Source organism: Pseudopipra pipra, chromosome 1 (genome assembly GCF_036250125.1).
Source record: "Pseudopipra pipra isolate bDixPip1 chromosome 1, bDixPip1.hap1, whole genome shotgun sequence".
Taxonomy (NCBI): Eukaryota; Metazoa; Chordata; class Aves; order Passeriformes; family Pipridae; genus Pseudopipra; species Pseudopipra pipra.
Genome location: NC_087549.1, coordinates 30,422,548 through 30,494,636, shown reverse-complemented (window position 1 = coordinate 30,494,636; position 72,089 = coordinate 30,422,548). Strand labels below are relative to the sequence as shown.

General features: G+C 33.4%; 1 long non-coding RNA gene across 11 annotated transcripts; it reads left to right on the top strand.

Annotated features, from left to right (window-relative positions):
- The first annotated feature begins 20,251 nt into the window (after nt 1-20,251).
- Nucleotides 20,252-44,524, top strand: LOC135411989 (uncharacterized). Of its 11 annotated transcripts, XR_010429423.1 has the most exons (9): nt 23,556-23,814; nt 23,904-24,189; nt 28,079-28,230; nt 29,388-29,444; nt 32,249-32,281; nt 32,441-32,502; nt 41,375-41,569; nt 42,713-42,770; nt 44,252-44,524. It is a non-coding gene; the product is annotated as an uncharacterized LOC135411989 (long non-coding RNA). The 11 variants fall into 11 exon arrangements; XR_010429422.1 differs by lacking the exons at nt 23,556-23,814; nt 32,441-32,502 and adding an exon at nt 20,252-20,491; XR_010429420.1 differs by lacking the exon at nt 32,441-32,502 and having other exon boundaries at nt 23,567-23,814.
- The last annotated feature ends 27,565 nt before the right edge of the window (nt 44,525-72,089 follow it).

The following is a 72,089-nucleotide window of genomic DNA, read 5'->3' as shown; positions in this document are numbered from 1 at the left end:
GCAGCATTGCATAAATTTACATAATGTCCAAAAATATTTACTCTTGTTAAAAAACATAGCTAAGACTCCTACAGTGCAGGAGCAACCTCCTACAGTGCTTTCTGAGTCACTCATTCCCTGATCTCCCTGAGAGGGGTCTAGGTCTTCATTTTTTTTTTCGCTTAAGAAGGGGGAATCACTCTACTCCTCTCACAAGAAATGTCTCCTAATCATCTTACCTGCACTTCTTTCAGAAATGCTTTCATGCATTTCTTCAGATAGAAATCTACATACTAGTCCTGCTCTTGAATCAGATGAGCTTTGCTGCTGAATTTTCTAGCTATGGGAACCAAGCAAGCTAGTCACCAGGGAATGTATAAGGTATAAATGTTTTATCTGTTCTCCACCCCAACCCATCAATCTTTGCCTGAGGCATCTGGTATTGGGAATGGCACTGCTGGCTAACCTGAAGGACTATCTACCTATTATATTTCTTAACAGAAATACAGTAACAGACCTTACAATTACAGCCAAGGGAATACATCCGGATTGTTATTGTTGGATTTTTATTTTATTGGGGACGTCTAAATAATCTCTGGTTGTATGCTTAGCTCCATGCTTTTCCACCTCAGTTTTTCCTTCCACTTTTCAAAAATTGTAATTATCCATTAGGTTTTAGAGGTGCATCTCTTGGAAGTACTAATTATATTTATTACTCTTTATTACGCTTTTTTTCTTTGACCATATTGAAAGTTAGTGCTTAACAATCACGGATTCTTATGCAACCATCAGTTTCCAGCTCAAAAATTAAATGGCCTTTGTCTCTTAAGATGATGGTCAAAATATCCTCATTTACAATAATATTAGGCAGTAGCCGTACTTCTTAAAAAACACTAATGATGTGTTATTGGTAGATACCTTAACACTCATTTCTAATCATTCCGCTTCATCTCCTTACCTCTTTGTGTACAACTCCGACAGTTTCCATTCTTATTTTTGTCCAAGTGCCAGAGGCATTTACTTTTCAATCCTTAATTTTCAGTTCTGCTGTCTGTTACTATTACAGGCTTAATGTGCAAATAGCAATCACAGGAAATTCTGCCAACTTTAGCTGAAAACTGATCTGTTTCAGGTGGGCTGTTCAAGAAAATTGTCATCTGGGGGGCACAGCATGTTATTGGGGTTGCCTGCAGGACCCAACCTTGGCAAAATGCGGGTTTTTGCCTGCAACAGCTGGCAGAGACAGGAAAGTAAGAGTAACAGGGTGGGTGAGTGGGACGATGGAACAGCCTAACTATTCACTCCAGACCGATAGTTCTGAAGAGGAAGGTGACCATCAGCTGGATCAAATGCTAACCAAGGAACTGTAGACACTTTTCAAACATAGGAGTCAGCTTGAAAAAAAATAGTATAGGAGAAGAGAAACTCTGAGTCTTGTACTGTGGGGAAAAAAGGGGAGTACAGCAAGCAGCAGGGTTGGTATGACCCTGCCAGATGTTACCCGGTGGCACTGGGGGCTCTGACTGGACCTGGCAGCATGATGTCCTTGTGGCACTGCCTCCAGCTCGCTCATGGCCACCGTGGAGGCATCCAACTTGCATCTCATGAAAGGGTTTTTAGAGATTTGTACATGTGTAATAACATTTTGTAGTATTGTGGTATATCTGTTGTGTTGATGATACATATCCTAACTTATAGGTCATTGTTTTACAGATAAATCTTTAATAAATCAATGAACCCCTTTAAACCTGGTTTGATTGAAATAATACAACTATTTTCCCAATTTTTTTCCAGTAATGTATACTAAACACACACAGAGTGCTCAGCTAGTATATATAGAAACTTGAACTAAAATGAGAATGTGTAAGTAGATTATTTTAAAATTAATTTAATTTAAATTAAATTAAGTCATACTAGATAATGCAAATACAACAAAATGTATTTTGGGATATAAGCATGCAATCATAAGTTACTGAGTTACCACCTATCTGTTGAGCAATTAAGCATTGGCAACTTCATCTCCATCTGCTTTGTTATTGAAGAGCAATTTTAAGTCAAGTTTGAAAGCAAAAAGCAACAAATCATTTGATTTCTTATCATGTGTATTTGGTTGTAATGGCATTCCTATTTTTACATTAAAAAGCATTTTTACTGATTCAGGCTAATATAAACATTCAACAGGAATATTATTTTTATCATTAAGCCATTTTCTGAATTTTTTTACTCTTTAGGATGTTTTCTCTTAGACACTGCTGAGGAAACATTCCATTGTTGAAAATGATCTCTACTTTTTAATAAGGTTGACAAGGACAATTTTAAAGGATTATAATTAGGTAAACTCCCACATGAGTGTCTCCTCAAAAATAATTAATTGTAAGGACCTAAAAGGAAATAACCTTGTAATTTCTGATTTCTTAGCTTGTAAAAATCTATTATTTACATTACTTTAGTTGAGAGTCAAAAAGGTATAAAATTTCTGTGCTGTTTTTATAGAGTGATGTTTGAAGTCAGACTTATGTCAGGCTGAATAGTGAAAATCAAATTTGTCATGCATCTCAAATATTGTGTAGACACAAGAACTTTTAGGTTGGGTGGTGAAAACTGCTGGATTCCTTCCTGTAGAGGCAGGAACAATTTGCATTAAATTAGCTAAATCTATTTCTAGGTTTTTCTTTATAAGTCCCATATAAATAATCTTTTAAATTTAAAACCTCAAGAAATTGAAATCTGGAGGGGTTTTTTGGGTTGCATTCTTTTTTGTTGTTGCTTTGTTGGCTTTTTTTCGAGAAAGTTTTAAATCTATAAAAAATGTGAATTATTGTGAAAGTACAGTGGCATAGTACTAAAACTTCCTGCAGAAATCATTTGCTGGGTAGAAGTAACCAAAAAAATTTTTAAAATGCAACAATGCAATGTCTTTTAACAGTTGAACTTTGGTGTTGTTGAACTAAGAATGAGAACATTTAGATTTTATAGCAGAGGAATAAACACAAAAAGGAACTCTAAAGCAAAGAGTTCATTACAGTAATCTCACAAAATAATTAGGTTTGGAAATATATTTATTATTTATGTCTGTGAGGAGTTATTTCAGTTATTTTTTAAATTTCAGAAATGCTTATAGAAATGTCAATCAAAATGTCTTATCATTTGTCAGTGAATAATGGAAAACTACTTTCCCTTGAGATCCACTCAAGTGTACTGAGGGAGCTTGCAGAAGTGCTTACCAAGACACTTTCAATCATTTATTAGCAGTTCTGGTTATCCAGGGAGGTCCCAGTGGACTGGGGGTTAGCACATATGATGCCCATCTACAAGAAAGGATGGAAGGAATATCTGGAGAACTAAAGGCCTCTCATTTTGATCTTGGTGCTAGGAAAAGTTATGGAGCAGATTGTCTTGAGTGCCATTACACAGCATGGACAGGACAACCAGATCATCAGGCTCAGTCAGCATGAGCAGGTCCTGCTTGACCAACTGATCTCCTTCTATGACAAGGTGACCCACTCAGCGGATGAGGGAAACACTGTGGATGTTGTCTACATGGGCCTTATTAAAGCCTTTGACACCATTCCCCACAGCATTCTCCTGGAGAAACTGGCTGCTCATGGCTCATAGCTGCTCATGGTGTGCCTGGGTGCACTGTTCACTGGGTAAAAATACTGGCTGGAAGGCCAGGCCCAGAGAGTGGTAGTGGAATTACATCCAGTTGGCAGCAGTCACGAGTGGTGTTCCCCAGGGCTCAGTGTTGGGGCCAGCCCTGTTTCATTTCTTTATCAATGATCTGGATGAAGGGATCAGGTACAGGCAACACCAAGTTGAGCCTCTATGATGAAATCCTTGATTTGACAATGCTAATCTCTGCTACTTCATGGAGAAACCTGTGAAAAGCTAAATTTTTTTAGTCTGTAGTAAGCTCCTGCAGGGTTTTACACCTTTGATGAACATGGTATATATAGCCAGAATTTCCGAGAGTCAGTACAAGCTCTTTCAAAAGAGTTTGTATGTCATATAATTTAGAAACCTCATAATCAATGTTCTACTACTTACATTTGTGCTAATTTTATTTTTACTATGCTTTTCATAAGCATTACTTATTTTAGTTTTGTGTAGCTTTCTAGATATTTGTATTAATTTATTATTATCTTTTTTCAAAACCTTGTGTACTTTAAAAGAGAAACTGTATAAATGTCTGTTTTTCTAAAGTTATGTTTGTTTTTCTGTTTTCAGTATAAAAGCACACGGTGGCAAGACCCAGCGGTACTGATTTATTCTTTGAGGAACTACGGAAAGGAAGAAAAAGAGGACTTACCTTTGCAGGGAAATAATTTGCTCTTCTCAAACATTATATTCTGACTTTGCACTCAGCACTGTCATAACTTGGATGGACAACTCATTTCTTTGTAATGTATTTATTTTCTTATTTTCTTTATATGTATACCAGTACGCCACATACTGGCAGTGGTTTCATTCCCCACTAGGGTATGCCAAGGCTATTCTGAATGTTGATGACATGTTTCAATCATGTCCTTTTTTACAGAACACTATTGTGCCAGCTGAGTACAAAAATCTTCTTTCCAACCACTAATTTTTTAAAAATTTAATTATTTGCTGCCAGCTGATGTTCTTTAAGAGCGTAGAGAGAGGAAACAGGTTTCTTACTAATATACTGGGCAGGCTAATTAACTTTAGTTTTTATCTCTTCGTCAGAGGAAAATTCTTATCCAGTAAGCAAAAGGGTAAGCAAAAAGCACCCAACTGGTGATTTTTTTCCAGTCAAGTGTAGTAATCTGCTTCCCAGACCTTGCTCAGAATTTGGTCATCTGAAAAAAAGGAAATCAATCCTTTCCCTCTCATTTTCTTCTGAGGTAGTATATTATTCCTATAGAAATACTACAATAGTGCAAAAAGGCTGTCTCAGTCCAGTTTGTTTACTAAAAGCACCTGAAGTTAGAAGTATGGTTTTTGATGGAGACTATAATTTTCTCATAAGGTAATCAGACCTGTCATGTATCTCTTGATATTGATTGTCTTGCAATGGTTGGTCTCAGTGTGAATATATGGTGAAACAGTAATCCCATTTCAAAAAAGACAATATTTGTATTTCACTACCAGTAAATTCTGCAGAGGAAGGCTGTGTTTAATATCTAGCACTATCTTCCAAGCAGTGTAAGAGTGAAGTCAAATGTATCCTATGAAATACAAGAATAAAAGGTATTTTGTCTTGTAATCTATAACCCAATTTTCTTAATTTATTTTAAATTTTTTCAAATTTTATCCAGACTTCTTGCTAACTTCTTAAGCAACACTGTATTTTCCTTCTTATGGTGACATATTTCCTAGGTTGTCAGTACAACAATTCAATCCTATTAGACTTGAAATTTGAATCTGACAGTAAAATGAAAGAAAAAGGTTGTTTAAGCTGCCCTATGCTTTAGGATAGTTGCTTTTCCTTTTCCCATCTTTCCTGGCTGACCATGATATACTTTAATTATTTATGTGAAATCCTGGCTTTAAGTTATATGAATTAGAATCTGGCCATCAAGCTTGATGGACACTTAGATAGTCTCTTGAATTTGATTAATGGAATATATTAATTAATTTGCTATTTAGTAGAAAATTATTTAGATTCTCTTTTCATTTATTATTTTTCTCTCATTTCTTTTAATTAAAATGTGTGCATTTCATCAGGATATTTTTGAAAAATCTACCTAGACTTACAGCTCATTTCTCACCAAAGGTAAATTTAATTTCACTGTGATTTCTAAAACAACTCAGTGTGTTCTAGCAATAAGTTTTTGCATTTTAAGCAAAAGGAAGCAATACAGAGATTTTTAATACCAAGGTTTCTTTTTGTAAGAAAATTTCCTGCATAATAAAAGGAATGAAGAACATAAATGTTTTTAAAATAGAAATATTCTGGGTTTCAGCTATTTTACCTTAAAAAATAATTAAGAGTCACAGTGAATAGCTATTAAACAGTAAAGAAAAATTTTGAAGTCATGGATCCATTGCTTCTGTGGACCTCACTAGTTAAATATCTTCATTTTTATTAGCTGAGGTCAGTAAACTGGACCAGAGGGGGAAAAATCTAGAGTTAGATACATGAGCAGCAGGTTAAATGCAATGAACAGGAAGATCAAATCAAGTTGGTCAAGTTAAATAGCAACTGGAACATGAGCAGGAGATTCATATATAACAAGTACCATGTACTTCATTTGGACATTAATAATATAATCTTAATATTTTTACTATTTTTTTCTTTTGTCAAGGAATAATGATGAACACTCCTAAATCATAAAAATTTGGTTTAAGATAAGAAAGACACCAAAATTTCTGTAGTCAAACAATTTTTCAGAATTTAACAAAAACATGACTGCTTTTGTTTATTTTGGTCTTCGTCTATGGCATACATTCACCTAGGAGAGAGCTGGAGAGGTACTTCTTACAAGGGCATTTACTGTTAGGACAAAGGCTTTAAAATTAAAGAGAGTGTGTTCAGATTAGATATTAGGAAGAAAATCTCTACTGTGAGGGTGGGGAACACTGGAACAGGCTGCCTGGAGAAGTTGTGATGCCCCATCCCTGGAAGTGTTCAAGACTACTTTGGATGGGGTCTTGATCAACTGATCTAGTGGAAGGTGTCCCTGTCAATGGCAGTGGGGTTGGAACTCGATGACCTTTAGGGTCCCTTCCAACCCAAATCGTTCTATAGCTCTATGATTCGATGATTTTGTTCTTTATAATGAGGTTGATATAAAAACTATATTTATCATAGAAAGGATTCCAAAACTCAGAGCTAAGACATCTACCTCTGTTTTGGGTGTTCTTTATCTCAATTGGTATGTCTTCTAAGCCAGGAACTTACATGACAATTTGGAAGCGTTTTCCAATGTCTCTCAATTTCAAGAACATGTACTTGCAGCATAATGACATTTGAAGCAAAAGCTGAAACCGATGTTGCTCTGCATTAAAATGAAGGTAATAACAATTTAGTGGCTACAGTATCCTTACTCAGAAATGGTGGATGCTCCTTACACATTGTTTTGGCACCTTCTGTAATGTCTTCAAAACCAGAGAAATATCTTAGGATGTGATAGGGTTTGCGACTTCTGCTTACTGTTGTTTATAGAACTGTTCAAACTAGTTGTCCTGCCAATAAATCTGGAAAATATACTGAGGAAACAAACCATGGCATACCTATTTATGTGCATCTGTTGCATGTTTTAGCTGATAAATCATGTCCTGAAAACCCATTCAAACTTGCAGCAAGAGCTTTTACAGCACAAACACTTTACATAGATTTGTTTATTTTCTAAAATTTCTATACATTTTCATAACTTTAAAAAAAATTAAATAAACTCTAAACCAAAAAAAGGCACATCAGAAAGCTTGAAATTAACTGTATGTAACAAACTATAAGTACATAGGAGATGCAGGGCATAATTTCATGGATGCAAATATCCTCAAATAAAGGAAATGTGGTTGTTAATGAAGTCTAACACAGAACCACAGATATACAGATATATGAATATGGATTTGTAAAATTAATTTATTAACTCACAATAACTTAGTATTCAAAATGTAAAAGGCAAAAGCCCAAAAACAACTAGAGAAAAACTAATGAAGACACACACAAACACTCACACAGTTATAAATAACATCTGCAATGAGTTGGAAAACTGGAATTCCTGAACAAGCAACAGAAGTTTATTGTTCATTTAAAAGTGTTGGGGTTGTTAATTATTTATATTACAGATTTGTAATTGCACTAAAATGTCTTCTAAATTCCAAATAGAATTATTTCTTGTTACTGGGAATAATTATCACTTGTGCATTTTGTAGAAAAATTTTATTTCTGTGATTAATTTTATTTCATGCTGTATATGATTGCATGAAACAAAATGTATGTGTGTTGTATATGTATTCTTTTGAATACAAATATTTTCAAAATTCAAATATAAATAGATTATCTGTAAAGTATATTAAATGCATATGAAATATACATCTGCATTACAAATATGTATTATTTAATTTTATACTCAATAAAATAGATCAGTTTTAAAAATTCTGTAGTTTAGAGGTATTTTTCTGTGAGTCTGTCTTTATTTGATCCTAAAACACTATATGCCTTCAAGTTGTATTTTTGAAAAAAAAATTGTTATTAGAAAAATTTTAATGAGTGATTAAATCTTTTACAAACTTTAATGCTTGTGAACCTGAAGAGCTAAAAATATTTATTAAAGTGTATCAGGTCTTAAAACTTTCACAGCTCAGTACCTGTAGTACAACAAATCAACTGAAGACTTGCTTCTAGACACAGTATACTGTCTGCTCTTTTTCGCAACATGCCATGATATTGTTACATGTTCTGCTGACCAAAAATATTTTCTATTAGACAAGTCTTACAGTTTGGTTATGAAATTGTGATTAATTGTTCTGTCAAAGGGAGATCACCTCTTTCTTCATGAAACCAACCTAAAGTAACAAGTTTTAAAACCCAAAGTTATGTTCTTAGCTTTCTAAAGTGTCATTGTTCTAACAACTTACTTAACAGGAGGTAAAATCTTTCTTCTTAGTTTTTCGTAAATATGCTTCTGCTCATATTTTTTTTTTATATTGTCCTCTGTGATTTACAGTTCAATGCTCCATAAAGTATATAAACACGGATTGTGATGATATTTTTCCTTTATGCTCTTGATAGAGATAGGATGTCTCCAAATTGGATTTTATAAGTTAGCATGAAGTTGCCACCAGTGATGTTAATGTTATTCCTGTTCTATATAAACTATATAAACTCTGGAGCAATAATAACTGCCAGTTTAAAACTATAGCAGTGCATACTGAGCTTTTGTGTATTTTATGCACATACTCTCTTCAAAAGCATTTTGAACAACTCTTTTCTCTTCTCTGGATTTTTTTGTTTGGTTGGTTTGGTTTGGTTTTTTGATGATGATGATTCCCAGTAACTGATGTGCTGAAGGTCAGTTACTCATGACTAACTGTCATTCACTGGATGGGTGTCTTATTCTCACTGACCCTATTCCAAATCCTTCATCTTCCTTAGATGGGACATTTTTGTCACTATATGTACTTGTATGTTATTTGTGAAGATGTTCATTGGCCTTTAAAAATGTCCTCCTTGTTTATATAGGCTTTTGGATTAAAGGAAATTCTGCAACTACTTATGAAAGCACCAGTTTCTTGAAGACAAACACAACATTTTTAAAGGTAGCTGCTCTACTGAGAGAAAATAGCATACAGTGTGTGTGCACACAATATCGACAAATCATCTTGACATGCCTGTTTCAGTATAATAGTGCCAGGTATACATTTCTTAAAAAAATATTTTTTTCATGTAATTGCCACATGGATGCATTCTGCATCCTGAACTTCTCTAACTTTTTCAATGTTATTGAAAATATCTGTTCCCCAGCCTTATGCTAAGCTACCATGGCTGTTCATCACTGCTAGCTGCTGGGGCAAGCACTCTGTTTACTTAACCTCTCTTTGTTAGAGCTCAAAAGACACCTTTCAAAGGCAGATAGTTCCCGTATTTGTCTGCTACTGTGAATTTACACTTAGCAGAACAGACACTCAGAAAATAGTACTAACTTCTGTAGCTTACTATCATTAATGATATTCTTCAGTTCTAGTGTTTGTATGCAACACTTCTGGACAATTACATAGAGTGGAACTTACACTGACACACTTGAAAAAGGATGAATGTCTTCTTATTCTTAAATTGAAGTCCTCATAGACATTGTCAGTGCAGTTTATATTGCACCCTTATTGATCTTGCCTTGAAAGCTTTGATTTGCAGGGGTACTGAGGCAGAAGATGGTGGGGTTTTTAATTAACTGACATGGGAGTGCAATTGCGCACACCTATCATAGAGTAAGGGTCAAATTTTTGCTGAGAAAAAGGTTCTAAATGAACTGTTGTTCTAACAGAGCACCTACCTCCACTTGGTAGTAGACTGTTAATTGTCAATAAGATTTCCCCCTGCCCCTCCAAAGTAGCTTATTAACACCACTGGAGTTTATTGTTTTATGCGTTCTCCCTTCACTTGCAGTTCTGCTAATAAAAGTCCTATCAATGTGGTTATTGTCCTGTATATTGAGTGATATGAGGAAACTGTTAGAAAGCCAAACCTGGATATTACATATTTAAAAACGTTGTTAGGGGGTTTTGAAAAAAAAAATTAAAGGATGGATTATTATTGGACAAAAGTTCTACCTGCAATACTGCTACCTTCTAACAAAAACATCATGATATCATAGATGTAATTAAAGAACAAGACAAATAATTACAAAACCCAGAAGAAGATGGAGAATCAAGAAATACTCTAATGAAATGTTTAATTAGGCTTGAAACCCTCTATGTTAAAATAAATATACTAATACATAACTCTCAGAAAAGAGCAAATGCTAACAACAGGAGAAGTTTAGATTAAATAATTATTTATTTTGGGATTAGATGCATGTTTTTGGATAAAATCCTGAGCATATATTTTGATATTTAGTTGGTAGAATTTAAAATGTATTTTATTCATAAATAATATACACTGAAACATTTACAAGCCTTTCCCTTGATTCTCTTGTCATCCCACAAATTCTTCATTTTAGGAAAACATATTAGTAAAAAATACAATGTAGTTGGGTCATAAGACACTTGAATGTTATACATCTTCAGTGTGATTTGCTTGCCACACACATGCATGAATTTCTATGCAAAGTGGACAGAAAGTCACAGCAAAGGTGTACAAGTGAAAGAGCTAGAAACCTGTTAGTAGGCTACATACATATAACGCTGCATGAGTACTGACTACATCAGTTAAATTCTCTTAGTTAATGTGATATAAATAATGTGATCTTCTAAATTTAATTCAACCTCAGTCTGGCCATTGAACCCTCATTTCCTGACAAGTTAGACCTTGTTCTTGGTTTGAAGGTAATTGGCTTCCTTGCAGCATACTTGTTTTCTGGGAACTGAGGAAGCCTAGTACAGATGTAGGTATAAGGTCTTGTGCAGGTATTGCATTAGAGTATGGACTGAATTTGCATTTTTGTCAGGACCTCCAGAAGATCTCTTACATTTCCACTGTAACAAAGTATTGCAAACTTTTCAAAATAAGGACTAGTTCCACCGAGAATTACATTATGACTCTGACTGTTGGTAACTGGCTTCCTGAATATCAGCCAGTTTCCTAGGTGGAAACTTTGACCTAGGTGTCAATTAACTTCCCTTATCCTTCCATTATGTGAAGAATTGAGTGCCTTAAAAAGGGGTTCACATGTAGCAGTATAAATGAGAGATGAAGCTGTCTAAGCTGATAACTAGGGAATGTTAGGAAAATTAATATATAACCCATCCTCTTGGAATTTCACCAGTCATACTTTTCTTTTAAAGTAGGGTAGAGGGAAGGAAAAGGCGGTCTTCCACTCTATTAAATATTAAGGACCAAACTTTTGCAAAAGTGTGAGACATCTAGGTTCAGTGGTCTCCTGAAATTTTCGAAATTACATGTTCTATGACAGTGTCCTATGTACTTCTTTTTTTGCAGGGCTTGTGGGGAAGACAGAGCAGCGTAAACTGCACAGTCATTGAAGGTAAGCCTCGCCACTCTGCAATATGAAGTCAGGGTTCAGTAAAGGAACCTGTCGCCCAGAGATTAGAACCATATAATACTGCAGAAAGTAAATAAATGTACTTTCCAAAAATTTGCTGTTACCTTTTCTATTTTGTATTTAACTAAATTACAGTATTTCATAATTAGATGTTGAGGAGGGAACTTGAAATAATCTCACTGCTGACATTTCAAAATAATTAATCAAAAAGAAACAGGTCTCCTGATTTTTTTGACCTTTAATTATGAGTACTCTGTGGTTTATAATTTTTGTTATATGAGATGCAAATGTTACCAGGAAACAGAATTTTTAGATGTCATTGAAATTTAATTCCTATTTTAAGCCTTCTAAGCTGTTTAGCACGATTTTTTTGCACTTCTGGGCTCTTCGCATATTTGCTAGAGAGTGAATTAAGCACTTCACACCTTTGGAAGAAAAAAGAAAATTGACTACTCTTGATCTTCGTTTTTAAATGTCCCTTAATCAACCCAAAATTTGCATGAAGTTGTCAACTTTTTTTTCCATAGCTTTTCTGTGATCCTTTTCCTGAAGAATCAGAAACATTGGAAGTATCAGAATCAGAAATAGGTGTTTATGTCTAGAAAGAAATAGAGAATGTCTTCCAAGGACCTTGGAAACCCTTCAGGCAGAAGAGCTATTGAAAGGGTATTCATTAGGTGCCACATCTGGAAATTTTATTCTTCTGTAACAGATTTTTTTTCACTTAATTTTAGCAACTCATAAATGAGACATCAGGAAAGTCCTAACCAGTTGTCAATGAATATACAGGTACTTATAGTTGAAATGTCTGTATACTTGAATACACTTGAAGATAGCACTAAAGCATTTTTCTAAATTCTCAGCCTGCTACCAATCTTCACCATCTCAGCCAGGAAATATCTATAAGGATTTTCCTGGTACCTGCTGCTACTTGGGAGGTAGTTATCAAAAGGTTCTGGTTAGACCTGTTCTCCTTTTAGATTAGGCTCTGTTTCTTTTTAAGGGAGCTGATCACTTTATGATTATCAGTTTTAGTTCAGGTTTTGTGAATCTTTGCCTTTAGGCACAGATTGCAGTCACAGTAGCCCTTGAACCAACTATAATGGTGTTCGAAGTTGGTTTGATTGGGTTTTTAACTCTGCATCAATCTCTATATTTTTTGTATGCCAAAGAGTAGACCATAAGAATTTCAGAATATTTCAGAAATATTTGGTTGTTCAGTATTACTCACAGACCTAAAAATGCTAGTATTTCTCACCAAGTTGACAAAATAAATATGTAAGATTTTATTATTTAAATTTAATTTCATTTTTAAGACATTTATACAGCTATATTTGTGTCGACATAGAAATATATTTATGTATTGTAACACTTAAATGGTACTAGGAAAACACCGTTTAAAATGTAGATGCATAACTTTATTCCAGTTGTAGACACATCCCCAGAAATGTTACTGCGTTTCAGCTCCATTGTGAAAACTGTCTTTGCCAACTAAAATGTTTAGCTTCAGTAGAGATTGTTGAAGGCAATGCATACTACTTCCAGGGAGAGCAAGCAAGGAACATACTTGTGACCAGTTGTGGTGTATCTGATAGTGGTTGCCTGTTAGGCTATGGTAACTCAATTGTGTTTAAGCATAAGCCCATCCATACGTTATATGGTGCACATGTTCTCTGATGCTTTTACAGTTGTCCATCTATACCTATACCTTTCCTTTCCATAGATATAACCTTAGATTTTTCTTTTACTACGTGTACTTTCGTCTTAGTATTTCATGTTTGGTATTCTATGGTTTCATACTTTGAAAAAAGTTCTCCCTCTCCCGAGGCCTAGAATAGAAAAGTTTTAGCTCTGCACTAATAAAGGTTTTCCTGTGTCAAAAAGTGTTCTTTACTTTCAAGTCTAGTATTTCATGGCTGTATAGGGTAAGAAATTGGAATTCACTTCTATCTAGGGCAATCCTCTGAGGACACTATCTATGAAGAATGAAAAACTTTGCATCCAACATGTAAGAGCACTATATAGAACTCTGATATGGAAGGACAGATACAGACACAGAATGGTTGATATTGGAAGGGACCTCTGAAGGTCATTTGGTCTAACCTGTCAGCTCAAGTAAGGTTGCCTAGAGCCAGCCCAGGACCATGTCCAGACATCTTTTGAATATCTCCAAAGAGGAAGACTCCACAACAATCCTGGGCAACCTGTGCTAGTGCTCAGTCACCCTTAGAGTGAAGGAGTCTCCTGAGGTTCAGAGGGAGCCTCTTGTGTTTCAGTGTATGCCCATTGCCTCTGGTTCCATCACTGGGAACCACTGAAAAGAGCCTGGCTCAGTCTTCTTTACACCCTCTTAGTTTTGTTTGTGTGTACAGCATAAACCACATTTAACACAGTAATTATTTATTAGGTATTTGTTATAATAATTTTAGAAAACAAAATTACTTCCTTCCCTGCTATTTTCTGTCTATTCTGTGTATTCACCAGGGATATAGGCTGACTGGTACTGTAAATATTAAGTGGGAATTTTGTCATGAAACTTTTCTGTGTGTACCAAATTCACACTCCTAAAATCACTAATGACATATTATTATTTTAGAAGGCATCTTGGTCAGAGATGAAAAGCATCTAAATTAATGGTAAGAGACAGTAGACTGCAAATAGCTGAAGAATAAAGCTAAATATGCAGAAAGAAAAATTAGGATTCTGAAGAAATTATTAACTTTGGTGGGGAAAAAACCTAAACTCGGTTATTCTTTTGTTAATTGAGTAGAAAGATCCATCATGATGCAGATGGCTGCAAATGTTAAAACATATTTGGTTTGTGTCTGAAAAGAAGCTTAATAGGGCTGTGGTTTTCTGAGTACCCAGGTGGAAGTTACATCTTAGGCAAACCTGCCTTCATCTCTCTTGCAGAATTTTTTTCTTTGAGTTTCTTCCATGTGCTGTCCAGATACTGCTGTTTCTTCAACCACAGGGTGAACCAGATTGCTTGGACCTATCAGAGGTGGAAAAAAAAGCAGTAGGATTTTTCAGCTGGCCATCTTCCGTATACAATCCAAATTTTATTTTGTGTTTTGTGTCAAAATAAAGTTTACTTGATTGAAAATATCCCTTAGATAAGAGCATTCGGTCAGGAATGACCAAGTTGACAAAATGTTACCTTGTCAGATAACCACTGAATAGCTATCAGAAATAGATTCATGGATCATCAATGTTGTTTTACAACAAGTTATCCATCCATTGGGACAATGTTTTTCATACTCCAGTAAGTATGAAGGAAACATCAGTGAGAGGAATATAGCAAGCAGATAAAAAGATCTGTTTCAGAAAAATCTCCCTACACTTTAGTGGGGAGGGGAGGAATCACGACCATACATTAAAAGGACTTCCAGCGAGAGAGACGTAGAAAATTCTTTTCAGCCCTTCAAAAAGGCCTTTATTTTGACTATATGCACAATCATTGTGGAATGCATCAAATACAGTAACAGTGAGCTGAGACATCAAATATGATAAATTTGCAAATATAACCTAATGGAGCATTTGTAGTGAAGTTGCAAAAGGACCTGGTTTTGTACACTGTCAGTAGTCTGGAAGAAGACAAGATTATTGCTGATGAAGTGTGTAGATGAAATAAAAATACTGAAGTGCTAAATGGAAATTTCAGGGTGGTTTTTTTGTTGTCTGATTTTATGAGTTTTTGTTGAAATCTCAAAAAATATCATGCTTGCAGAGTGAGAGGTATATTTTATAAAATTATATTAGAAAGAACTTAGAAACTTTCCTGGATTGTATATATTTTAATATGTGCTTTCATTAGGAGAAAGGACTGGCAAGATTTTTGATCTATAACTATGGAAATTTTTAATAGAATTACAGAGATGTTAACACTTTTTGTATGGAGACAGAGGATGCTGTTGCTTCAATATTGTTTGTTTATTGATTGCCTGATACTTTGAAAAATAGTACAGCAAATGTTCATGGTTTAAGAAGAGTAATTGGAAAGATCTGAGGCCCAAGAGCTAACTCATAGAGAGACACAAGAAAAATCTGATCACATTCATCTTTGTGAAAATATAAGAAGAGTTTATTTTTACAGAATCTCTAGCAACTGTAGAAGTAGAAAATTATGGTCAAGAGAGAAAGCTAGAAAAAATTGTATCAGAAATGAGGCATTTTCTTTTAACAGTGCATTTAACTGATGCTGACCAAGCCTATCAGAGGACAGAGTAGATTCTTCATGTGCCTGAATTGTTTACTTCTTAATTAAATGTGTTTCTAAGTATAAACATCATCTAGAAGAGAAGCTATAGGGCAGAAGAAATACTTGATGAAATTCATTGTTCTGTGTAGAACAGGTACAATTGCCATTCTTAACTTAAAAATGTTATTTTGTGATTTTGAGTATGAAGACATATTTTATACTTGTTAGGAATAACTGGGCATCTTTTAAATACTCATGAGCAGGGTTTTTGTAAGGCTATTAAAACTAAGTTCCAACTACCTTCAGGGCTAAATGAATACCACATGCTGTCTTAGATCCTAACACGTTTTCACTTCTGAAGAATAAACAATAAATGGGCATTAGCCATAAAATTTATTTTTTTAAACTCTCTGTCACATAGCTCTCTGTGTTCTTAGAACAAAGGAAATTCAGTGCATTAGATTTCAAAAGAACTCAAAGAAATGACATCTCAAAGAAATGGCCAAATAACTTGGAACTTTTCTCTCTCTCAAAAAAAAATGTGCTTGTTGAGGGATGTTTGTGACACAGTTTTTTGAAGAAATAGCCAAACTGCTACCTAGAAAACAGTTAAAGTAATTCTGAGTTCTAAGAAGGTCTGTGGTGTTCAGGTCCCAGGTTTGAAGAGAAGGTCCAAAGAAGTCTTACATAAGAATTTTGTCCATCCTTTGTCCAAAAAATCAATTATTGGACTTAAAGAACCACTCTGAGAGTAATTTCTGATTGTCTTTAAACTTATTTTCTTCTCTGAATTCCATACAAATCGGCCATCTGGGATACCTAATTTGATGTCTGGTTGAGTTTCCTTCAATGTTGTCCTTTTTAGCAGGAACTTGATCTTAACTATGAAGCTGTGAAATGGCAAAAGTTTTAGCAAAGATATAGAATTTATGTATTGGTCAATACTTTTGCTTTTAAGTTTAATACACAATGAAACAGGACATAGATTTTAAAGAAAAATAATGTCCATATTAAACAAGTGCAAGAACAATAAATAAACCCAGTTCCTCTAAATATCTGATTACTGAAGATTTATAAAATTGCTAACCATTTCTTATTTAAGGAGCCCCACAACTGGGACATTCAGTGTCTTATTAACATTCATAGTAACTGAAGTGTTTGATTAGGAACAAGGTTAAACATGTCAATGAAATACCTGCAACTGTGCTTACATATGTGCTTATTTAGGGACTCTATTCTCTCTGACATATGTAGTTTTTATATATTGTGCTATTATATGATGTTGATTGGACATGCTTTTAACTACCAAACCACTAAAATTGAACAACATTGACATCCTGATAATTGAATAGTTAAACAGATTAAAATAAACACAAGTAACACCAGACATTTTAAAATTATAGACCGTCTGACAGAACTGTCTTTATCGCAGACAGATCACAAAAGAACCCTAAGAAACAAGTATTCCTAAAGAATACTACAAACATTATATCTCAAAATTCAAAAGCTCTAGGACTATCCTCAAAATTAGGTAATTTATTTATTTCACTTTTTTTAAACAAGAAATCAGCATTTTAATTTTTAACCCTATTTAATTAATGGTTTGTCTTATGTATTGTACATATCAGAAAATGTCCTGTACTTTTAAAAGATTTCTGAGAAAGAAATGTCATATTTCACCTTCAGTCTGATTTGGCAGGTACCAATTCTATAGTGGACATTTCATGTAAAGTTATATGTACTTGAATCTTTAGAAACGATAAGTAAATATATTGCATAAACACAGAAATTAGCTAGCTCAACCAGAATTTAATAAAATTAATCAAGTACTTATATAGACTTTTTGGAGTCAGAATAATAGTACTATTATCTAATTGTGTCTTTACAGATAATAAAGATATAATTCTGCTTTTTAGAATTAGAAATGAGAAATATCTTTTACATATAAATTTAATAAATTTTTCCAAATATTCTGTTCACTGAAAATAAAATACAATTCACAAGTAACGACATGTTCAACATTTGTGAAATCTGGAAATGGAGCTATAATTGATGTTTGTTAAATGATAGGCAACTGAATCGGGACATCTGGTATAATGTACAATAATTTCTGATATAAAACATGAGCTAGTGATGTTGAAAAATCAATACAGTGAAAAATCCTCCAGAGCTGAAGAATGTGAGCAGATCATAAGAGAACAAAAAGCTGAAGCTGCTAATATACTTGACCAACAACAACAACAAAAAAGTCTGGTTTTGAAATTGAAAAACTAGTCAAGACCTTGCAGTCACTGCATCTGGATGTAATAGCTTCCTAGGAGAAACACAAAGTAGAACTTACTCAGCTAGAACAGTAGATAACACAGATTGAAAGGGACCTTACAGATGCCGGGAACTTTATAGTCAAAAAGATCAGGTATGTTTTTGCTATGAGAATGAGCAGAAATGGGATGTGAAGGATCTGGGCATGTACTGCCTCATGCATATTTGTTATGAATTCTAGAGAAAAAATAATTTATCACTGATTTTTTAAGTACATATTTCTCTGGTGTTTGTCTCTAAATTCAAGATATATTAGAATTTGTGATAGCAATGCTGACAAAATGCATTCTGATAAAAATAAAATGAGTGCAGTAATATGACTTCTGTTATGTTTGCAGATATTTTTATAAATGCATTTGCCAATTTTAACTGTAAATCCTATTCATACACATTTTCAATGTCAGAAATTTACCTCGTCATACATTTTCTTGGGATAAAATGTACATAGGCCCAGGGGTTTTACTTACTCTTTTTACCTTTCTCTGTGAATGCTTCCTGCACAAAAAAAAGTTCATAAGATGGAAAGGTTTGGGCTTTATTATTAGCATGGTATCTGTATCACTAAACTACACAACGAGCAGAAATAATTTCTACTTATTTGGGAACTTTGCCAAATACAGAATTTCAATTAGCAGTGACAGCATTTGGGATAGTCTAATTGTTTCTGTTGTTACTGTTTTATTTTGGCTTTTTACTAGTATACCGAAAACAATAAAAATCAACAACCCCTTAATTTTCTGAGTGGGTTTCAGAAAGAGATGTACAAGGTATAAGCTGTCTGCAGACAGCTTAGAAATCTACTAATGAGGAAGTAGTGTTGATTGTTTAATTTATAATCTTTTGTTAAACAAAAAAGAGCAACAGAAGGGAATTAAACCCCCAACAATCTTTTCCTTTTAATTAGAACCTTTTTATTATTTACCAAATAAACAGAAAAAATAGAAACATATTAGAGTGGCAGGATATTATACCCTGTCTATTACATTTTGCACACCTGAAAAAATATGTTAATACAAATAATTGTTGTCATGTTAACATCATTGGTTTCAAACTGTCTGAAACAATTTTATGTTCTCAATAAAGAATATTTAGCATTTGAACCAAAAACAGTACAGCACGAATAATTAAAGGCTTAAGTTAAATACATAGACAGTCATTTAAATTTAGATCTGCAATAACATTTACTATTATTCTCTAAGGCTTTGACTGTGCTTGACAGAAACAAAGTACTCTGGGATTAATTTCAAGAAATGGTGCCAACTGTGCGCAATTTGCTGTAATTAAGACATGAAAGAGTACTAAATATTCAGATTAAAAGAAGCATGATGGAGTATGATAGAGAATCAAGGTGTGGCATCAAGCCAGTAAAGCACAGTCACTCATGAATGCTCAGTAGCGATTGATATGAAACTTATACCTATAAACTTGTAGCATGTACTTAACAAGTGTGCAGATAAAAAATTAAAATCATGGCACTGTGACTTAAGGTAAAGGGCTCTTCTAAATCCAAAGTCCAAAGTGTCTGTGGCATCTTCATAAAATAAAAAAACAGAACCTAATAATCCATTTTTACACAAACAAGATGCTTAAACAATGAACGGGGGGGAAAAGAGTAGCATGACAGTTTTTTCCTTTGTGATATCCCTATGCTTTGGGATATCCCTATGGCCAAATTAACCTACAGCATTTGCCAGAGTGCCAAATGAAAGAGGTCTGTAGCAGTTGGCACCAAGAGGTTAAATACCCCCCTTCTCTCTTTTTTTTATTCATCAAACATTTTTCCTTCTGTTTTTTTTTTTTTAAGGAAAAGTATTCATTTAGATCAAACTGCATTTCCCATTTTTCTCTCAGAATTAGATGGAATATGTCTTCTTGCCTTTGAACTTATAAGTATTGATTAATGATGTATTTATTGTAATACTGAATCTTTTCTTCAACAGACTTTTTTAAATTAAAGTCCTTGTAACTTTTTGATCCTAGAGGAGATGTGGGTACTTGACCCAATTGCTAATGAGGTGCTGTATAATCTCATGTATCCTATAGCTCAAAATAGCAGGATGCAGTATAAAAAGTACATCATAAAAGGCCCTATTGGAATGCTTTTTGTCTTCACAGGCAATACGCAAAAGAGATGACCTTCTGAGAAAGTCGGAAGCCGATTTCCTGCAGGCAAAGGAAGGTATCAAAGCAAAAGTGGCTGAGGTGGAGCACCTTGACAGTGTGGTCAAGAAACTGAAAGCCAGTATCCAGGACACACAGAAAGAAAAGAATCAGACAGAGACAGAAACCACCATACTGAGAACTGAGATTCAGCAGCTAAATCAGTAACTGCAGGGTGTGCATAAGCAGTGCAGAAAGACAGGTAATAATGTACAAAAATAGTAATATTACAGAAATGTGAATTTGGTACAGTCTAATGGAATAGAATTTTCAATCATATGGGCATATGACTGTTGCAATCAAATGAATATGAAAGGTTCCCTGTTCTGCTTTAGGGTAAATTTACAGCTACAGACTGTGACTTCATCAAAACAAAATAAACACAACTGAATTTTTTTTTTGTAATTCTATTTCTGTTCTATACTCTTTGCATTAATTTGGTGAAACATCTATTTCTGTCGCAGAACCCCTGCTCATTCACTGACAATGCAAAATGTAATTTGAACTTCACAAGTCTGATATAATTGTTAATATTTTAAGTGACTTTTTAAACCAATATGATTAATCCCTGGTATAGATAACTTAACAGCTTTAGCAGCAGTGCAATAATGCATATGGATTTTTTTTTTTCAAGAGAATAGTGTACACAAAAGGAACATAAGATGGAAAAACAAGGAATCATTTGATTATTGGGAATAAATTGCTTTAGAAAATTTTTGGTTGGTACTTTTGACTTTTACACTGAACATCTGTACTAGAACTAGTTTTCAAAATAAGCAAATGCAACAAGGAAATTGCATTATTAATATTTTGAAGTCACTGTATAGTAAAGCTTGAAATATACTACTTTTACCAAATAAAATATTAATGAAGTCATTTGGAACATAATAGACAGCCTGTGTCAACCCCTTAATTTTCTCTTCCACTATTCACAACATTGCCAGATACGTGTTTCTGGATAAAACCCCCTAGAGGTCTGCTGCAAATTCTTTTTCAATACAACCAGATCATTGCAGATAATTGTATTACACAGGGTATTGATCCAAAATCGTTGTGCACCGGAAACATCTGAAAAAACATGATTATAGCTTTCTGTTTATTGTTCGTACATCATATAAGCAGGCTTTTGTGTGAATCACCTGTAAGAAAGGCAAGGTGGAAACATCAGAGAAATTACCTCTTTACAAGAATCTATTGATCACTTTAAATCAAAGAAGTATGTTTGACATAAGATTACCTGCCAGTTTGAACATTAGGTACACTATGTTATAGCCTGGGGCAGTTGTAAGTCTGACAAAGGGATTGTAAATAAAGCATGCAGCTGCTAGTGCCTCTGGCTTGGGATCAACCAAGGCTCAAGTCCAAGGCATAGGTAAACTTAAAATAGTTTAACCCTTTTTTACCAGGAGATTGTGAGTTAAAATAGACTATTAAAAGTAGTGACTAAATAACTTTTTGTATGTTTAAATAGTTATGCAATTGCAAAAGACACATTGTTGAATCTGTTTACAAATCAAAGCTGATATCAATTAAATAAATTTTGAAAGATAATTCCACCTCCACACAACAGATCACAGCTCTAAGCTATTTCTAAGAACTTTTAAAGCATTGTTAAATGTCTGTCTCTGAATAATACAGACAATGCTATCTCAAATAAAATTGACAGGGACTTAATAAGTTCTCAAATTTAAATATACTTCAATTGTTATACAAAGAATTGTCTTTTGGACAAAAAATACAAATAGATCAAAGCTGAAAGCTTTTAATGGAGAGGTACATATTACATGTGAAGTATTTATCCTTCTTTTGATTTTAAACCTGAATCGAATACCAGGAGCCCACAGATAACTAACATTATTCAAAGAAGGAGTAATATCGGTTCCACTGAAATCATCTACCACACAAAAGTTATGTAAAGATGTATTGCAGAAATGGGTCAAAAATACACTGACAAATAGAATTTTGTTATATATTTTATTTCTTATTGAATGATGGCAGCTTAGGCTTGACTTTACTAAATTGCTCATTTTCTGACTGTGAAGAAAAACCTGTTATAAGTTGTTTTTTTAGGCTGTGCATTTTTTAAACGTGTTGAAACTAATAAACGTTTAACTCATTAGTTCACATAGAGTTAGATTTGCATGATGCTCAGTAAAGATGAGCTGTGGATGATATGCAGTTTGTTTAATATTTAGCTGTTAATGTTAGCTATGTACCTTCCTGAGGCACAAATTTAAACAATTTATATACAGTACTTTTTACTTATGGAAATGGTACTGCTGTGTTTTGTGAGAAGTTGGGTTCTGTTACTGTCAATGAGAAAAGAACAAAGCCATTTTTTTATATAAAGAAATTGATCTGCTGGATATTCTGAATTCATAAAGGAAGATATGACACCTGAATTTAGATCCTGTGCATATGGTGAATGTTGTCAGATATTGAAGACAATAAATGCAGAATCATGTTAACAGAGCACAAATGTTTTTCTTTAAAGGATTCTATCCTTCTAAGCCTGGAAAATACTGTTTTCTGACTTTATTGAATTCTGGTGTACTTATCACTCTTTAATACTACAGCACATTCAAACCAGGCTTTTTTATTTATGCTCATGCAAAATCCTCTGTTATGATACTTATTGAACTGCTATGACTAAAAGATTCTTAATATCTTCAATTTTCTGGTGTCCAATTTCAAAATAATTTGAATACTGCGAAATGAAGGGAATGCGTGCTATAAAATGCTTGTTGTGAAGCACTTGTTTTAATGATTAGTTTCATTCCAAGATATCCTAGACCTGATAACTACATGTGCCTATATGTCTGAAGCCATATATTTATGAAGGAGTATAAAAACAAATACATGTGTGTGGATTTGTGTCTGTGCAGGTACACATATATCTGCACATCCACACAAACTCATGTGTTCACATACTAAGGGTTAAATATTTAAATTAAAGCCTATGTACATATATCTTTTAGGAAAATGGTCAACAAAGAACAAAGGAAAAATGTCTTTGTCTTAAATCACTTATTTTTTCTGAGAGCTGGCAGTGTACGGCTATGGTTTCTTTTGGTCTAAGGAAAGATTGCCATCTATTGGATGACCTTGGAAAAGAACAGGTTTTTACTATGTATGTGCTCTGTAATTCATGAAAAAATATAATGAAATTGAAGACTTGGAGCTTAGATTGTATACGTTACTATTGTGAAATAGTAAAAAAGCTGCTATATTTTAAAAACTGTGATTTTGAATTCTAGTTTGACTTATGTTAAAAAATGCAAAGACAATAGGTGTTTGCTTCAGAATGAACTAAACACTGGATGTGTGTGTGTATACAGTAAGCTCTGGTAGCAGTTTAAATGTTTGCAGACTATTGAATCCAAGAATTTTGTTTTTTAAGTTTACTGGAATACAATGAAAGAGACTTAGGCCACCTATTAATATATTTATAATATATTTTCCTCTCAAGATTTGGGAACTAAATGATGCTCTTCTCCTGAAAACAATATTTGCCCAGCTCTTATAGTGAGTTGCAGTGGATTGCATTTAAAACAAAAATATCACTCGGCTTGAGCTTAAAATGTAATGCTTTTTTTTTTTTTTTCAACTTTCAGCCCAAGAACTTGCCAGTCAAGATGAAAAACAACTTCTAATGGAATCCAGCTTGAAAGCAACTCAAGAGCAGCTAAGTGAGCAAATAGCAGAAACAGTTTGCCAAGAACAGAACAGTAGAAAACCAGAGTCGAAGAGCTGGAGACCCTGAGAAAGCGTACTATGACTTCTGAAGAAGAAATTAGTGATTACAAGTGAGTTACTGCTCTTTTGGTATTTGAGAAACAGAAGACATTAAAGTCAGCAGTAAATCCTTTTAATATGTACTGTATTAATCATTTCTCTCAGGTAAGAAATAGTGTAAATGTGTTCTGTAACTCTATTGAATAAACTATTAAATATAAATGACTGATTAATGTATGCTTTAAAATACATTCTGCATTTAAAAAGATTGAATGTTGAAAAATACTATTGTTAGGTGTCTGGTTTATTTTTAAAATTAATATTCTGTAGTGTTGAAGTAGAATAGTGTGTATAATTATTTATTACCTATCTGTTAATGATATTCTCATCTTCCTCTTTTTAGAGACCAAAGGTTACATATGGGTCTTATCTTCTTTCTTTTTTGTTAGAGAAGCTGCCTCTAAGCAACAGACTGCCAAATTAAAGGAAATTTGGTGTTTGAACTTTTAGTCACAACAGCAAGGCATATATGAAGTTGCTAACATAAACAAACGAAAAAAGCAGACTCTAGAAAAGTTTACTTCTGCTCTAATCAGAGCAGAAATACTTCTGCTCTAATCAGCCAAATTTGTCTATTAGACTGAATGTTAACTCATGGGATTTAATTAAAAAGTAACAATGTGCAACAATTACATTTTGTAATTTAGCTTAACATTAACTGTATTTTTATGTTGAGCCACAAAGTGATTCATTACTTAGAGTTTTCAAGATTTAGAGTATGGTAAAAATTACTCACTTCAACTGATTTTTTTTTTCATGCAAACAATCACTTTCTTCTTGTTAAAGTTACGTTGCATTAAGTAATCCCTATATATACAGACAGAATCTCAAGCTGTTTTGTAATATCACAGAGCATGATGAACACTTTATACAAGATAGTTTGGCTGCAAAAAAATGTCTATTCATTTGGTGGTGGACTGAACATATAGAGCTAAATGTTTTTTCTCAGATTTGTGGCAAGCATCAAATATCTCAACAAATCTCTGAGAGGTTTGCTAAGTTCAAATGCAACAAACATCATGCATCTAAAATAAACTATGATAATATATGCTCAGTATAAACGACTTTAGACTGGAACTTCATCTGTTCTGTAGTTCAAATGTTTTAAATTACTTTTTCTGCTGAAGACTGAGAAAAGCTTCATTGAAAGAAACATTGCCTTCAGTAAAGTGTCTTCATTTCTTTAAATAAAATAGCTTGCTGGGTTTTAACCTGTAGTTATACCTCTAAAGATGTAACTAGTACTTCTCTAGGGAAAACACTGTCACTGATCTACTTTCCTAACTTGAATCTTTTGCCATAGTGGGTTTTCTTTACCATTTCAAGTGATTCCTCAGTTGCCAAAATGCCATGTTATGCCAATTCTTGTAGATACTTCTTTGAAAATAGAAAGGTCACAAACTTCTAGGATTACTGATTGTGGTAACTTAGTGTGAGATGGAGGGGGAGAGGGGGAATGGAATTGAAACTCCCAGCTGTAACTGATCGATTGTATCATGAAATATAGCTTTTGAGAGAGCAGGAATTTTGCAAAAGTTCAGTGAAATGAGTTTCACTAATGTTGAAATAGAAAACCAAATGATAATCATTAGAAGATTTTCAGAGGGACTTTTTAATAGTTTTTTTTTATTGTACTTTGTATAAACAAATAAAACTTGAATGAATCCCTTAACAAGCAAAAATTATTAACTAATCTACGTTTTTCTGTTCTGCTTTCTACACTTGTTCAGTGACTTTGGAAGTTTGTTACTTCAGTACATGAATATAATAAACTCTATAAGAGCAATCTTTTCTTAGCTCTACAGATTATAAAATTATTTTTTATTTAATCTTATGTAAAATTTTGACCTTAACTTTGTGATACTATTGCTTTTTAAAAGCATTCTGACTCATTGCTGTAGGATCACCATCAGCAAAGTATTTTTTGAATCTGGAAAATTAAAACTGCTACTTTAGAACAATAGGTTTAGTAAAATGGAACTAATAAAGCTAAAAAAATGGACAAAGCAGTTGGAGACTTTAAATATTGAAGTTTCCCTTTAAAACAACATCTTACTGTCTACCTGAAAACAATAATGCAGTTCCAGTCAGTATCTGCTCTCTTCTGTTCCTTGGGAGACAGAAAGAACAATGGATCTCTGTCCCCTGGGTCTTTTGGGACAGGGAATGTCACAAGGGTTATGTTCAGTCACTATGAAGGGTAGCTCATGTGTCATAAAGTAGCATCCCTTTGGTGCTGACTTATTCAAAGTCATACAGTCCTGGACTTTACCTACCTTCCTACTCAGAGAATCTGGCAAATGTAGATGGTATCAAGGCAAGAGCATAGGACTATACAAAGAAAAATGCAGCATGAATTGGTCAGTTAAAACTACACTGAGACCTGAGATTCTGCTATAGCTGTTGTAAAGCCTTTGAGGGGAAAGGTCCGTTTCTCTATGCTTTTTTTGCCGTGTTGTGAAATCCTTGTTAAAAGTTATTTTTTCATGGAAGTGGTGAAAAAAGGAAAATGGTTGACTAGGATTTAAAAACAATACAAAGACCATTACATTCAATTGTTTAATAGAATAAAAATATTTAGTTTTAAAACAGAGCAAAAATATTTTCTGCTAATTTCACAGGGTGTCCAAAATACATTTTCTTCATAGGGAATATAACTGAAAGTTTTTAGAAGTCACAAGCTTTGTTTGTTGTGGACTTATCCCATATGAGATAAACCTAAGGTAACACACCCCCAGCCCCCACCCACCCGCCCTCCCCCATATAAGCCTGTTACACCTGAAAGATTTGTTCAGAATGTCCAGTGGGAACCTGGAAATCGTAATAATTTGTAGTATCGATTGTGTGAAGCTATGCAGCTGGGGCCTCTAGTGAATAGACAGGAATAGACATTTTATTGATTAACTTTTACAGTCATATTTTCAGGACTGTGCTGCAACATAATTTTCACTTCCCAGCTTTGTGCTGCTGCATCATGAAACTTGGATTCTTCTCTCTTAACATTTACCCACCTGAGAGAAACAGTACAGACTTGTCTTTTTTGAGCTGTGCTCTGCAGAAATGCATAATATTTGGTGCAGTGAATTCTTTTACATTTCCCCTCTGCTGTCACAATAAAATGAAAAATCTTCACAAGTTATGTTAGCAAGTATTGAATAAGATGAACATTCCCCCACAACCCCCCACCAAGAGCTATTGTGTAATACCTTCTAGTAATTCTATTCCTCCTTTGCATTTTCATTTTTATTTTCTAAGCGGATAAGATTGTGGCAGAAGCAACCCCTCTCCTCACATCCGCAAATTCCAGAAGTGCTTAAAGTAAAACCAGGACAGACCCTAATGAAACAGATGCTTTTATTAGTTAGTGGAAATTTAAAAATTTAAGAGGGGGAGGCAAAAATGTTCCCTTGAAAATTTGAAGGGAATTATCAATAAAAACCTATTCATTTTCAGGATTGACATCCTGCATTAAGTAAAAATTGCTTATAAAATTACTGAGAGGGCAGGATTTCAATACAGTTACTAATAATTTTTAAAAATACATATATATGTGATGAAGTCTTAAATAAAGAAAAATCTTAAAAAAACATTATTTTGCATTTCTGGAACTATTATTTTCCAGAAAATAATAAAAATGGCATTGTACCATTTTGCAAAGGACTTTTGCATATTTACTGCTTTTTTTTAGTACAGGTTACTTTTTACATTAGATACCTAAGCCATTTCTCTTTTATGGACTTGCAGAATTACCAGTGAAAATCCTGATCCTTTTTTATTAATTTAGTGACTGTTTATTACTAGTTTTTTTATGTGCTTACTTTCACTTAGACCATGTTTTTACCATACGTTTAATAATGACTTATAGGCTAACATGATTTAAACCTCTGTCATCACACTATTTTTTCTATGCTATGTTGTTATTAACATCTTCTAATTATATCAGTGTTTAAGATATTCGTGGTCATGTTCCCTTTTGTCCTTCCCCTCTCATCAGAGACATGATGGTGTGCACCATATGGAGCTACAACTAAGGCAGAAATTCTCCCATCCATCACAAAAGGTTGATTTTGTTTACTGTCGTCAAACTTATTATTGAATAATTCCTATTTTGTTTAAAATATCAAGAAAAGGGTGGAGGACTTTAAGGTAAGAATAACAGTATCAAAGAAAGAGGATAAATAGCAACTTTCTCAAGGCTTCAGTGTCTACTGGACCTGGAATAAGCTGAAATAGTCTCAATCAGGTGAAGAACTAGAAAATTGGAAGTGGGTTTCTTCTTAGGCATGGAAAATTAGTGTTTTATATAGGAAGCTGAATAAAGTAGTATCAGATTTTAATGGCATCCTAGGCTTCAAACATATACAAATGTCAGCAGTTTTGTAAAACCACTTACCCTATAAACACGTTAAATGCTGTTCACAAATTTGCAAGATTGAAGATGAAAACTCTTTTAAGTGTTGTTCATGATTTTATTTTGTAGTTGTGATGCTTTATTATAAAAGTGGTGAATTATAATGTAAGGATTACAGGAAATCATTGAAGTGTCTGATTGTATTTTAATTTAGGTTAATTTGATTGAAATCTAAATTAGTGTGTGTGTGACTTAGTTAAAGAAAGGAGAAATTTCCTCTTCTGAACATTTGTGGAGATGTTAAATGAAATCAAAATACTATTTCAGTAAGTTTTATATGTTCTAGGTAGACAATCCACTAAGTGCTCGGGACTCCATGCATAGTATGTTAACTGAATTGTTAGATTTTCTATTTAATTTCTTTCTCCTTTTCTGTTTTGACATATCCATGCTAAGTCTTTTTGCAGTTGTGGTAACCTTTTCATTATGAATTAGGTAAGGTAAACTTTAAAATTTGTAAGAAGTTAAAAAACTTGAAATGTTTTAAATGTTAATCTATATTAAATTAATTAGATGCAAAATACAATAAAATGTTTCTCAGACAGAGTGATTTTTCACACTGCACAAATTCAGGACTAGTAATAGTTCTCAAATTTGATCAGAGAATTTTAAGGTTTATTGTGACAGTTGAGAGCTGGTTAACTGCATCAACTGTTTCTCTAAGAGAAATTGCAAATCTGAAATATTTTAATAAGCTCGTGCCATTTAGTTTGATTTTAATTTCTAACTATTCCTGGAAAAATGAAGACAAGAAGTAAATGAAAATTTCTGTTTATTGACTTTCACAGTACCTATGTCACAACTACTAAAAAAAAAAAGAATTAAATAATAATTACCTAGGAGATGACTGTTCAGGCATAGGATATGATCCTATATATTTGTGTCTTCCCAGACTCTATGGTTATGACTGGGAAAAGCTGAATTGATTGCAACGGAAATCTACCTGACAGTAAGTATTTGCAGTGGCAGGCAAAATTATTTAAGAAAAGAGAACATAAAATTAAGAAAGACAGATGGACTCATAAGAGTGAAATACAAATAGTCTGAATCAGGATTGATTTCAACATAATGTGGTGGAGGAATCCCCATTTATTGATCTACTTTAAAGCCCATGCACAGCACTTAAAAAGATAAAGTAAGCAAGGTCAGATAATCAAAGCATTTAAATAGTAAAAACAGCAACTGCCACTGTAGACTGCTAAAATAAATCCATAATACAAATTGCTTTAGCAAAAAGTGGATGAGCAGCTGATCTTCCTATTGAACTTTTATACTGTTCAGTGACCACACTGGGGAAAGGATTGGAAGAAATGCCTTGAAGATCAATATTGAGTGAGATGTAGCAGGGATTCATTCTGAACATGAAAGAATTACAAGTATGAGAGTAGAGAACTTGAGGAAATGTCATCAAGAAAGGATTGTTCTTGTAAAATACCACACATATTATATGAACATAGTATTAGTTGATGTTCTATTAGGATCTCTGAACATTCAAAGCTTATTAAATCTGAAATTTAGTTATTGCAAAACATAAAAATAGGACAAAGAGAATAATGATTTTAGTGAAATTACTTCTAAGAATTTAGTAACTTCTATCTTCAAAACAAGAAAGCTTTTAAACATATTCATTAATATAGTATTCAGAGGAGGCTGCTACTTTCCAGCCATATACATTTCAATTTTTTTCTGAATAGAAATGATAAACCAGAACATTTTACTGGGGTTTTTTTGGATCTTTTTCTTTTCTGAGGCCAATATGCACCTGTAACTAACATGTTTAATGTAAGTGCTCTTTCTTCAAATCTATTCTAAATAGAATTTTCATAGACATTTTAAATATTTTGTAGAAACTAGAATACTCTAATGCAAGTGCTTCAAATTTCAATTCCTACTAATTCTGTATAAGCTTTTTTTTAATATAGGTGTTAAAAATGTGTCATTGCTTTCATTTATAGGCTATTTTTTCCAGCATTCTTCAAAGTGTATTTATAAGAAAGAAAAACTAGATGTAGTACTACTACAGTAGCTCATTGTTTAAAATACGTTGTTTTCATTCACAGTTTTATTATATCATTACATGAGAAATACTGCATTTTCATAGACATATCGCCCCTTTTAAATGCAGAATCGTGCTTTTTTTATTTTTGACTGTAATATTCCTTTACTTTCAGGTTCACTGCCCTACGTATAAAAATGGTGTTATTGTTAGAAAGTAATAATTCAAGGTTTTAAACAATAAAAATCACTAAAAACTAGAGTGTTTTAAGGATATAGAAAATACTTTAAAAAACAAGTAAAGAGAACTTTTGTGTTCTCTTTGAAGACCTTGTTTGACAAGGAACTGATTCCCAAAATCATAAAGTTTGTTCACTATGGTTACTGTACAATGCATCTTCTTATAATGTATAATTATTTACAACTAGTCTTGGCTCCATTTTTGCTGTGTGAATTGCTGATTACACCAGTATCAATGGTAAAATTATGAAATCATATTCATAGTTGTCAAAGAAAGGTCAAGTTATTTGCATTTATTAGGAACTTGGGGTGCCATACAACATGGTTTTCTTCTGGGATGTTTACAGTTATTGATTTGTATACAGCTTTAAGAAAAATTAATTAGAATTAGATTTTACTTACTACTACAGGCTGTATAATAATAACAACAAAGTTCTACTTAAAAAAAATTGAGCCAGAAAATTAAATAATTTGCATTTTTAAAAGTTAAAATTGTTAGATTTAACTTATTTAAAATAATCTCCTTTGAATAGCCTGAGGAAAACTCTTAGTGAACTTCTGTTAATACTCACAGTACATTTGTTTGCACAAAAATGCATAGGCACTTCCATTAATGTGACATAAAGTACTCAAAACTTTTTTATTTAGGAGTGGTCTTTAAAGATGCTTAAAAACCAAGAACAGATTTAGTCATATGCTTAACGTTCCTTGTATAGTGAACTTTTCTTATATAACCGTATAGTTACTAACTACAAAATTTAATTTAAGCGTATGAATAATCCTGTTCTAATATATTAGCTTACATTTGTACTCTAGTTATTAAAGATCTTTCAAGATCAAGAGCTATATAAAGTTGTATGGAAATGTTATAGCCATCGTTGAGTGCTAGCTCTTTAGGTCTGAAAAATGTGGGTAGCATCTTTAAAAAAGTGTTCATGGGAAAAATACCAACAATGTGGGACCAGGAAAAGCACATGGTCAGACTGTGACAAAACCTTGTTGAAATGGAGAGAGAGGTGGAGAACTTCAGATGTACAGATAGCATTGATGCTCAGGTGGTATGCATTTGAAATCCGGTTTGTATTACATTGATAAATACTGTACATGGTTAGTGCATATTTCTGTGAACTTTTAACACTTCAAATTGATTAGAATGTCTTATTTTGATTATATCCATATTGTTCATTAAGATAAGATTGAGTCCTTAAAAAATGTTTGGCTTATTTCCATTACATTCAAGAATGTTTAAAGTAGAAAATATAGAATACAGTTTTCCATATTGTGCATATATAACATATGTTTGAGATTAATCAAATTATAGTCACCTCTAATTAACAGCAGGGAACAATTCCAACATGGGACAGAGCCAGATGACAAAGAAATGAAGCATATATTTAAAAGATGCAGCTTATTAAGAAAAGAAAAATAGGTTATGACTGCCTTAAGAATACTGAAAAGTTTTTAAACCTCTGGTTCTGTGCATGTGATTAATAAATTTTATTTTGCTTTGTTTTTTAGCTGGGCCAAAAATTTTCAGAGCCCTACAGCTCTGTGAGTAAATAAGAAATTTTCTTTCAAAGCCGATTCTTTTCATTCTCTATGATTACAAAATCAAAAATAAAAAAGACTTCTGCAATTTCAAATCAGCAGCTTTTGTCGCAAATTCTAAAAATGCCTCATTTGTATGCCAAAATTCTGCCTTTCACCAAGGCCCTTGCTTATCACCACAGAAAAGGCAATGATCAAGGAATTGATCAAGGACATACATTAAAGTAAGTAAATCGAGTTTTTTCTCTTGGTGTTTTTTTTTTTTTTTTTTTTTTTTTTTTTTTTTTTTGAGTAGGAAGTTGTATAGATGAAGAAAACACTAGGAAAAAAAATAAAGAGGCTATGCGATGAAAACAACTTGAAAACTAGATATTTTCCTGGCCTCTCCCTCAGAAATAAAGAAGATATAAACCTCTAAACTTTTTTGAATATCCAATCTGAGATTCTGCTCTCTAATATATGACAGATTGGACTTGCCCAAGAACAACTGCAGCCAATGATAATTTGCTTTGAATAAGTTAAAGGTCTTTACAAAGAAGCATCAGCAAAAGACATGAGAAAACAATGTTCAGTTGTGTCCTGTGTCTAACTGGGGATTTGAACCAAGGTCATTCCCATTGCAGCAGGGGACAATAGTGCCTGAGCGCGTACGAGTTTTTTGTCTCTCATTGATTCAATAAGTGCTAAAAATGCCTACAAAAAGGGGAAGATGCTCCAAGAAAGACACAGAGCAATCCCTCTCAGATCAACATGGAATGATGTTGTTTCAAACTGCTTCAAAATAAAAGAAAAATTAATCTGTATTCTCATATATCCCAAGCGAGCATTTTGATTGAAACCAAGTTTACATTTTATTTTTGCTTCATGTGAACTTCCTTATCTTCTTTTACCTCACATCCCCAAATCTGTTTGCTTCAACTGTCTATGTATAAAATGATAATAGAGCTATATTCTCACATCACAGGATGCTGATATTTATGGAACACTCAGACACCATTGTGCTGAAAATCAGCAGCTGTATTTGTATTGTCTTTTTAGTTGTGTCCTCATGTGAGCCATGTTTCTCAGTTCAAGTTGTGTAAGCTGGTGCACACGGACATTTTCTGTAGGTTTCAGATTCAGAATTTGCCACTGAATGGACAAGAAGTTTGTTCCAGGATCTCATTTTGAACTTTACTATTTTGTGCAGTGTCCACAATTTTTAAAAGAATTACGTGAGAATTAATATGTAAGTTTTGGAAACTCATGAAAAGTGAAGGAATTTTTCATTCGTATCAGCACTTGAATATTGTACTTTAAACACTAAAAGATAAATTAAAAGAAATCAAAATGTTGAACTATTTGCCCCCTAAGTGATAAAAGTCATCATACAAGCTTGATGTTTAAAGGAAGTGATAATATCAAATGGCAAAGACATGCAAATATACCTACATAGGTTGGGCAGAAATTATTATACTTGGCATCATTAATTCTGCTGTACTGGGAATACTGAATATTTGACTTTGCCACGGTAGTTTTTTTAAAGTAAAATTAGCATCAAAGCCTCTTCCCAAGTCAAATAGATTTCAGGATGTACCCAATCTAAAAGTAAAATTGCATTCACCTCTTTTATATGGATATTTTTTGAAAGGAACACCTGTGCAGGTATTCCATGCTTTGTGTTGTCTGACTTGACCAGAACAAAGATTAGGCAAGCAGATGCTTTCACTAGTAGATAATTAATTAGGCAAAAGTAAAGCAGCAAAAACCCGGGGTGAGTAAGAGCCATAGCACAACACAGACCTTCTCCAAGACAACAGAACTTTTCAACAGAATGGATATAGAACTTTAGATAGTTAAGCTCACTCTCTCTGAACACATAGTGACATATTTGTTAATATCTTTCTTAGAAATACCCATATTATTTTCATTTACACTTCTCAAGATAATTTGGCCTTGAGCAAAAATTCAGCAAGACAAATTTCAATCCAAACGGATGAAGCTGGGCAGAGCTCTAGGTAACTGAAAACCACATCTAATAAAGGAAAACTGTGGTAGGCAGTAGAATGATAAACTACTGCAATAGCATCCTGGCAATAAATGAAACTAGAACAGCTGAATTTTTTTGATGATATCATCTTGCTGAAACTGGTGAGAGTGTGCAAGGGCTTTTTTGATCATAGACATCAAATGAAAGAAAATAACAAATTCTAATGAAAGAAACTTAACCTTGATATGAGCTTAATAATCCCTTGCCTATAATTTTCATATCTCTAATATATGTTAGTCTTTAAGGATAAACATCAGCAATATCATGGAGAAATTCAAAAGAATTTTTTAAAACAAGGAAATAATCTTGTTTATTTTCTTTAATTCTTTCAAAATTGTACTCAGAAATTTATAAGGAATGGACTTTAAATTGACATTTATGATTGTATTTAATAAAAGCTATAACAACCATCACCACCTTCTAAAATCAAGAAGAGAGTTAAGAGAAGGCCATGGTTCTGTTCGATTTAAGCTTTGATTTTTAGTTCGTTTGGGATTCTCTTTCAGACGGATATTTCCGTTGTCAGAATTCAGAGTGGCAATATATTTTTCTTTCTAGGTCTGGTCACACCTAATATTACCTGAAGGTCCTTCTTAAGGCCTCAAAAAGACATTTAGGCCTCTAGAAAACAATGGAATGTTTTGAAGTAGAAACTTTTATCATCAGACACGACAATATTAGGTCCATCGTTGTCATTATAGATTTCTTACATACTTGAGTGTTCTGTTGTAGATTGTACTGTTAAAAGTAACCCCTTCGATTCCTACCAAGAATGAATAAATTTGAGTGACTTTGTTTTGTTTTATTTTGCTTTTGTGGATTTTTTGTTTGTTTGTTTGTTTGGGGATTTTTTGTCTGCAGAAGAAAAATTAGGTCCACGGATCTTATGGTTAAAGGATCTCTTATGTCAGGTCTTAAGATTTGTCTTTTTAAATCTAACCGAAGGTCTATTCAGCTAAATACTTTTTCCCCCCCCAGAATTTCTGTAGGTTTTGTTAGTTGTTTTTTTTTTGCTTCTTACTATGGTTGACCATTATTGCCATAATGTTCATTCATTAGTTACCATTTTGGATGAGAACCCCTTTCACCTGTAACTGTCTCCCTAACTTACTATTAACGCTTGCCTTTCAGAAATATAAGCTCCCGATGATTCAATGAACCCACATAACAGTAAATTTTCTTTTTTTTTTTTTCCAATTTTTATTGAAAAACACTAGTTGATGGTACTTCCACTTTGTCTGTTGCCAGATTTAAATATAATCACCAGAAGTTTGTTGATAGCAGTGACTCACTGAGAATTATAAAGAATTTATATTTGCTTTCCAGAAAATGAGAGGGAATGTTGACCACAACAGTTCACAGTCACTTCCTCATGTATTCTCCTATTTCGCTAGAAGCATTTTTATTTGCTCACCTTTTACATCTCTCCAGGATCTTCTGCTGAAAAAGCTATCAAGTTGTTATGTGTTGATATGCTGCATATTAGCTGTTTTTTACCTTATCCTCTTGTTTCAGTGCTTTTAAAAGTTGACCTGTGCATTCTGATCATTTCTAAAAAACTCCCTAGAATTACATGACCTGTAAGTTCAATCAGAACCCCCTGCCTCTGAGTTTCTTCTTCTCCAGATCCTTAATGCCCTCTGTATGTGACAAAAGAAAGACTATAATTTTCTCCAACAGGCCATCCTTGTTGAATTTTCTGGTCATCTGGACTACTTATCATGCATACATGGTCTGAAAGACTTTAGGTGGTGAAGCTGAAGTAGATTTTGTTAATGTGAAAGTGAAGGACCTCATGTCTTGTTCTTGTCCTATGCAAAGTCAACAGAACAGGAGGATAAAGAAAACAATTTCAGAATTTATGAACTCAAGGTACTATGAAAGCAGCACCTTTCCATGGAAACCCTTAATTAATTTATTTTTTTTAATTTATCCATGAGGTATTGTAATGGGAAAAATGATAGTTATTTGTTATCCATATAACTGATGGTGCACCTCAATACTCCTAATTCTTAAATGCATGTTCCAGATTACATAACACACAAATATATATTATACAAAAAGCTGGAAAAATATTTTGCATACTACTTCTGGAAAAGGGATTGGCATCATGCCATTTTGAATTTGTGCCAGCTAGTGTGTTGAGATCTCTACAAATGTGCATTTTCAAAAGTTTATAATTGTTATTCTACTCAGGCCTACTTTCAGAAACTCTTCAAAAAAGTGACAAATTAACCCTCAAAGTCTTCACTCTTATAAGTATCTCTGTCTGCCCAATATGTAGTTTTAATAATTTATGAGGTTTAGTAATGCATAAAGAAATACAACATTAATACAAAAACTTAAAAAGCAAATTACATGGAGTATTATTTTGATTTTGGAAACATAAAACTGTGAGAGATTTGCAATAATATTAGTGAAAATACCATTTTCACTTATCTTTTGTTTGTGAAAAAAAAGTTCTAATATTCATGACTTTACTTAACATTATAGAATATTCCTGGCTGAAAAAAAATCTATGAATTTTAAAGAATTCATGAAAAATAATTGTGGTGATAACATCTAACTCTTATCTGGCACTTTACATTCAGAGATTTCATATTTTGTTAAACATGTGTAATTTAATCTAAATTTTTAAGAATACTAGGATTTCATATATGTGTGTATTTATATATGTATTTCTTTGGGAATAAAATTGATTTTTATAGATAAGGATTTTGGAGCACATATAGTGAAGTGTCTTGTTTTAGGTATCAGCAAAGATAAAAAGACAAATACCACTTGAATACCTTTTGAATAAAGAGATGTGAAGAAGACTGATTTATAACACAAAGCAAATGAGCATGTGAACTCACAGGAGCCAGCTACTCTACAGAAAGTCTCTTCGTATGAACTGAGAGTCCATGGGAAAAAAATGCAGCAACTTTTTTTTGTTTTTCTTTTAGTGTAAAAGGGAATTGACTATTTCAAGTTTATTTAAAGGGGAAAAAATGCACACAATCTGACAATATTTGCATTCTGTCTTACTCTGTAATTTTCTTGCCTGCTCCTGGGGTTTTTAAATTCATTTTCTATTTTTAAAGCCATGCAAACTCAAGAAAACTAGTTTTCTCTGCCTCCCCTTTTTTGCGTATGTATTTATATAGAGAAATGTCTTTTAGTTTGTTTATTTATTTTTACTTTTAACTTGACACAGGTGTGTAGTTTGAGTGTTCACATTTTTCATTCCTGTAATTATTACACAGGGTAGAACACACTGAAGTAAGTGGGACAATATAATAAAGTGTTAGTTTAAATTAGATACATCTAGAGAAAGGAATAAAGATTTGGCAGGAATCAAAGCTTTTCCATCTAAATTATACCATGTAATCTAAACTGCTTTTAAACTTAAAAAGCATGCAAATCACACAGAGAAACTGGAAGAAGGGATTGGCTGGACACACGAAAAACATTGCCATGTGCCATTGTGCTTTTAGAAAATCAGTCTCAGCTGAGAATGCTCCAGCTGGACTGTGGTGCAATGGAAAAACTTAATACTTAAAATACTGCAGTACTCAGGTAATAGCCTTGGTACAGTATATGAAATTGAAGCTTAAATTTGAAGTAATATAAGTGGATGTTTGTAAGGATTTTTTTCCACTTCAAAAGGAAATATGATTTAAATAACATTACATATAAAATTCACTTTCAACATATGAGAATTATTACTGAAAATAATTAGTCAGTATAAAAGTTCACTCCTTCTTTTTAAACTCTTGTAAGTGGGATTCATCTTGTCTAATAGTAGATATCTACAGTTTGGGTGGGAATATATGAGAGTGGTGCCTAAGTTTTTGTTGTTGTCTTTTGAGACATAATCAATTCACTGAATGGAATCAAGAGCTGAATAAACACCAAGCCAATCAAGTGTTAAAGTGTGTTTTGAATAAGTCTAAAAAGTCTCCAGATGAACATTCAACCAGACCTCCACTCAATGTAACGAAGAGTACATATGCAGTCACGCATAATGACTAAATGCAGATGTACAAATTGATGATCTAATGAGTTACCTTTTCCCAATAATTCATTAAATGCTACAGAATCATTTTATTTATTTACTTATTTGTTGCTACTAAATATTTCACAGGCATTAATACTGGTCTTTGCTCTGAACAATATTTAATATATAAATACAAGGTTTTAAAAGGGAATGGCATAGAGAAAAAAAGTTAAAATTTTATTTTTTATATTTAAGGTGATTTTTTCTTTTGGAGTGCGGGTTTGTTTGGTAGTAGTGTGTTTTGGTTTTTTTCTAATAAAAAACAAAGGTCGAGAGAATTTGAGTAGATGAGAAAGCAGGAAAATAAAAAAAATAGTAGAATGACTAATACTCTTTTCCACCCTACGGTAACCATATGAGGCCAATGGAAATGGATCATTTGCTGTATTATTGCACTAAAGCAGTGTATTAATTCTGGAGCTTGACTGAGCCTTGAACAGAAAGAATAGAATAAAGTTTGTTCAAATGAAACTTGTTGTCGCCTGTGAACCATATGGTTGCAAAGTATTTCCATTGAAAATATTTAAATATTCAGAGGTAAAATTTTGATTTTTGAAGGTTTCCTCCCATGCTAGTTCACTGAAAATAGTAGTTGAAGAAACACTACAGAAAATTTGGATTAAATTTTTCACTTAATTTTATGATAAATGTTTTGCATTTCCAGTATTTTTTATATATAATCCATTAGGTTATTAAATATTAATACAGTAAGTTTTTAGTTGTTTTACAAGTATTTTATAATAAGGCAATTTGAGAGTATGGAAAGATTTAACATAGAGGAAAATATGCAATGAAAATCAAATCAAGCAAGTGCAATAGTTACTCATGATAACACTAGGATTATCAATGTATGACAACACAAATTTTTTATGCAGGATTATCAATGTATGACAACACAAATTTTTTATGCATATTGATTCTCGTCCAGTAGAGGCAAATTGCTGCTGAGAGCAAGTGGTCCCATTAAGCTTCCAAATTAGTGAATTCCTGAGCTAAGTAGCTTGGGAAAGTACACTGAAGGTTTCATCTTTCTAGATTCTTCTATTTATTATCTTTACTTATGTAAAGAGTTCATTAGAAATAATTTAACATTGAAATATGGTAACTTTTTAGCCTCCTTTAATGCAGTCACGCATGTCTTTAACTACCAGACATAAAACTGCTTAATTCTTTGTATATTAATGGGTTCATATGTCATAAAGCCAGAAGAAACACTGTAATCGAGTCTCCTATGTGACACAATACAGGCCACAGAACTTCAGTGAATTAAGTGGTACATCATGTCTAAGTAAATGTGACTGAAATGGAGCATATTAAAATAGAGCATACATTTTTTAATAGATTCTTGACTTTAAAAAGTCACTGTAACAGAATTTCTGACAATCTTTCATACATTTTCTCAATAAATCTAGCTTTTGAAAACACACAGTATGTTGATTCTGTATCACTTTAGCCTCTTACTTAGAATGTCTTATGAAACCTAATATAGAACAAAAGTATGTTATCTCATCATCTTGATCAACAATATTTGAAATATCATAAAACCAATACAGGAGATAGCAGGACAAGATGTGTTTACAATACATACACAATAGTGTATTTGTGGTAATTATATTAATCTACATAATTTTCTTTGTATCTGCAGTCAATGCAAATTAGTGTGGATTTATGATATCAGCCCTTCCACAATTTGAGTGGATAAGATTTGTAACTGCCAGGGCAGAATTATTTGAATCTCATAGTTAAACCCTAAAAAGTTTTAACAGAGAATTAGTAGAGCATTAGAGTATTAATTTCTACTTTTTAAAAAACTTTTCACAGTTTCCAAGACCACACAACCTAAAAATGGTCTAGAAATTTTTTCTAATAGTGCTTCAAAAGTTTTTAGGTATGATCTACCTAGGCAAGTTAAAATATACCTATATTTCTGTGATTGCAATAATTTTTATCCTAAGCCAAGGTACTGTGAATTCCATTGTTACTTTTAGTTTCTTAAATTTCTTCTTTTTGGGAGAGGAGAGAGGCAGATCTATATAATGCTATTGAACAAATTACAGAAAGGATCTTAATTTTATATGCAAACAAGTTGGATTAATTACATCCCATTTGCTAATTTTTGTGGGATTTCTTCCCTAAAGATACTTTTTGCGCGTGTATGCACAGTGACATATGAGTGTGTGCATGCAAATCAATGTCTATAGTTATGCCTATATGCAAGTTATGACATAAAATTTAAAGCAGCTTTAAGACACGTTTGCACCTCAAAATTATGACTTTTTCAAGACTCGTTTTGAAGAAGAATGTTAACTTTTAGTTTTGTAATTAATTTTTTTCATGTTTTTGTTAATATCCAAAATAGAATCAATCAGAAATTTTAAAATTAATTTTATAATTGGTATAATTTATATATGGGGGTTGTTATTTAAAATTTTTCAAGGAATTTTTAAGGAATACTTTGATAAGCATGATTTAACATCTCCAGTGCACCAATTTTCTCTGAAGTCTCCAAGGAAAGCTTAGATTTTCTCCTCCAACTATAGTTCTAAAAAACGGTTTTTTTTAAAACTCTTTACAAACTTAATCAGAGATGTTCAGAAGTCTGGTAATCTAAAATAATTTTACTTACCTTTGTTGATTATGTTTTTGAGAATTTTGTTTCATTTGTGATTTCTAAGTCAGCAGCATTGGATATCAAGTGTTTCTAAGCAGATCACATTACTAAAATGGCTAGTTTGTTTATTCATTTTTTTGATTCTGGCAACAGTGATTAAATGGTATAGTGATTATGAGAACAACATTCATAGAGTTAGCATTCCAACTAAACTTACAAGTAATTTTCTATCTATAGTGTTATCAATAAACTTCTGCATATATGTTACTCAAAGGAATCTTATAAGTAACTTCAGATTTTGAACGGCATGCACTAGATCTATCTGAAACAGACAATATTGATCAGATGATTCTTTTGATTTTGTTTCACTTGAACAAATAGCTGCTGTCAAAGGTGAAAAAGTCTTTCCTTTTTCAGTGGAATTTCTTCTAATTTCTCCCATCGTTATGGATTTATAAGTGAGCAATTTCATATTTAATTGCAAAATAAGTGGAGGCATGTGTCTGGAAGATGGGGAGAATGGCATATTCAATTTCCTTGTGGCACATATTAAATTTTTAAGAACATATTTGCCTAGGCTTCTGCTGGATTTAGTCAGACTTCAGCTAGCAGGTAAGTAAGCATTGTATAAACATTTTCTTTTTTGTATCAATGTTTAGCCTCTCTTCATTCAGACTTCATGATTTTTACATTTTTATATATAGTAGATTGTTTGTTGTTAGCAACCATTATAGGAAAAAATATACTGTGAAAGAAAAGTCAAATAAAGAGCTAAATTTTCAGAGTGAAAAACAGGACATTGGTTTACATATTGTTTTAATACAGAATAAAAAATATCTAAGAAAAAAAATTTGTTGGTTTCCTTGTTGGCCTTTATTGTTACTGCTACTCTATCAATAGATGTTAGATTGTACTCCTTCTATTACTATAAGACCATATGTTTTAAACGTCTTCTAACTACTCTACTTCTTTGAACTGAAGCTTTATCTTTTAAAAGGATAGTATATCTTAGTTACATCAGTAAGCTGACTGTTAGCTAAAATGCATACAAGTAGAGGTGATATTTCTACCTGTACAAAGTGGAATTAAGTGTATATGATCCACTTTTGCTTCATTGTATGCTTAATATTGTTGGAAAATTTAGACTTATAAAGATACTTCTGAGGTGAGTGCCAAAAATCAGAAAAATATAAGTGTTTAAAAAATTAGTCCAAGAAGTCTGAGTAATGTCTATGAAGACTCATTCATTTCTCCTTATTATTCTTTAATCGAGACTTTTGCTTGTAAGGCATGTGAGACCATTCTCCAAAATTCATGTCAATTAATAATTTACTCCTAATTTGATATAATCTCAGGAGATGTTTGAGGCACCTACTACTGCTTAGTATCAACCTGAATGAGGGGGTTGAGTACTTGTGTGTGTGATGCTGCTCTACCATTTCTGCTTACATAACATTTTCACTTCTATATCTAAAATACTTAAGAAATTACTGTTTCAATTTAATTTATTTTCCCCTTCATTCCTCAATAATAATTCTCTTTTCCAGGTTAATTTCAGGAAATCTATAGAGAGCTACATGCAAATGCCTTGCTTCAAAATGAAAATTTCTAGAATTATAGTCATTATGTACTTACACAGACACCTGACATGCTATGTACTGTAACCACTCTATAACAATTTATGGTTATGTAAATTGGGATGTAGAATAGTTGATGTCTTTTATGTTACATCACTTCATGACTTTTATCTTCTAGGTCAAATACAACTGAAGAAATATCTCAGGATTGCTAAATTGACTTTGTACCACACAAGGTAACTACACAATGAAGTAATATTAATTTAGGGACAATATTATGATATGAGAGGAATTCTAGTCTCTTCATATGTGAGAAATCATGTTAGTGCTGGAGAAATTAGTTTGAAATAAGTAATACCCCACATCTAAGAGAATTTGGAAGGGAAACCATGTAGGCTAGTACCTTCTTACCTCTTGTTATGCTGTCTCTGTGTGCACATAATTTCTGTTACGCTTTGATGTTTAGAAAAGATTACAGTCTGGCACAATTACAACTCCTGGAGCAGTTCCACAACCATTGTGAAAATTAAAGAATTGAAATATACAATTTCTATTTTGTTTTTCATCATCCATATTAAATATAGATGACAGCCAGATAATATTTTATAGAAAGCTAAAAACCCTAAATTTTCAAGCATATTTCAAATGTATCCATAAGTCTGATTTTTAATATACTTTCTTTGAATACATTTACCAATAAAATATCCAGTGAATTTGACAAAGTAATTATGTTTGGGGGGAATATTAGGTCATGCTTGCAGATAGGGGAGAGTAGAGGATGAGAAAATATTCTACATTGAGAAAATATTATGATTTCATACAATGTTGATGGAGAGACAAACCAAAGCTTGTCTAGCTCTGAGCATTCAGGCCAGATTTAGGAAAAGATCTTTAAAAAGAGAAATCAAAGTAATTGTGCATAAGTGAACATATAATGTTTATGAACCTTTTCTTGCAGAAAAAAAGAAAGGTGTACTAGTATTCATATTTAAAATGCAAGATGTGTTGAAATTACTAAAAAACATAATTCAATTAGCAGGAGAGAAGGAAAGGTCACATGATGATGTTCAAACACCTCTAGATATCCTTAAAAAACTGTAAAATTACGATGCAAGTCCAGAAATTACAGACTATGCCCTCATGTGTATTTTAGTGTGGAAAATCTGTTTACTCATCAAGTAATGAGCAAATGAACCTCCTGCAAAAAGATCAGTTAATAGCCACTAAGATTTGCCGAATGCAAATTTTTTCTTCAAAGAAACCATGTTTAACGGTAGGGTTTTTTTAAAAAATTATTGTGGAGGCTGCAAGGAACCATTATTTTATATATATAGCACTAAGAATCTTGAATTCCTTTGGAAAAGAATATTCAGGATTTAAAAGGGCAGAAGTTTATGGGAAGGTAACTGCAAGTATATGAATAAGAATAATAGAATGGTTTGGGTTAGAAGGGACCTTAAAGATCATCTAGTTCCAACACCCCTGCTATGGGCAGGGACACCTTACACTAGGTTGCTCAGAGCCTGACCTTGAACACTTCCATGGATGGGGCATCCACATCTGCTCTGGGCAACCTGTTCCAGTGCCTCACCATCCTCACAGTAAAGAATTCTTCCTAATATCTATTCTAAATCTACCCTCTTTCAGTTTAAATCCATTCCCCCTTATCTTATCACTATATGCCTTTGTAAAAAGTCCCTCTCCATCATTCTTCTAGGCTCCATTCAGGTACCAGAAGGCCACAATTAGGTCACTCCTGAGCCATCTGTTTTCCAGGTTGAACAAACCCAAGTCTCTCAGTCTTTCCTCATAGGAGAGGTGCTCCATCCTTCTAATCATCTTGTGGCCCTCCCTCTGGACTTGATCCAACAGGTTGATGTCCTTCCTGTGCTATATGTGCTATATGTTGACAAGATAATGCTTTTTTCATCCTACAGCACTGTGTAATCAGTTCTGCACATAGTTACAAATAAAATTATTTTAAAAATCACTGCTGACTCTGTATTTAATATAAATTACTCTTAGGAAAAAACAGGAAAACATATAAGGTGTCATTACTATTGACCCTTCATAAATATTTGAGGATAAGGGGAGATGATTAGCTGCTTGGTAAAATAAAAAGTTCAGATTTATTTGGTACAAAATACATCCTTATTTAATTCCCAGCAATTCTACTGTTTTTTCCCTCAATAATTTCTAGGTTTTCTTGTCTCCGTATGTATGTTCCTTTCTAATTTTTCTCTTTTAAAGCAAATTGTGAGATTTTCTATTATTTGATAATTTAGTTTAAGATTTCCAGTGTTTCCAACCCTCTCAGTTCCAACTGCCTCACATCTTTCTGCTTAGGCTGAAAATGCTCTGAAGGGGTCAAGGCATGTTTGCTACCAGGACAGAGTATCATGGAGAGGTGCTTGGAAGTTTGTGCTGTAGTCCCCATTCTGAATATGCTATGCATATCTTAATTGTCCTTGTAGTCATCCACATTAAATGAAAATGTGAAAGCAGGGGTTTTTTTTGCTGAACCATTCACAATAACCAAGTTTATTGGGCACGAATCACAATTCAAAATAAGTTCACAATTTTATGGTAAGTGTGAAGGTCATAAGACTTCCTCACACAAATTGTTGTTTTCTGGAACAATTGGTCAAAGGAACAAATTTGTCACTGCTGCTGAATCAATAGAGACAAAAGCCATTACATGTTTCTGAAGAGGTTCATAAAGCAAACTATACTATCATGTTCTATGTTATACCAATAGTTTCACTACACATTTGCAGCAAACATTTGTCCTTTCTTCAACACCTTTAATGAATTTAATTTCTCAGTTCTGCTTTCTGTGTTGTATTTTCCTCCATGCAGCCTTTCACTCCAAATCTTTCATTAAATTTTTCATGGTCTTCCTTACTTCGGCACGTGTGCTGTGGTTTTCCACTGCACTGTGTATTTGACAACTTATTTGAAGATACGACATTGTTAAAGTGTGGTATAGAGACACTTGAGTTTTGTTCTAACTGGATTATTCCATTACTAACTACAGCCTATACAGAGCATTTTCAGTTCACTAGTAGCTGTAAATTGTAACCTACCCCCACTGAAAAAGAAAAAAAATGTGCAGACAAAGCTCTTGCATTGTATTTTGTATTTCAACAGTTATCCTGTGACTGGAACCCAAACGATCTAAAACTTAGTAAAGTATCCACCAGTACTCCATTAGAGACATTCTTCTATCTGTAATGTTGATGAAACTAAAAATTAATTCTCTGTTATGCTGATGTCTCACATCTGTGCAAAGAAAATATTATTTCACCACCTGTAGCATCTCTGTAAGTGAAGGAAGAGATGGCTTGTTGACTGTAGTAACCAAAGATACCAGAATTTTTGCACATTAACACAGCCTTTGTTCTTTTCTTTGCAAGCTCAGCTTCTCGCTGTCCACATATATATTTTATCTCCTTTACTTAGCATTAGAAGGCTAAGACACAGGCTTCTGTGTGGTGGTGAATCAACTGACTGTATTCTCCATTCCAATAACAGAAATAAGGGCACTGGGGACCATAGGACACAAAAAAATTTCCAGAGGCCTTCCAAGTGTCACTATAGTTAAGTTTATACATAGTTTTTTGACTCTAAAGTTAAAGTGAGTGAAAAAAATTTTGCTACTGATGATGAATTTTCCACATTAAAAGAAAGTACTGTGTATGTTTGACATGATTCTAATAATAGAAAAAACTTATTTCTTCATTCTGTTATTGGAAATTGTGTTTCCACTCTTTCATTTGTGTGACAGTTATTTTATTTTATCTTTAATTAGTTTCAAAGGAAAGAGGTGAGCTATTTGCTCTGTTTCAGGTTTTGATATTTGAATGTAAGAGAAAATGAGGAACCATGAGTAGAATAATTTACTTTATTCCTATTTACAAAATCCCATCTTCTTTTTTCAAAATTTATTTTATTATTTTCCCTATGATTAAGTGTTCATTATTAAAGAAAATATGTGTTAAATTGCTAAAACTAATTACAGAAACATTCTGCAAATATGTTTGAAGCATCAAATACCTTTCCCATGACATTCTGCTATTCTTATATTGGTTATTCTTTTGGTTTTGAAGAGTTTGTTTTCAGTCTGGATGTTTTATTTCTTTTATCATCTTCCAATATAATTGTTGTTAAAATAGTCTAAACAGAGACAAAATCCACTTGATTTATGTATTGAATAATATCTGATTTTTTAAAAAGTGTCTTGCTGACTGGCTTGAATCATTCATTATTACTTCCTCAAAATAATCATAGAAACTCCAAAAGACATCTTCAGCTGTGCTATAGATCTTTAGCTGGGATATGGAAAAGATTCCATTTTGCCAGAGAGGAAAATATAAGACCATGTTTTAACGTAGTCTTAATGATCATTCTTTAAATCATTTCCCCGTGCTGCTCAAAATACTGTTGATGATGTTGTTTTTGTTGTTGATTCTAAGGTACTAGCACTCCACTAAGCTGTGGGGCTTGTCAACAAGGGACAGAATTGCCATGGTTTTCTAGTACAGTAGAAAGACATACTCAACAGGAGATAATGAATCCGTGATTCATTTGAAAAGTTCAGTTCTTGTCTTGTCTTACCTGCTTTGGCATTAAAGTATGCAAGACTACCTGTTCTATCATTGCAAATCTGAGATTTTGCAGATGTAAATCCATCTGATTCTAGAAGTGGTTCTGAAGTTTTATGCTCTACTTAAAAGATGCTGAGAATATTTCACATCTTTTTTAAATAGAAATCCAATGGAAGTTTCCTACATGGTTTAGCTTAAAAATAGAGGTAGGAGATTAACAAAGTAAAAAAATCAGAAAATACTGAAAAGGCCTGACCACATAATCCTTAACCTACATATGATCCTTAAAAGCACATATATATATCTTAAAATATATACATATATTTGTGCATTAACTATGATAAAAAATGCTTCTATTGCATTAGTTCTTTTGCGTTAATAGAATAGAAATTTGGAGAAGAGGTGAAACCTGTATGACATATCTGTCAAAATATTCATTACAAACAAAAATCTTCACACTTTTTAAAAGGAGATGTTATTTTATGCACATGTTTTGATGTCAGCATGATTATCTCTTTGTCATTCCTAGTTTGTAAGTACTCTTCTTGCTTAATTTGACAGCATTCATTCTTCTTCTCTAACTTTTTTAGTGCCTATTCCTTCACAAAAGATAGCATTCTGTTGTCAAGTAGATTTTTAGTGTAGTAGGTAAATCATCACTGACCTTTTCTAGATTGTCTGCAATGTCCCTTATTTGACATGATTAACACTATGCAATTTATTGATCATCTTTTATTTCATTGTAGCTTTTAAGTACTGCATAATGATTAAAGTGTAGTTTATGTTGTAAATGTCATTTTTCTCCCACAAGTTTATTCCTGATGTCTACTTCCCCCCCTTTTTTCCCCCCTTCTATAATTTATTCATTGTTTTTTGGAATTAAGTCATTAAAGAAAGTGGTAAAAGTAAAAAATATGAAAATCATAGAATCATAGAATAGCTTGAGTTTGAAGGGACCTTTAAAGGTCATCTAGTTCAACTCCCCCTTGCAATGAGCAGGGACATCTTAAACTAGATCAGGTTGCTCAGAGCCCTATCCTATCTGACCCTGAATGTTTTCAGGGATGGGGTATACACCACCTCTCTGGGCAACCTGTTCCAGTGTTTTACCATCCTCATTGTAAAATACTTCTTCCTTATATCAAATCTAAGTTGACTACTCCTTGTCCTATCACAACAAGCTCAAATAAAATGTTTGTCACCATCTTTCTTATAAACTCCCTTTAAGTACTGAGAAACTGCAATGAGGTCTCCCCAGAGCCTTCTCTTGTCCAGACTGAACAACCCCAACTCTCTGAGACTCTCCTTGTAGAAGATATATTTCATTCCTCCAATCATCATCATGGCCCTCTGGACTCGCTCTGACGGGTCCATGTCTTTCCTGTGCTGGGGATCCCAGAGCTGGATGCAGTACTCCAGGTGGCATCTCACCAGAGTGGAGAGGAAGAATCACCTCACTCAACCTACTGCCCACCTTTCATCTGATGCAGACCAGGACACGGTCGACTTTCCAGACTGCAAGCACACATTGCTGGCTCATGTCCACTCTTTCATCCACCAGTACCTGCAAGTCCTTCTCATCAGGGCTGCTCTCAATCCTCCAGCCTATAAAATTACTGTTTAAGCTGCACGAGATCCATAATATGTCCTCTGTGTATGAGTTGCCTAACTGTAAAGCTAGAATACAAAATAGTTCTGATATTTTCTTAATGTTTTAGTTTGGGACATTATACCTTAAAGTTTTACCATGCTGAAAAGTACAAATTTAGAGTGAATAGGTAGACGTTTTAAAGTGAAAATGTCTACACAACTAGATGCACGATAAATCATGATTAGAACTTCAAATTCAGTTGAATCAGAGTAAAAGCTGTTAATGGACAAATTCAGTATTGTGTATTGAAAAGAAAATGCAGGGAAACATTTTTTGAGCTCAGGTAAATATATTTTTGAGCTTTATTTGACAAAATGGCTCCATGCAGATTAAAACAGTATGAGAGGAGTTCTGAAATGGCACCTGCCTACTTATCCATTTGTAATATTGACACAACATAGATTTGTAGTATGCAGAGTTGACAATTTCCAACCGGATGTTGAAGCACTGATCTACATGACAGGAATAGTGATCATTAGTTGCCATGCTTGAAAAGGATGTGGACAGATTCAATGTGGTTAGGTGCAATCAGTCCTGAAATTAATGCATAAATGGAAGAGACACTTTTTCATTATTCCCTACTTTGGGGGAAACAGTGGGTGCAGTACTGTCAGAGTTCAGACTGATAGATATTGATACAAATCATTTTTATATGAACTGCCTATTTATTAGAATTGCTTTTCTGCTCTCTATATGGAAGTCTATGATGCATTACATTCTGAACTTCCTAATGTTCAGATTGCTGTTCTCATTTCAAGAAATAATGAAATGGATTCATTACTTTATCCTTAAAATATTCTGATTTATTTTATTTTATACCCTCTTCAGTGATTTCATATGCCCTTTTGTTATCCAGTTCATTTGTTTTACTGTAGAAAGGAACATATATATATTTTGAGGACAAAAAATATTCTACAAACATTTTTAATTTATGTAAGTACACAAAAAGAAACAAGAATATGGACCTGAGAAGATGCAAAGTCCAAGGATGTTTTCAGCATTAGTAAAACTCAAGACAATGTCATGATGAACACAGAGGAATTAAGATGACAGGCAACTGTTTCTTTAGTTGCATCTATAAAACACAAGCAATTTTTTGGTGTAGTTTTAAATTTTTATTTTCAAAATTATGTTTTGCAAAACAGTGTTCTCTCAGTTTGAACCTAGAAGCGCCAAGTTTAATTAAATAATGATCCACTGGTACTTCAAATTTTGCATATGTGGGGAGTTCTCCTGTATGTATTTATCTTTTTATTCAGCAGAAGAAACTGAGAAAACTGAAAGAAACTACTGTGAGTTCTCTTGACATAAAGATATTAAAAGAAAATTAACACTGCTACAGTGATACAAACAATCTGATTAATAATGATCTATTAGTCAAAGCCTGTAGCAATTCTCCTGGGCTTTTGGCCAGTATCCCTCTAGAGAATTATACCTGTGGAAGAGAAGAGAAAAATATATCCTTCACTGCTAGTTTTAAAAAAAAAATCAAATTATTTTGAATCTGAATATATGATTAGAACACTAAAAGTAACAGCAGGAGGACAAAACACTGTAAGATATACAAACAAAAGTGTATCATTAATGTAAGCCTGAGAACACCAAACATCTTCGGGATTTTCAGCTCGGTTTGGATGCTTATGCACATAAGAATTTTGTCTTCACCTCTACGACACTATTTTTTAGAGACAGAATTGTACATGATTTTCTTCCAATTTCTTCCAATGTTTTATTTCAAATGTAGAATATTTGAGTTATTATCCTTTACTTCTCTTTCTTCTCTAATAGTGTTTCTTTCATTATGTCATCTTAGATCTGTAGAGACTTTACTTTGTATCTTTTTTGTTGTTCGCTTAGAGTATGTTTTGTGACAGGTGTTCTTCTCTGTACTAACTTCATGAAATAAATAACTGTTTAAACATGCTTCCTCAAAATAATATTTGCAAATGGAGCCAGGGAGTCAACTTCATCCTGGGTCCAATGTAAATGCCTCTAAACAATTGCATGTAAATGGGAAAAAACCAAGAGGACTTAGAGACACAAGTGCACCTTCAGGGCTATGATCTTACTGGCATCACAGAGACACAGTGGGATGGCTGCTGTGGAATGGAAAGATACAAGCTCTTTAGGAAGGACAGGCAGGGGAGATGAAGAGGAGGTGTTGTCCTCTATGCCTTTGCTAACTTGTTGTCTATCTCTCCATCAATCTTACCGTCCGAGGAGATGAGGCTACCTAGGTAATTAAACTGTTGGACTGATTTAAGCTCTGATTGGTCAATGGTGATATGGGGATGATGGAAGACTTCCTGAGGTGCAGGTTGATAGAGAACTTCTGTCTTCTTTAAGCTGAGTTCCAGCCCAAAGAGCTCAGCAGCGTCTGCACAGCAGGATGTTAAACTCTGCAGAGCTGCTTCTGTGTGGGCCACAAGGGCGGCGTCATCAGCATAAAGCAAGAACGCAGCCTTGTTTCACACCATTGGTTATTAGAAAGGGCTCAGAAAGTGCATTGCCATATCTGACTTGGCCCTGCTGATCCTCATGGAGTGAGATGATCATTTTAAGGAACTTAAATGCCGGGAGCAGCCTCCTCGGCATGGCGTCTTTAAACATTAGCCAATAAACAATTGTACTGTTCTTTAAGTTGTGTTTATCTTACTTTATCTTACTATCTGGTGAAGGATATTTGAGAAAAAGAGACCCAGAGAGAGATGATTACAGAACCAGCATTACAAGAAGATTGTTGCAGGCAGCATAAATGTTCAGTTTGAATATCTTGACATGCTTTACAAATATAGCAAATGAGAATATATGCTGCATGACTGCCCATTCTTATACCAAGTTTTCCTAAGCAGCTGGTTTGGGTTTTCTTTTCTCTAGCAAGACAGTATGAGAGTTGGGAACACCAAATGACGCCCTGTATGCTGTGCATCAAGGACAGAATGAAGCTCTCACCTTCACAGCAAATGAGAAGGCAGAAAAAAGGCAAAAATACACCTCGTGCAGCATTAAATGTTTTCATTTTAACAGGATAAAAAATACCTGAGCAAGTAAACAAACAATCAAACAAACAAAAAAAAGCTGCCATTCACTGTCTTTGGTCTTCAGTGATGATCCATTCTTAATCATCCTCAGTTTTCTATTGCAAACAGAACTTATTTTATCATCTTCCTTATTCTTCTTCTCTGTGGACACAAGAGCAAGGAGAGATTAGTCTTCTCATCTCTAGCAAATTGATATCTCTACAAGCCAAAAGATTACTTTAACTGTTCTCCTTCTGGTCCACTTCCTTTTGCACTTATCACTTGGAAGTGCATAGAACTGATTTTAAGCCCTATAAGGATTTCCTTACAGTGTTCAAATATTTTTTTGAGCCATAGTATTAATATAAATTCTTTTATATCTGATTTATGTAATTTGTGTGCCTGACATGGATGATTTGTTTCACTGACATCACTGTAAGAAAAAAAACCCAAACAAAGTTAAAATTAAGCATTAATAATTTATACATTTTTTAGACATTTGTTTCAGTTAAATAAAATAGAAATGTAGCCACATAAAAATCCATACAATTTTAAGCTGATTAGATCAATAAAGTATGATCTCATGAAGGATTTCATTATTATACTTCCTTTCAATTGTAACTGACTTCAGAAAAGCAGTCTCTGTACCTATTTTGTTTTGGAATACCGCAAAACTATTAAGTGGATTTATTGTCAGATTATTCAAAACATTCTGTTAGTTAAAATGAACATTTTTTTGGTAATGATTTAGAATTACAGATACTATAAAAATGATAAAAAAATAAAAATAAACCTAAACATTCCCTTCAGATAGTTTAACCAGCATCAGCCTTCATAGTATAATAAAAGGTTTCAATTTTGTTTTTAAAATCTGATGAATTCATTAAACAATATTTCTAGAATTTACTGCTGCAGAGGTAAATCAGGAGAAATTCATGGCACAGGATCCATCTGAGTCTATAAAGATCTTCAAAAAGTACTCGTGAGGAAACCAGTACTTAAAGAAAGTGTTTTATATGTGCTAGCTTTTTAGTGATGATGAAACAACCGCTTGTTAATGTGAGGTCACAGAAAAGCAACACAAAGGCAACAAGCCTGAAAGCATAAAAAAAGCATAAAAACTAAAAGGGAACTTGAAAAAAACATATGTACTTACAATCTGAGCATCACCATCTGTTACCAGTGGCATCACACTAAGATTTTCATCTTTGGGCACGACTTGGGAGAACTTAAAAATAAAGCTAACAAGACAAACCTATATACGTTGCCTGTCATATCAGTGCCTCTAAGTAATCTATATGCAGCTAGAATGAAAGACTAATATATGTTTTTGTTAAATTGACCTTAATTATGAAGTTTGAAAAATCTGGAGCAAGAGTTGCTACAAAGAAGCGACAAGTATATAGTTAAATTCAATATATTCACCTTCTCTTCTGATTAAGGTAAAATATAATTAGGCAATTTAAATAAGTACTACCATGTCAACAGAATTGTGTACATTTTTACAACTGAAAAATAGAAATGGTGTTTATTGAAGATTACCTTGCAATGATATTACACATATTCCTGCTGTGATACTTAAAAAAAATAAATCTAAGAATTCATTATGATTAAGTCTTGTATACTTCCAACTCTATCAATAGTGAGGAAAGGGAAGAATGAAGTGGGAAAGTTACATCCCGGTTAAAAAAAATGCCATCTGACTAAGAATTAAAACTGTTCTAGAATTGTAACCACTGTAGAATTAAGTCACACCCAATTTTCACAAGCTGCTCACAAGCTGCTTTCAAAAGCTGCTCACAAATTCGGGATACAAAAAGAAAAAAAGTAAAATTTTTTTGATGCAGTTTTAGTTGGAAGGCAGATTTATTTATTGACTGTTTCAGTTGTAGTTTCCCTTCCCTCTCGTGAGGTGTGGAGAGTGCAATTTCAGTGATTCTGCTCTGATTCTTCTATAACTCTTCCACAGATGCTATAATGTCAGTCAACCCTGTCTCTCTGTAGTAGCTGACTGTCCCCCTAACACTGCAATTCTATTCATTCAATTCATATGGAATTCTATGGATGTATTAAAGGGACAGTTGGCTAGCATGGGGAGGACAGGGTTGATTGGCTAGGCTTCTGTGCAAGAATTACAGTCGAATTACAGCACAGATGCAGAAATTGCAGCCTGCTGCTCCATAGAAATGTTTGAATGGAAATGGTGCTGGAAAGAAAGAATTGTACCTATCAGAGACATTGCTAATAGTAGGAAAGTCTCCCTAAAATTAATCCTCATTAAAAACAATTTGGGTAAAAAATAAAACTAAAATTCATTTTGAAGTACAGTGGTTTTGAAAAAGAATACAAAATCATTAAAAGACACAGTATTTTTAAAACTACAGTTGGAAAACTGTTATTCTAAGGATTGTGTTAATGTTATACTGTTCTGACAGCAATACTACTTTAAAGCTTTGATCATCTAAATATCAGGGATATATTAAATCTAAATAGCAGATTTTGTGAGGAGAAACAGTTAAAATGTATTTATTAAAACAGAGTTTGGCATTTCCATCCTGATTCTTCATTCCAAAGACAATTTAAAAACATACCTACATAGATTTCTTAAACTGATATTGCTGATTTTAAATGTAGAATAAGTAGATATTTTAGGAGAATTTCAGATATGTTCTTAACATCCACAGAGCAAAATCACTTACATTAAAACCAGACAAATCTTCATTTTGGCTTTTGAAAGTGATTTAACAGAATTTTAATGCTTTTGAGTTAATAAATGTGTGTTAATATAGTTATATTTTAAGATAGTAAGATCATTACTGCATATGGGGGCATAATATAATGATTCAAAAACCTCACTGACTGTCATCTTGCTTTAATTTGCTGTTATGAAATTCAAAAAGGTATTGCCTATGCTATGAGAGACACATTTAGTAAAAGATTTATATTATCCATCTATATCAGTATCTTCAAAGTATTTTTGAAGTGTGCCGTAGCTTTCAGCTGCTTCCTTTTCATTTTTTGATACGGTAGTGATCTTATATGATACTATATAAAACATGTATTAACTCAGTAGATTCTTCCATCTGAAGCTTCCAATCTAAAATACTTTTTCCTACCACTTTCAGGTTATTACTGTCATTACTCTTTTTACCTATTTGGGCTTAATTCTATTTTTGTTGTAAGTATTTAATTTTTTATCTCTGTGTCAGTTTTGACAGTTTTGCTCCCTGAAATAAATAAGATGTACTATATATTCAATACATAGGAGAAAAAAAAAAAGTGGGATAGGAAATAAAATCAGTGGGACTTTTTATTTATACAAAATACCTGCTCCAGAATGGACTATATGTAAAATTTTTAAAGAAAGTGTAGTACAGGCTTTGATTAACTGTTCTTCAAACTAATAATACTGATAGTAGTTCTCTAGTATCTCAACTTATACTTTTTATTATGGATATAGATAGAGTTGCTCAAACCAGCCTTTGGAATATCTAGATACCTTTGTTCTCCCTGATCATAGCTATTGTATGCACAGTTATGTGACTGCCACATAGTTATGGCTGGATGGAGTAGTACTGTGCTTCTGGTAAGGAACAAAAATCTCAAGATCCTGAAATGCATGTCTTTGACAGGAACAGAGAGGATTCAGCACTTTTTTGTTCAGGTGCTTATTTACCCTCACTGATAGATTATTAATTCTTCCAGTTTGGAGAGTCCATCAGCATTACTTCATCCTATACATATCACTTGTGTTTGGTTGATTGAACAAGATAGTTCACCGGGTGACACTACGTCACACACTATTTGCCTAGTCTGCACTTATAATTATGCTCTGCTCTGCAGAGTGACTTGATAGAAGCGGTGCCAATCCAAAATTGTGAGTTGAATAATTTCCATGCTTAAATTTCATTGACACTTCAGGCATGTGAGGAGGCTCAAGTCAGGTCTTTTGAAGAGGTAGCTTTGGAGCTTGTGGCTTCAAGTCTGGGAGACTCAGAAAATGTTTTCCATATGATGGCAGTTTTGTTTGTGCTTTCTCCTCTGTCTTTGCTCCTGCACTTGTGTATCTCCCAGACCTCAGCTTCATGCCACTTCACTGATACTTTTGTAGACCTCATATAAACATGGACTTGAAGTAGGATACTACACAATAACTGAAAAGGCCCCACAATAGAAAAAAGGTTACATATTTTAACACAAGTTTTACCATCACTTGCTCACAGAAGGACACAGACTGAGAAAGTGCAGAGAGCATAGTGCGGAGGCAGGATCAGCCAGGTAAAGGCAACTTCAGCTAACATTTCTTTTTAAAAATTGCTTTTGCTTTCTTTTTGCTTTTTTGCTATTGCCAGCATGTTGGGCTAAGACAGAAAGAAGGTGTCATGGTCTTCTCAGGAAACATGAAGTGCCAGAGCCCCAGCACGAAAGAAAGAAATAGGGTTTTTCTGGAAAGTGATGCTTTTACCATATCTGGCTTCTACATTATTCAATAATTCTCTTGGTAGAACTGTCAACACGTAACAGATCATATGATACTATATTTTCATTCTGGATGAAAATCTAGGATTAAAGGTCTAGCATGGTATCTCAGATGAAATACTGGTTGAAACATATCCATGATTTCCTGTTTATTGAGTTCCTTATTTGTTCAGTTCTAGCTATTAGTGTGTGGTCTTTTCAAACTGTTTAGAATCTTATAAAGTATTCGAAAGTTTCTTACATAAATATTAAGTAACAGGCATATCAGTGGCACCAAGAGTTACTCTCTGCCACAAAAATTTTATGGAGGGGGAAAAATTTTTATCAATCTTAAGATTTCCCCAGAAGAGAACAAGTCAGAGAAAAGCACTTATCTTCATCAAGTTTTATAACCAAATGTAGGAGCTGCTCTGACAGTGAAATTAAGTTTGTTCTATAAATATTGACTGGTATTACTGATAGTTTGTTATTTACTTTTTTATTGACTGAGTCCTGAACTTGGTTTTCCTTGGGTTTATTTCTGTATTTTTATTTTTTAGTTGTTTTTGTTTTCTTATTTGTTTGTTTTAGGGGTTTTTTTGTTTTGTTTTAATTTTATTCCTGTTTATTCAAGACTGCTGCCAGACTACATTTACTGTTTTGTGGAAGAGTGGAGGTAACCAAAACCCTTTACTATTATTTTACAATTATTTATTTTTATGGTATAAAGAATACCCTTATTTCTTTTAGAATTTCAATCAAAAATACTTATTGAAGGTATTCCCTCATGTCTGTTTACACCTATACCACTAGTAAGAGTTTATTCTGACAGGTTTTTTTTTCCCCAGAAGCTAGACCTTATTTTTCTTAGTCCTGAGACTCAAGATTGCACTGTACTCTCTTAAATTTCTTGTATCAATTCTATGCTCTTAATTCTATGCTCTATGCTCCTGGGTTTACTGCTTGCTTAATATTTTCACATTTTATTTCTAATTTCTACCTTCACTTTGATACAAGTGAGCTTTCATCATCTTTGTTATGTGTCTTGAGAAAGGGTGGTCTCTTAGCTGTGGGCCTTGCTTGAATTCCTTAGCAGGCCTTTTCTTTCAAAGATGTCTCATAGCACAGGCACAAGACATTGTTGCTTTTCCATTTAGTTCCTCAAAGGAAGTTATTTTAGTTATTACTCTGTTACTTGAACTCTTTAACATATGAGGAAGGTAATTCAGAAGTCTAATAAGAAACCATATGACATTATGCTTTCATTATACCCATTGAGCAAAGGTATGTGTAAGCTGGCTAGTGTGAATGCAACTGTACCATACAAAAATAACATATATTTGCACAGATTATGCTTTATGTGTTCAGAAAAGGTTTTACAATGTGGGTTTCTTACATTTGGACTACACTGGTACAGTTAAAAAAAGTAGTCATCAATTTGCTTAGCTTTAGGTTGAGTCACATCTGAGCCCTGGATCAGAATTAAGTGGGAAAATGTGTTATGATGTCAGGTTTATTGCCTTGAACTCTGAATTTTTTCAATGCATATGGTTGGATCTGTATCAGGTTTTGGGATGTATAGTCAAAGATTCAATGGAATTTTGAAACAGACTACCTAAGAAATTAATATATAACATATCATGATATTTGACCATTCCATCACTACCTTAAAATAAAAACAATCAGCGGGATAATAATAATAAAAAAAAGACATGATCTAATGAGTGTATTAATAGTGTGATATTGCAATAATTTCCACAAAAGAATGTCAATACAAACATTTGGCAAATTTTGTGTGACTGTTAATAAGAAATGACCTTTTACACGCCTCACTGATACCTGGACAAAACCTGTGAGTGTCTGAGACTAGTCTAGACAATGATATTACGAGTTTCAGCTAACATGAGGTGCAGACTGGGATATAGACAGGAGCTTTCTCGTTTACACTCATTCTAAAGAAAAGTAAAGAAAGCATAGCAGCTTGGAGGAAGTAATTGAAGCTGAAAATGCAACTGAAACCTCTGAGATTTATTAGAAGTTCCTAATTTAGAATTATTAGCATAGTTTTGGAATTTTATCCATTACTGGTTGATCATTTAACAATGATCAGGAGTGCTGTTTCCCTTACGTACTTGGAAAATAGTAACCTTTTTCTGCCAGATATATATGTTATAGCTATCCATCCCATTATCATCTCTTCAATGGACTATGAAGAGGAGTAGTATGACCAGCAAGACAAGGGAAGCCATTGTCTGTGCTCAGTACTGGTGAGACGACACCTTGAGTGGTGTACTGTGTTCAGTTTTAGGCCCCCCACTTCAAAAACGACATCGAGGTGCTGGAGCGTGTCCAGAGAAGGGCAACAAAGTAAGGGTCTGGAGCACAAGTTTTATGAGGAGTGGTAGAGGGAGTTGGGTTTAGTCTGGAGAAGAGGAGGATCAGTGGGACCTCATTGCTTTCTACGATTGCCTGAAAAGAGGCTAAAGTGGAGTGGGGATCAGTTTCTTCTGCCATCTTCAGGATGGGAGGATATTACCTTAATTCATGCCAGGGAAGGTTCAGATTAGATATTAATTTTTTTTTCACTGGAAGAGTGGTCAGGGATGTGGTGGAGTCACCATCTCTGGAAGTCGTGTCTGGATGTGGCACTTGGGGATATAGTTTAGGGGTGATTAGAGACTGAAGCTTGAGCTGGATGTGCTGCTCTCATGACATCTCTGACAGGTTAAAATGTTTTGTGCACACCCGACTCATCTCTTATTTCCTGATTTTCTTTCCCTCCCTTCAGACAGTCTTCCTTTGTGCGACATTTTAATCAAGTTCTAACAAATGAAGAAAAACTCACTATTATTAAGTATGCAAGACTATTTGTATTTTCTAGACAGAATCTTTTTAGAGAGCTATGATACATGCACATTTCCCAGCAAAGCAGAGGAGGTCAAATTAGGAAGATGTGAGCCTCTATGTGTGACCTGGGAAAGATAACCTGTTTGCAGAACTGGTCAAGCTGATGTGGTCTACATCAAGCTTCAGTACTTTCAGTAGTTTGCAGAGCATGACTAAGTCTTCTTTTCCAGATGGTGCTTAGTATGTGTGTTTTGACTTTAATATACAAATCGATCTACAATTTTGCTTTCCTGAAAGGTTTCCTCACTTTTTCACAAATTAAATGGGAATAAGTTTATCTACCCTTTTTTGTATTTTAAGAATCCAGAGGTAAGTGCTCAACAACATTTTTCTGAAGATTTATTTGTTAATATATCAACAGAAAGCATTCTCTGATATCCAGCTTGAACTTTTTCATTCTCACTTTAATCCTATTACTGCTGTTCAAATCCCTGTTTATCATCCTGAGTGATTCTTCTGGCTTGGATTTACACTCCCAAGATATTCAGAGACTGTTATCAAGTCCCCTCTTTTCAGCCAAGAGGAAGCAGTGGTATATACTTTGTATATGTACATATATATGTATATATTGTAATAGTTCTATTTCTGTATTGCTCTACCTGCCCTACAGTTTTCTGATAGTTTTTGTTGTCGAAAAGGTCCTTAGTTTCTGGGTAGGATTTTGATAGTAAGAAACCTGTCAAATGTCATGCATTTCAGCTCTGCTGTTTCTTGAGTGACACAAAACTGAACATAAGTTAAACAACTGGTTTTATATTGAATACAAAGAGAAGGACTGTGATTCTATTCTATAATGAATCTCTCTTTAAAAAAAAAAAAAACCAGAACCAATGATGCATTTATAATTTGTGTCAGTGATGTTAATTAAGTTCTATTAAAAATACTTGTCCAATTCAGTACTGTGATCAGTTCAATAATTGTTACCTTTAAATGTCTGCATTGTGAAAGTTACGTAGAAACTCAACTCTGCAACTGAGATCTGTTCATGTCAGAAACTAGAGGAACATGAGAAGAAGATGGTCTTTTCAACAAGGAGCCTACAATCTTTATAAGTCCAAACAAGGAAGACAAGATAGCAGAAAAGAAAAGAATGAATAATAAAGCAGGAATTAGGAGGAAAGAAGAAGACATAGTGGTCAACATGGTGGGCAACAGTTTCAGATATGGAGAGTCCTGGAGGTCTCTTATGACAGTCACAAAATCTCAGAATCACAGAATATGTTGAGTTTGAAAGGACTCACAGGGATTATCAAGTACAACTCTTAGCCCTGCACAGGACCACCCCCAGGAATCACACCATATGCCTGAGAGTATCATCCAAACACTTCTTGAACTCTGACAGGCTCGGTGCTGTGACCACTTCCTTGGGGAACCTGTTGCAGTGCCCAACCACCCTCTGGGTGAAGAATCTTTTTCTACTATTTGGCCTGAATCTCCCCTGACACAACTTTAGGCTGTTGTCTTGGGTTCTGTCACTGGTCACCACAGAGAAGAGATCAGTGCCTGCCCCTCCTCTTCTTCTAACAAGGAAGTTGTAGAGTGCAATGAGCTCCCCCCTCAGTCTCCTCCAGGCTGAACAGACCAAGTGACTTCAGCTGCACCCCATCCAGTTTCATCTTAAGGTCCTTCACCATCTTCATTGCCCTCCTTTGGATGCTCTCTAATGGCTTAATATCTTTCTTATATTGTGGTGCCGAAAACTGCACACAGTATTCAAGGTGAGGCTGCACCAGAGCAGAGCAGAGCAGAGCAGAGCAGGACAATCCCCTTGCTCGACCAGCTGGCGCTGCTTTGCCTGATGCCCCCTCGGACATATTTGGCTGCCAGGGCACTGCTGACTCACATTCAAATTGTCATCGGTCAGGACCCCAGTAGCATTCTTTCTATCCTAAAGCATGTTTCAAGTAATTTCCTTTCAAATATTTGCCTTAAAAGAAACATTTCATGTTTCACTTTCTAAATTTCTAATTTCTCCAGATGACACTTCATTAACTCTTTTTCCTAAATGATCTGTGCTTTGTTACATTACCTGTTTCTCTGATTTGTATTTGGCCATCTGTCTTCAGTATTCTCCAACCTTTGCAGATCACAAGATAACATATTGGTAATATTTTACACATTATTAAAATTTTAGAATACATTTTAGAGACAACAGATATGTGACCAAATTTTTTTTGTTTTATGGAAAAACAGACCAAACCAGGTAATTCTTACTTGTAAAGGATGCATATACATAACCATGGGCTTCAGCAATTTTTCCTTTCAAAAAGGAATTTACAGAGTGCTACATTCAGTCACTATGGCCTGAATGTAGATTTGCTACAAGGAAAAATGTTATCTTAGCTTAGGGCTTCTGTGCTACAAATTGATGTAGCTTTGTTATAATGAAAACAGCAATAAACCATTGACACATACATGAAACAAACAGTCTGTTGCTCTGGATTGCTGGACCTATAAAAAAAATCTCTACATATTTAATGATAAAAGAAATAAAAATCACAGTTATTATTTACAAGACTAACAATTTTCGGATTTACAATTTCTTATGTAAAAGTTATGAAAACCAATAAAACCATATTTTATCACTTATGGGGTGTCTTTCATCAGAAGAGTCCTTTTATTTTGTATTAATCTTCACCCAAAGGGTCAACAGCCTCAGGAATCTGGTCATGATTGGTGTTCAGGCAGCTTTAAGGAGAAGAATAAGGTCCAGGTTAGGTACTAGTCCAAAAGTACCATCAGTATTTCGATAGTACTGGAATAGCAGACGGTGGGATGGTCGCATTTTTAATGGTGAAGAGTATGTAAAAGGATCATTTAATTTGAAAAACCTGGTTGTTGTGCAAGATATGATAACAGGTAGTGAGGTGATCAGCTTTGATGTGTGTGAGAAAAAACAAAAGAAATTTTCTTTTTCAGAAAAGTTTCACTATCACTAAAGTGTATTGAAGGAAATATTTGTATGTTATTTATTAGAATTCTGATTTGGAAGATTATCTGATCACCGCATTAATTTGAAAATTATGTTCCTTCTATTCTCCTTTAAAGAAAAATGAAATGGTGGCTATTGTAATATTTACAAAGAAGTTGCTGTGTGATTCCTCTTTGGAACACGAGTTGCACTACATTTTGTAGTATAAGGGATATTGTCTATATTTTTCTCTCATTCTTCTAATTTATGCACCTTATACATCTTTGTGGGTCAGTAGGCCGTGTCTGTACTTTAATGTAGCAGAATTTCGGTTTGCTCGATTTTCAACTGCACAATGGAACACATTTGACTGTTTTGTACATGAGGCTATTTTGTTGGGTTTTACCTAAACAGCTTTTAGTATTCCTGTAAATTGAGATTACAGCAATGCTGATCTTTATAAGTGCAGTATTTTATTAATCTCTCTATAGGGTAGTGTGTGCTTTGGTGAAAACTAGATCAAAGCAATATATTTCTATTATCTAGACATTTCCACTAAAGGTAAGCCAGCAGCTACTCCTAGGAGCATTTCTGGGCATAATTTAGAAAAAAAATTTTGAAATGTTGCTCTGTTTGAACTAGAATAAAAATGCATCTTGTGTAAACACAATAGGAATTTTCTCTTGTGTTTCTTAGAATTGCAGAATGGGTTTTGTACAGTGATAGGTAGAGCTCTCTGCATGGTGTTATAATTGAAACATTGTTGTATGTTACAAGATTCAGTTTTTGATCTCTTCTTCATAATAGTCACTCTTTAATCTTTTTCTCTCTGTTGCCTCATTTTGCCTTCTCAGTGTATTACGCATGCTGAATACCATTATTGCTTTTGGTTATTAACTAGGGATGGATTTGGAAAAAGTAATTTTGTGCTGGCTTGATGTAGCAGAATAAGCTGTCAAACATCATACCAAGTGACAGTGTGATGTCCTTCTGTGGAGCTGCAGCACAGTATGTGTTACAGCTGGAAGGTTATAGGTAATCAGAGAGGATTACCAACGGCAGCTTTATTAAATATCTGTGGAGGTCTACTGTGGCTGTGACCAGATAATATGAGCTTCTAGTATGAAAACAGGAAATTATTAATAAACTGGATTGGCTGTTCTGAATGCCCTTGCAAAAGTTTATCTAATTTTATTTTCTTGGGAGATTAATGTCAAGTATTAGATTTATTATTACTTAAGGTGTAGGCCTTTTATGCTTAGAAGTGATTCCCTTTTAATTTGTTATATTTCCCTGGATGTTTGATGATATTAGCATTGTTTAAACCAGAATGTTTCTATTCTCATTTTCTGGTAAGTAAATTTTGGCAGCTCAGAGTACACTGGTTTATGTGGTTTTTCAGGTTTTGGTTTTTTTTTTTAATGTATAATAAAATACAGTTCAGTAGAGATAGAAGCCAGCTTTAACATTCATCATAGTCTTCCTGTCCAATACCATGTTTTATGTATATAAAAAGTACTTTTCTTTTGTCATTTCCCATAATTTGCATTGTGCTCATTTTTTACATACTGAAAATTTATAACTGGTTTAATTCAACACTTTCAGCCAAAACTAATATTTCTTAAGGCAGAAATTGCAGATTTACTTATGATAAATTACTGAAACATTTTTGCATAAAACTGTAAATTAAACTTAAAAGTGTAAAGAAATCATATCGTCAATTTAGATACACTTTTATCTCTTCAGAAAGATTAAAAATGTAACACCTTAGGTTTAGCACTGTGAAGTTTGACAAGCATTGAAACAAAAAAAGGAAGTGTAAATTTTACTAATCAAAACATCTGTACTATGCAGCCATTTACATTTTCCTATCAAGACATGAGAGAAATGTTAATTTTAGACGACTCTTTTTATGACCTATAATTACTGTCATTAAGAAAGCTCTGGAGACGTACAGGGAGCTTTGACTGAAATACAGTTTGACATGTTCTATAATTAATGCTGAATTAACGTGCTACGTATGTGCCTCAGAAGAAAAAGGTTTCTTTTTACTCAAAGAAAAGTCAAAGAAATTGTATTACAGTAATGCCTGCTAACATCACTATATTTAAAGTTATGTCACTGGTTCTCATGTAAACCCTGTTTTTTAGTAGCTTATCATGCGGCTGTTGAATGATCTTTGGATTCAGGCACTGACCTGTTTATGATTTCAACCCACAGGTCTTATATTTCTTTTTGTTTAATATTCATATGCATGTTTCATTAAATGTTGATTTGACAACATTAAAATTTCTGGTGTATTTAAATTACACCTATGTTCTTTACAGGTTTGGCTTACCCTTTTGAACTTGCTATAAACGAAAGTAATATGCCTTGCACTAAATATATTAAGCTTTCATGTGTATTCACATTGTAGGCCTGAGTTCATGAAAATTAACAAAAAAAGTCATATTACGTATTTGTTTTAAAGTTATTTAATGTATTATTGTGGAAGTATCCCTTTCACCATTACCTGCTTTACTTTATGCCTTCTGGAAACACTGTGGACATTGTCATAATTTAAAACTATTCCGATTTTACTGAAAAAAAACCTTAAAATTCCATTTTAAAACAAATAAAAGAACTATCAAAACAATCTTAATAATTTAAAGGACCACACAACAAATTCTTTAACCATGTCAACAGCTCTTATTTAGTGACAATCATACTTTACATGTGGGGCTGAACAATATATTTCAATACATATAACTAAGAAAAAAATTAATGGCCTGCTTCACAGATAAATCATAAAGCAGGTACCACTAGTTAGCAAATATAAAAGATTTTTAAGTATTAGATGGTGAATCAATAGGACTATTAACAACACAATGAACACACTGAAACATCTAAAGAGCAGGTATCTTCATATTACAGGCTGTAAACCAATTCCAGTTTCCTACCTTGGATTACAGTCCAAAAACATCAACATTTTCATATTTTTTATCTTTTCTCCTGAATAACATGTGAGACATTCTTAATACTAAAAAACCTTAATCTGCCTAAATGCTATGAAATTATCTTTAAGAAAAATAATTTATTTGCTTTGAAGTTATATGTTGGTCAATTGTACACTGGAGACATTAAAGTCCAATGTTTATAATCTACAGGAAAAAGTCCTCACGTCATTGTAAATAAGTGGATGCTTTTTTAAAATTTCAATCTAGTAAATAATTCTAGCGAAATTTATTAGGGCAAATATTATCTATATATTTCCTTCACGTTGTCTGGGGTTTTTTTATGAAATTAGGAATACTTCATATTTTACATTTCATTTCATCATTTTCATGTTTTTGATCATTTTCTTTATCTTCTCTAGTCCTTTTTTTTTAACTTGTAAAGTGTGCACTTTAAAGACGGTATGAGCAAGGTTCATTCTACATAAGATACATACGATTGATTATATAAATGCTGGTGTAGTATTTTTAATACTCATTTATTCATATGTTTTTTTTTAAAAGTTACCATTTTGAAATAAATTCCAAAGTGGTATATATCAGTGGAGGTCTGCTGAACTTTGCTGAAATTTACTGATTAACACCCATTAAAGAGCTGATCATTTCTATGATGCCTTGAATGCAAGTTCATACTAAAAATAGATAAACTTATTCTTTGTACAGAATAAAATCAATTACTTTATCTGAAAGGTTATAATTTATTTAGAACTTCAGAATTAAAAACAAATCAAAAGCATTTGCCTACAATGACTTTTAGCAGCCCTTTTTTACTATTCCCTTACCTATATTTATCAGGATCTTGACAGATCTTTTCTCACACACCTGCATAATCTCACGGATCCTTTTTTCCTATGTAATAATATATAAATTAGATAACATTTCTGTTGTAGACTCTTGGACATCCCACTAAAGACTTCTTCCCTGTTGAAAATTCAATATGTTTTTCAACTTTTATTTCCTAAATCTTGTATAGTATCAGATCTGTAAACCTTTCACCTCATCTGTAACTATTACTTTTCTTGATAACTTTTGGTGAGGAGATTATCAACATTATTTTGGAAGACTAAGTAACTCATGTCAAGTTTCTCTATTACTTAATATACATCTGATGTTGAGAAAAAACCGTTTTTAATCAGTTGCTTAAGAACAAATTTTTTTTGTGTTCTTAACATATCATACTCATCTATATGTTTCTAACTCTAATTACTTTTTTCAACTGCTTTGAAAGAAATTGTGAAGACAGTGGTCACCAACTGTCAGGATTATTCCTAAAGTATTTCTGTAACATTTCACTACTTTTAGCGGATGAAGATAGTAACACTCCTAATAAAGTAGAAGAAAACAAAAATGTTAAAACAAATACTTCTTTGTGTAGAAAAACTAGTATGATGGCTTATAACACGTTAGGATAATTAATTGTTCTCTATCAATAACATCTGCTAGAGAGAAACCTTTTCAATCAGCTAGCCAGAGTAATTTGCATCAGCGTAGCAAAAGAGCTGGCCGACCTCTCAGAGTTATTGATGTCTGTTTACTTTTCAAACCTGGGAATACTGATAAAAAATCCATCAGTACAGAACAATAGTTACCTTACTCCAGTACTAAAAACTGGCAAGTAAATTGACTTAGGTATCACGTTTGGCATTAGCTTCAGGTAATGTTGGGAAAATCTCAATAAGTCTTATACAGTGGAATTATAAGTAACATTATTTAATGTGCTTTTAAGTAAAACATTTTTTGGGTAAGTAAACTAATTAGTATTTTGATTTGCAAGGAACATGTGTAGATTTAATATTTTACATCTTAGACCAACATTTTACCTGTCAACGCTCTTGCACACTGCTAACACAACAATTATATTCTGACTAAAAAAATTATCATTAAGAACATACATAAATAGGTTTAAATGTTAGATCTAAAACTACCACATCTCTGATTACCAGTGGCTCCAACAGGGATTTGTAAAGATATAAAATTGGTCAGTTGCCTTATCAATGGTTTGAAAGTAAAGTCACTGTAAATAAAATAAAGATGTGCTGTAAGAAGTGCTATCTGCTATATCTAAGAACAGAGGAGTGTCCTGAAAAGAAGGATTTGGAGAATAACCTAGTGGTTATATGGGAAGTAACTCAGTATCAACACCTAATGCAACATCACAGTGACAAAGTAAAGTGACAGATTACTCTTGGAGTATGATACATTTTAGATGCATAAGTAGAAGACTTGTGGAAAAGGAGATAGTGATTTTGTTGTCATATAAGATATTGGTGGAATTGATGTTAAAATTGGAAAGAGTTTGGAAATTGGGTGGAAAATGATTCATAGAGTGCAGAAAACATCTTATAATAGTGGACAGTTATAATTCAATCTGACCTCTTTTTCAAAAAGTAAGTGATGGGGTGGCTTTGGCACAAATACACTCGTTAGAAGGAAATACCAACAAGTAAAGGTTTCTTCAATCTAATTGAAAAAGACATAAAAAATCTTGATGTTGACGATAAGAAGTTTTAAATGAGAAAGGTATATTTTTAAAAAGTAAGCATGACTTGCTACAATAGGCAAGCGAGACACTTGTCTCACTGCTTCTTTATAGGGAGGAAGCATTTTCTTCCAAGACTTTTCCCTCTTCTCCCCTTGCAAGAATTCAAACTTTTTCCATGTCAGTTACCGTCCTCCAGAACTGTCACATATTCATTTGCTGCCACTGCTGCCCCTTCCTCTTCTTTCTTCTTCCTTTTCTTCTTCTTCCTTTTCTTCTTCTTCCTTTTCTTCTTCTTCCTTTTCTTCTTCCTTTTCTTCTTCTTCTTCCTTTTCTTCCTTTTCTTCTTCTTCCTTTTCTTCTTCTTCCTTTTCTTCTTCCTTTTCTTCTTCCTTTTCTTCTTCTTCTTCTTCTTCTTCTTCTTCTTCTTCTTCTTCTTCTTCTTTTTCTTCTTCTTCTTCTTCTTTTTCTTCTTCTTCTTCTTCTTTTTCTTCTTCTTCTTCTTCTTCTTCTTCTTCTTCTTCTTCTTCTTCTTCTTCTTCTTCTTCTTCTTCTTCTTCTTCTTCTTCTTCTTTTTCTTCTTCTTCTTCTTCTTCTTCTTCTTCTTCTTCTTCTTCTTCTTCAAATATGGGACATCAAGGATCACTCTGGCAAATTATTGAAAAAAGATGTGGCAAGCATATGAACCAAGTTCCTAATTAGTTATGTGATGTATGCATTTTTAATAAATAACAGACTGATGATCAGAAGTATGCCAGCAAGTAAAATGTGAGTTTTCTCACCCTTTTAAACTTAAACAATTATTGTTAATAATTCCACCTATCCTCTGGTAGAATTTTTCAGTGTTCATTTTAGATGACAAAGTAGCTTACTGAAAAAGGATAATGGGTTGACTGGTTAGAAAAAAGATTGTGAAAATATAAGTTTACGTGTGAGTCAACTTCATACAGATGTGGATATTCACTTCACTATTCAGAACTGGATATAGGAACTGGTAAGAGTCTTGCAAATAAGCAAGTGGAAATTGTAGCCCACTCAGAGAAACATGGATCTTGGCATCAGGAAAGGGGTAGAGAGGATATAAAACCTGGTAAGGAAATTTTCAGTATTTCAGTTTTACTTAGTATTCTAAGCCCAAAATGAAAGAAAACTATAAAAAATGATTCAAAAATAAAAATTAAAAATAGTTTTAAAATGGTTTTATTGAATTAATAAAACATTTACATATTTTTGCCTTTCTGGATGCATGAAATTATTCTACTGACTTTTGGTCAGCTTACTGGTAGTGGGTAGTAAGGGGTCAAACAAAATACCAAAGCAGTGGGTAAGGATGAGATGGGATAGAGAAGAAAGAGTTATTTACAAATAAAGAAAAAAATGTATCTTCTGATTCCAGAAGATTGCTGATACTGTCCATCTTAGAATATCATTAGAATATTTAGGGGTTTTCTCTCCATCTTGATTTCAGACTTAGTAGTAAGATATGATAGGTTCTTTTACTGTCCATTAGCAAAATAAGTGTAAAGAGGGCAACATGTATCTCCCTTTCTTATTTTATGTAAAGAACTTAATTTATATTTTAGTATGTATAACTTTATCTACATTTTAATTTTATGTCTGTCATTTAGAAATTGGGAATTTAAATATATGCATGAAAATACGAGAAGAAAGTAGGGACTAAAAATGTTTTATTGTTTTAAATCAAATAGAAATTCTCTAGGTAAGTGTTAGAAAAGTTATTAATTGGTTGCCTTTCAAAAAACAGGGTCTGAAACTACTCAGGGATCACCTTTTTTCTCAATGATCTTGTCATTACCAGTCTTTTTACTCATACAGTCTTACTTCATCTTTCACTTCTAGCCTTTGTTCAGGCAGCTTTGCTTTTAGACAGTACACAAACATATAAAATGTACTCACCTACTTTTCATTAATTGATTACTCTGGCAAAAAATTATACTCATGACTGAGGTATACATTGATGTATGAGTATATTTTAAATAAAGAGCTATTTTATAGAAGTGTACATATGCAAAGAGTAAAATCAGTAAAATCAATCTCTAATTTTGTGAATAACAGAACAAACAAGCAAATGAAACATGAAAAATTTTTGTGTGGCATTCTTTAAGCACTTCCTTAAAATTTAGTAAAAGACATAGCTCCATGTTTTAAATTTTCTATTTTCTGTGTTTTGTAGAGTATAAGTGTTTACAGTGAATTTTTTTTCCTTCTTGAAAGCACATCCAGCAGTGAAACAGAGACAGAGTGTTTTGGTTTGTCTTTCAAAATTGCCCTTAAAATAATCTTTTGCCACTACTCCATTTTCCTTTCTGGACTGAGCAAGAAACATTGATTATGTTTCAGTAATCACAGACAAACAAAGATGTGTTCAAACATGTTAAGAACAGAAGCAGGATACTCCAATGCTCAGCTGATGAATGCTGTTTCTAGAGGAAAAGGTCCCAGTCTGTACTTTGGTAATGTGAGAATCTGGGGAGAGAAAACAGTCCCATATGTGCACTGAAAATTATCTAGTGAAGATTGAACTTGTACAGGAAAGTCAGTTGTTTCACAAATATGAAGTGAAGCATGTGGACTTTGCAAGATTTTTAGAAATGAAAAAAAGAAAATAAAAAATGGACATATTTGTAAGACTGAAAAACTTTTTCAAGGTATTTTTATAGTTAGAAAATATTTGGCAAAGTATTGTTAGATGCTTAAACAATTTAGTACTCTTTATCTCTTTTGAGACAAAATATTAAAAAACTATTTTTTTGTGGCTACACTATTCTTTTTCAAGAGAAACAAAGCCTACTTAAAAATAATATTTCCTAGATAAAGCAAAAATAAATTATATTTCCTGATATTTGTTCTTTGTTTTCTTTCTCTTTTTTAACAGGTGCTCTCAATACCTTCATAGGACACTTATACTGCTCAAAAAATGAAATCTGGTGTTGATCAATTATCAAAATAAAGAACCGTGCTTTTATAGATAACCCAAATAAAAGGCTTTCTCCAACATTTAGAAGTTTGCAAGGCGTGTAAAGAATACTACATTACACCTTGTCAACACTTTCTACTTACTGTTTGATAGGTTCTGTTTTGCTCAAAAATTATGATATGCTAAATAGGACTGCCACTTCAAATTATTTCTTAATGGGAGCTGTATAATGCATTTAAGAACATTGACACCTAATTCACAGTTTCTTGTACTACCAGTGTTTTCTTTTTTTTTTTTTCCCTTTCTGAATCAGGAGAACTTTATAAGTGGAATGTTCATCTAAGAACTCAGCTAGATTCTATTTCTTCATATTTATTATAAAAGCATTTTATTATAAAAGCACCCACAAGGTGCTACTTGTTTTGCAATCCCACTAAATCAAAATTTTTTCTCTGCAAAATACACATTCAAAAAAAAATTAATACTGTTTTGATAAGGGGGTTGATTTATTTATGTAACCATTGAATCTAATGAGAAGACATTTTTTTTCTTCATTGGATTTGTTACCATTAACAATTTTTCAGCATCTCTTGCAAGTAAATCCCATTACATTAACACTTTACCACTCTATCTGCAGTACTTCCTTGCTATTTCTTTCATAGTGCGTCTAAAATGATGGGAGTGCCATATAAATGATGCTTAGTTGCATGCCTTAAAAGAAAAACTAGAGATTTAGTGATAACTAACTCTGATTTGGAAGTAATTTCCCTTTTAATAAAGGAATGGTTTTGGTATTTTTCTGTGTCCTTTATGTATAGGATGACTTTTTCTAATATTTTGCTCTTGGTTGCATTTTTCCAGGACACAGTCACTTTAATAAATATATCATGTGTACAAAATAAAATATTGTAACAAGTTTATATGCTGCAGGTTTCCTGATACAGATTTATGACAATAGGCAAATCAATTTTTTTTTAGGGTATTACTTTGAAGCTATACTACAACAAGTTTCCAATTACCTTGTACAAATCAACATCACAGTAGCCATTTTATTCTGCTGCATCACTACAGGGAGATGGAATGGAGTCGAACTTTTCTTCCTTTCATTCACTGTCAGCTGATGAATGATGGTCAATTGGTCAAGGAGGTCCTTGAAGTCAGTTAGAGAGGGATGCTTCCTTGCTGAAAGAGGAATCATCTGCTGCATCACGCTCACCTGTCCAGATACACCTCTGTTTTATTCCTTAATCTGCTCAGCAGAAGGAAGATCTTTTCCATTTGAAAAATATTGCACTTTTTTTTGGCATCAATACAGTTTGAGGTATAGGTTGGCTTAAGGACTGATTTCCTCTTACTTATCATATAGGCAATAACATTTTCTTAATCATGAAAAATTATTTTTATAGATATTTGTAGTAGTTTCTTGCCAATTTATTTATTTATTTACTTTCAATTAGTGTCATTGCTCAGGTTATGGTTGGAATTCAGACAGTTAAGTTCCACCTGAATATGAAGTTCTTTACTGTGCAGGTCATGTCACACTGGAACAGGTTGCCCAGAGAGGTTGTGGAGTCTCCCTCACTGGAGGCAC